The 72089-nt window shown below is 35.4% G+C and overlaps 2 protein-coding genes and 2 long non-coding RNA genes across 9 annotated transcripts; 1 reads left to right on the plus strand and 3 right to left on the minus strand.

Annotated features, from left to right (window-relative positions):
• Positions 1-17304: 17304 nt before the first annotated feature.
• Positions 17305-20731, minus strand: LOC145124039 (uncharacterized). Of its 3 annotated transcripts, none has more exons than XR_013715482.1 (5): positions 19988-20731; positions 19464-19866; positions 18890-19002; positions 17978-18086; positions 17305-17645 (listed from the first exon to the last, which is right to left on the minus strand). It is a non-coding gene; the product is annotated as an uncharacterized LOC145124039 (long non-coding RNA). The 3 variants fall into 3 exon arrangements; XR_013715481.1 differs by having other exon boundaries at positions 17978-18126; XR_013715480.1 differs by lacking the exon at positions 17978-18086.
• Positions 20732-20784: 53 nt separating this feature from the next.
• Positions 20785-23872, plus strand: LOC145124040 (uncharacterized). Of its 3 annotated transcripts, XR_013715484.1 has the most exons (5): positions 20814-21201; positions 21393-21837; positions 22244-22285; positions 22788-22888; positions 23590-23872. It is a non-coding gene; the product is annotated as an uncharacterized LOC145124040 (long non-coding RNA). The 3 variants fall into 3 exon arrangements; XR_013715485.1 differs by having other exon boundaries at positions 20785-21837; positions 21971-22285; XR_013715483.1 differs by having other exon boundaries at positions 20816-21837.
• Positions 23873-27450: 3578 nt separating this feature from the next.
• ABCD2 (ABC transporter family protein) lies at positions 27451-30737 on the minus strand. Its single transcript, XM_079060283.1, has 9 exons — positions 30300-30737; positions 30001-30196; positions 29826-29893; positions 29284-29610; positions 29031-29195; positions 28716-28944; positions 28124-28642; positions 27815-28056; positions 27451-27694 (listed from the first exon to the last, which is right to left on the minus strand). The coding sequence occupies exons 1-9, from the start codon at positions 30591-30593 to the stop codon at positions 27542-27544; spliced, it is 2193 nt and encodes a 730-aa protein (XP_078916409.1). The 5' UTR covers positions 30594-30737; the 3' UTR covers positions 27451-27541.
• Positions 30738-36088: 5351 nt separating this feature from the next.
• Positions 36089-50738, minus strand: HUA1 (floral homeotic protein (HUA1)). Of its 2 annotated transcripts, XM_079059754.1 has the most exons (13): positions 50584-50737; positions 50306-50499; positions 48412-48647; positions 47557-47610; positions 38371-38448; positions 38229-38291; positions 37927-38139; positions 37793-37830; positions 37675-37721; positions 37472-37587; positions 36917-36970; positions 36705-36845; positions 36089-36425 (listed from the first exon to the last, which is right to left on the minus strand). In XM_079059754.1, exons 1-13 carry the CDS (start codon positions 50673-50675, stop codon positions 36285-36287), a joined length of 1467 nt encoding a protein of 488 aa, XP_078915880.1. In that variant the 5' UTR covers positions 50676-50737; the 3' UTR covers positions 36089-36284. The 2 variants fall into 2 exon arrangements, with proteins under 2 accessions (XP_078915880.1, XP_078915879.1); XM_079059753.1 differs by having other exon boundaries at positions 50306-50738.
• Between the last annotated feature and the right edge of the window lie 21351 nt (positions 50739-72089).

Genomic DNA, 72089 nt, shown 5'->3' on the forward strand with positions numbered 1-72089 from the left:
ATTAGTGAGTCGGTTGGCGACTCAGTGAGTTGGACAGTATGGGACTCGGAGATCGTTGGACTCGACGAGTCTTGGGGTGACTCGGTGAGTTGAGTCGTGTTATGGGAGTTTCTGAGTATAGGAACTCGACGAGTCAACGGGTTGACTCGGCGAGTAGAGTCAACCAGGAAGGTTGACTTTGACTGAGGACTTTGACTTTGACCAAGAGTTGACCAGTTTGATTTCCAAGGGTACTTTGGTAATACTGATATTTATGGAATCGGTTCTTTGGTAGTGTTCTGTGGTGAAGATCGTTTCGGTGGTCGGAGCAGCTTGGTCTTATCTTTTCAGTCGGCAATTGCAGGTGAGTTATCCTCACTATATCGACAGAGTCTACGGCACCAAGGCCGGCCCTTTATCGGATGGAAATCCGGGTATTGTTTGTTATGTTATTGCTTTGCTAGATCTGCATCCTGGTATTTAGGATGGTATTATGTTAGTGACCTGGTTAAGGTCGGTACCCGGTATATAGGGTAATGATATGCTAGTGACCGGTTAGGTCAGAATCCTGGTTAGGATGTTGATATGCTATGTGATCTGTTAGACTGTTTGTCTGGTTAAGGATTGTAATGTGATTAGTTGTTTTATGTGCACATGGTTGTTTGACGGGGGTTGGGTTGAGGCGGGTCCTGCTTTGTGCTGTAGGCCAACATACCCAGGGCGGACCGGATATTCCGAAGGGCGGACCGGGTTGAGGCGGGTCCTGCCTTGTTCACAGTCTCAATTTTTTAGACCTTTGCCATTTCTCACAAGTCTATGTTAGTGTGCCGGTTAACCACACACGCTCCACTAACGACTTTGAGAATGCAAATATCACAATTGCTATCTACTTAAAATCTACTCAGTGAAAGCGTTTCCTCACCATCATTTTCATGAATCGTACAGAAACCTTATGACACTTAGATTTTATGGTGTATGAGTTCCTATCCATATGAATTTGTCAAAACCATAATCATAAGACAAGGTTAATGACAAATCCAAACTCATATGGACTGAACTTGTGCAATCTTAAATTCTTGCCACCTGGCAGCACAAGGGCCTGCCATTGCTTCCAAGTTGTTATGCAACCAATTGAGAACTCTCATAACTCATATGCAAAGCCAACTTTAACTAGAATGGGCACAAAAATAGGAATATGTCAACACGATAGGTTATAGACCTCAAGTCGTGTGCTAGTGATAAACTACAGGTTTTATTCTTGATTAGACTCTTTCAAGATCTTTTAGACTCCCACTGTCCTCTTGACATATAAGACTCTCTTGCCAAGACCCATTCCTTGACAAATAAATATTCAAGAGATAGTGCGGATTCTTATCAAGACAAACACTTCACACAATTGGCCTAAGTTGGTCTCTGTTTTATCCAAAACATCACAACTTACCAATTTCAAATGTACAAGAGTAGGACACATTTTACTCTTACATTTGATAAGTGTTAATAAACCTTGTTGAAGATGTGTCACTCAAATTACAATCTTGGAGTATTACTCTAAGACTCAATTTTGGAACGAAGTATGATTCATCTTTTGATTTAACCAATTCAACAATTCACGATTCCTCTTCTTAGCCATAAGAATGCACTAAGATATCCCTAGAGGATGAATTGTGATATGGTCTCGCAATCATTAAGATGATCATAAAACATGATACTAAAGTACTCTCCCATCTTTTCAGATTTGAGAAACTTTTATCTTTCTGCCAAATTTGATTCTTCTCATTCGTTCTTCCATACATCGAAACTTTTCCAATGCTTCAGAATTATACTTAAACTTGTAAGTATAACCATATTTACTAAACTTTAGTAAATTATGACGAATAATCTTATCGATCTTTTGTGGTGGACTTGACCAGTGCACAAGAATGTGTACTCGATCCCTTAGTCCTTCACTTGACTCACATATACATGTGAACAAGGAACTAGTCTTAATTTTCCAAAGATGAAAATTCTCATTCACCATACAATACAACTTGCATGATTCCAAGTTTCTATCCAACTAAAACTTGGTTGATGAGAATCTTTCCTTATTTGGTAAATTATGAAACTACCACAAACGAAAGAATCAAATTCACATTTCCATTATTGCTAGAAACATACAAACATCAAGTTTTCATAAATGTCATTGCAAGGAGATATAAAATAAAGCAAAACAAAATTTTATTTATTTATAAAATGCGGAAAAACTTTTCCTTACAATGCAACTTTTAAATGAAAACTATGTTATTACATATTTCCTAGCAATCTATCATAACTCTTAAGTAGTAGCTCAAGAATCCGATCTTCGAACCATGCGATTGAAATCCATCTTCACGATCAGATTCAACATACTCTTCTTTTAGGCTTCCTTCCCTTTGCTTGATCCTGTCACATCATGTACCAAGAATCGACAATTAGGAACTTAACAGAGTTAGACAGTGGATTTTACCTGAAGTAGAGTCAAACGTTTTGACTTTACCATCCTTATGATCTTTCAGGTAAATTTGGCAGCTTCGCAACCAATGCTCCTTCCTTTGGCAATAGAAACATATGGACCCTTTGGGAATGGTACACGGGATAATCTCAGACTTAGCCTTTCTCTTTACCATTTGGTCAACCGAGTTGACTATGGCCAATCCCTTTCCATTGGGAAGAGAAAGCTTTTCTAGACTTCCAATGTTACCATTGTCAATGTCCATGGAAGTTTGGGAAGTCGATCTTCCAACCAAATTTTCTTTACCAGTACTCCAAATCATTGCTGATTTAGCAGCATCAAGCAAATAGGTAAGATCATTAAGGGTCATGTCATGGTCTGTCATGTAGTAGTCCTAAAGGAACTCACTATGTGACTTAGAAAGTGATTGAAGAACCAACTTCCTCAAGACCTTGACACCCAACTCTCCTGGCTTGTCAATATGTGACTTTATCTCCAAGATGTGAGCACACATCGACTTTTCTTGCCAATAGGGCTTAAGTGACTTTAAACTTTCAATAACTTGTGGGTTAGGGAGAATAATTGGAGTAAAGAAGTATGATTTCCATGAACCAACCATGAGACATCATCTTCATTAGGAAAGCTTGTTCCTAGGGATTTGGAAGATCATAGTTGTCTGAACCAGACATCTTCAATGGGAGATATTCAAGTTAGTTGATTTAAGTCCTTAATATAACACCCAATATGAAATATTAAGGCTAGGACCCAACACAATATTTTATAACTTGGAAGAGGGATGTCGTAATCCAAGCTGTAAACTATTTGAAGGTAGGCGAATGACGATTCACCAATTTCCACCATGAAAAACGAAATAATTTATTAGGTTTTAATTGGATTTGAAACTCCTAGATCTTTTGAGATTCATTGAACTTTTCAATGGCATGTTTCAATCTCGATTGTGCCCTCTCAAGTTTTGTGACTGGGATGCCGAGGATCACAAAACAAGGTGTGAATAACCATGCAAATATACTTGGTACCCTTAATATTTATCACTTAATCGATGTGCCGATTAACCTCACGCGCTCCACCGATCCTATGATAAACATTAAGTTACCCTTTGCCTACCTTGTTAAATCCAGGTTAGTGTGCCGGTTAACCACACACGCTCCACTAACGACTTAAGCAAAGTGCAAAGTGTAATTTCATGGGTTAGCACCAAATTCACATTTTCCTAAAGTAACTAAGATTGGGAATTTATAAAAGGTTTAGTTACTTTATATTTATCATTATACTTATAATGAAGGGAGAATTATAGTCCTTGTCCTACCCGTTCGGCTAACGACCCTCCACCAGTCAAGGAAGCGGTGGGTGAGAGTGGACACCCATTAAGTTGCCATTTTATAGGCAACAACCTTATACCCCCCTTATAGACCGGCTTCATGAATGAGGCCTACTAACGGTAAGACTGGCTTTATTCTTATACATATATATATATTATTAACTTATAATACTATAAAGTATAAGGGTTGAATTTTAACTTTTAAAATTCTAAGGGTTTTACTTGGAATTAAAGTATTCATGAGGAGAAACTTTACAAATTCCAAAACTTGAGGGCAAGTTTTGAACTATTCAAAAACTTTTGGATTTTCATAACTTATGAGTTTAATTAAGGTTTTAAAAACTTTAATGAAGAGACTCTTGAACATCCATAACTTGAGGATAAGTTATGGAGTTCATAAAACAAAAAGACTCTTCAATTTTGTAACCTATGCATTTTAATGAATCTTTAAAAGAAATGACTTTTCGTAATTCATAACTTGAGGACAAATTATGGATTACATTAAAATGCATTTAGATCAAGAATTAACTAACAAACAATTTTGCAAATAATTCCTATGATCTACCAAAATTCATAAGTGTATGAACAATCATATCAACAATTTCAAGAATTACATAAAAACACATAAAACTTGAAATTTTGATAACAACCTTGAAATTGGTTTAACATAATCATTACCACATCAAAAACAGGTTTTATAAGTCCAAAATAGTTTAAGGTAATGATTCTAGACCAATTCCAGCCTTAAAACTCGAAAATATGCTGTCAGGGGCTCCTACTCGTCGAGTGTATGAACCTACTCGACGACTAGGATGATTTTCTTCATGGACTCGGTGAGTCCATCAGTGGAATCGACGAGTACAGTACCCATAAAGCCAGAATTTTCGTTTTTTAAGCTGTTGCATCAAGTATAAATGAAAACAAACCTGTCTCTGATACCACTGATGGGTTTTGAGCATTCTAGCACTCCTATGGTGTACATGCAACCCTATAAACCTTGGATCTATGTTTTCTCTATTATACATGAAAATATTCAATATTCCAAGGTTTCATCCTAACTAGCATAATATGAAGCAACTATACTACAAAAGCCTAGTTAGATAACATACCTTTTGATGGAGCTTGAAGTCTTGATCTTTAAGAGCTTAGCCCCAATAGTGTGGAAGCCTAAAGTGGAATCACAAATCACCAAAATCACCTTGGAAAACTTGAGAGAATAGAATGCACACTAGAAATCGGCCCACTCTTGTATCCTCACACACTAGTCCCATTTTATGTGCCAAAGACCTCTTTATATAGTATGGAGGATTAGGGTTACATTCATGTAAACCCTAATACCCATGACCTTTCATTTTCATAGGATCCATGGGTTAAACACTCCATGGATTATCCATGAAAGCTTAGCACAACCTAAATGAACTTGGCCCATTCCATATATATATATATATATATATATATATATATATATATATATATATATATATATATATATATATAAGAGTCCATATATAATTAGTTCCTTTTTTATCACTAAATTAATTCTTGATCAATACTAATCAAATAATATGATTCCATATTAATATATTACAACTTATAATATATTAATATAAATCATAAACATACTATTCTCAAAAGACTATCCATATAAATTGTTCCGGTGAAGTGCAACCCAAATGGACCATGCCAAATCGGGTCAAGTACATACCAATCATAGTTATGGACTTAGACACTAATCCAACAATACTGACTAGAAGAAATGACAACCAGAGACAGGTCTTGAACATTCTCCCCCTTTTGGCATCATCAGTGTGAGGATGAGTGTCAAATGGTAGGGAGGGGTACGAGGAGGAGGGTTTTGAGTAGGAAGAGGTTGGAATGGAGGTGGTGGAGGAGGATTATTACCAGTCGGAGGTGGTGGAGGTGGAGGAGGTTGAGCATCGTGTGGTGAGTCAGGGGATGAAACTTCATCCATTTCATCATCTTCTATCAGGGCAACAATGTGCTTAATGTGAGTCACATCACTTTCAAATTTGGTTAATCTTTCTCTAAGAGATTGTGTCAGTTAAACCAATAGAGATATTTGAGAGAGAATTGTTGTTTGGAAGTCAGAACTGGACTCCCCCCTGAAGGTAGCAACATCTTGAAGGGGAGTTGGCAGCGGAAGGGTAGTTCCAGCTTGTGGATGAGTAGATGCTGGATTGGAAACATCAGCAGCATGAATCGGCGAATCTTTGGTTTCAATTTGAAGTGGAGAAATTGATCCACGATGTGTGATAGGTTCGACAAAAGGAGTTGATGATGATGGAGAGGTCGAAGCAAAGCGAATGTGCTTGTTTAATCTTGGAGGTGAATTGCTAATCAGTCTTTGAGTTGAAATTTCAACCATATCAGTGTCAGTTTTGCTATCATAGGATTCAACATTAGATTCTTCTTCATCTTCATCCCCGTTGTCATTTTTAGGGTCTACCATGTGAGCAACTTGTGAGTCTTCAATTTCATATGGATTCTGAATCCAATTCTCCATACGCTGAGTCAAATGAGGATCTCCTTCAACAACGCTATCATTGTTGGTTTTTGATGAGAGAACTGGGAGTGGTAAAGATTCTCCATGATTGATATTGTAACCCATACCAGTGCGAGCCAAAAGTAATGCGAGCCAACGAGGAGATGAGACATATGTTGGCCTTTTATTTCCATTTATGAACTCAACCATTTGATCAAAGAAGAGTTGAGAAAAATCCAAATTCTTGTTACGACCTATGGCATAAAGAATGCGTTGCTCAAACAAGTTCAACTGGTCCAAGCTACCAGTCTTGTGTCCAAGACACTTGCCAATGACTCCTATCAAATATTTCCAGCCAGCAGGAAAACATTGACGAAGGGTATATTTATTTGGGTTACGATTACACTGAAGGGAGAAGTCATAGCCCATGGGTGGATGAATAGATCTGTATTTTACTTTAGAAGGGGTTCAGAATAATGATCCAATTGAGGAAGAAGTAGAACTTGGTGAATAGAGGTTGCAAAGATAAAACCCTAGAATGACCATCTCCAACAGTTCAGAGATAGTTTGAGCATTAACGTCGACAATGCAAGAGTAATAAAACTCACATACTTGTTTTGGATAGAAGGGCTCTGGAACATCGTAGAAGGCGTAGCAAAGAGGTCAGCTTTTATGAATTGAACAAAATCCTCGATCCTTGAGTCTTGATGTTGAGTTGGGATGACGTCTGAGAAGGCGACGTTGGTTGCTTGAATGACAATGGGAGCCTCATGAGTGTTGGGATCTTTGATGACATTTGCAATCGGAACAAAAGCGTATAGAAATCGAACCATGTTGATATTAGAGGGAAGCTTGAACACGGTAGCAGAACTTTGAAACAATGGAGAAGATGATGAGAAGGATTTTTCTGAGGGAACTTGCTTCGAATGCTTGGGGAACTTGTAAAAGTGACCTAGGAGAGAGAAATCTCTTATTTATATTCTAAAAGCCTCCACCTTTTCACGTAATCATCATTTGAGAAATAGGTACCGTAAAAATCTTGTATTCCAAGATGACTTTACACGTTCTGATCGTTATCCAAAAACTACCATTATAATCAGTGAACCAAGAAGTCAGCGAGATACACTAGTAGCGAGAATGAACAGCGTGTTATAAGACGCAGCGGAATGATAGGTGAGATTGTGATGTTTCCTAATAGTGTGTGATTTTGCTATAAATCATTGACATAGTATTGCGAAGTCTCATCAGCGTATGGCTTGTTACACTGAATCATGAACTTCTTTTATTATAAGAATAAGGACAATAGGGGAATGTTGCGTGTAATACACTTTGTTGATTAAATGTATCCATCGGCATAGAGATTCGAAGTTTTATCAGTGTATGGTTATTACAGTGAATCATGAACTTCTTTGATAGAAAAATTTTAGGTCAAGAGAGGATAGGTGCGTGTAATACATCACAATACATGATATACCCATCGACATAGATTTGTCAAGTTCTCATCGGCGTCTGGTATCATACGTTGAATCATAAAACTTTAAGAAGAATTTAAGGGCAAGAGTGGGTTGGTGTGTGTGTGATAAACTATGGCACATAGCTTAACCATCAGCACAAAGTTTCAAACTTTTATCAGTGTGTGGAATTACACAGTGAATCATTTATCTCTGTAAAGAAGACTTGTGGGAAAGAAATAGGATGTCTCAATTACGCTGAGATGAAATCAGCGTGAATCATTGACAGTGAGTGACTCGTCAACAATAGATGGTTTAGTCCATTTATGAGAGTCAACAAGACTATACTCGAAGGTTCCATTCTTTGTGAATCATGATAGAATAGATGAGGACCATTGTCTTGACAATGTGTTATTTGGATCTCAGATAGGAAGAGGTGAGACATTGAGAGCGTCTATGGAAATTAGTCATTCCATGCTACCTAGGTTCACTTCATCCCATTGCAACAGAAATAGGCTGCAGGAAGAGGCAAGAAGAATGTCCAGAAAAACAAGTTTAGACACAGTTCTTCCTTATCTTGAGTCGACCATAATATGCTCTATGTCGCACAACCTAACCAACAGCTTTAAGAAGAAGGATGTCGGTGCTGAAGAAAAGATGCAAAACCAACTTCAATAAGAAGATCCTGCACAAACGGGAAGGGGAGGTTAGACGAGATGATCTTTTCTCCGAAGGATGAGTAAAAATGATTAGCGTCAAAGAAAAGATAGATGATACAGTGACTAAGAGGTCAAGAGAGAAGAAAACACATAGTAAACATTAGACAAACATACAATGTATTCTCCTTTGGAAGACAAGTTAGAAATCTTATTTTTTTTAAACCAAAAAGCAATTTTTTTTTGTTTTTTTTATTTAAATCAGAAAAAAAAAATCATAAAAATGATGTTCAGAAGTTCTAGAAAGAGAAGAAGCAAAGTCAAGAAAGCATGTAAATGTCATTTTTCCTGAAAGCAGTGAGCACGATTGAGTTCTTTGAGTCAATGACTTTTTCTTTATCACAGCCGAGATGGACTTTGTAACCAGCGTCACACAGTTGACTGATTGAAATGATATTGTTCTGAAGACCTTTGACGTAAGACACATCCTTAAGCTCAATCGTTTTTCACTTTATTGTTCCAAGGCCTTTGACAGTTCCTTCGCTGTTATCTCCAAATGTAACCTTAGGACCATCTTTCTTCACATAGTTATTCAAGAGAGACTTGAGACATGTCATATGCCTAGAGCAACCATTGTCTAAGTATCAGATGTGCTCTTGACCCTGAAACATGGAGGAGGGGTTCCAATTTTTTATCTTTGATTCCCTTGCAGCTTGAAAAGGATCAACGTGAAACGTGCTGAAGCTACTATTGTATTCCTCAGAGAGGACTTCATCGATATTAGGCATAAAACCTTTGACTTTTGGTTTCTGTTTCTTTGGACTGATGGCCACATCCTCGACCATAGGTTGATATATGGGAACGTGTGGACCATTTTCAACGAAATGAGGGATCTTGTTTACTGTAGAGGATTTTGAATTATATGGAGAAGTCAGAAGACATGATAACTTGAATGTATCAAAAAACCTGCTCTGATACCACTTGAAGGTTCGTAGATCGGATACAAACAAATTATAATGAAGAACAAAGGATTATCACAAAGATTGTTGTTCACTAAGAAAAATTCTCACAAAGAGAACGGTCGCACAAAGCGGTGCACAAAACATCATTAGGGTTTAACCCTAATACAAGATTATATACGCTTACAATAATGGAAATCCCTTTATTTAAGGGATGTAATCTAATCTATGTATAGTATGATCCTAATCACTAAGATTACAGATCAGATATCTATTCTATAACTACAATAGTTAACCGACTAATATACAAAGGTGGACACGTTGTCACTGGTGCTATGATGGAGCTGGCTTTGGCGCTAACGCTGGTGGACAACGTGTAAAACTAGTTTGACTTATCAGATCATAATGTGTGACCTTACACTTCACCTCTCTCCTTAAGTCTTCTAATTACTAGGGTTTTGGGTACAAGCCATTAGAGGCACTAAGCTTTTGGTGCTTGCTTTCCAATGAACTTCAAAAGGATATTTGTGTGATTATTTGCTACAATAATCAAAAGGTATGTAACCCTAATCTAATATGAATTTTGATTTTCATAGCCTTCCTTTAGGGTTTCTTGATGTTCATAAATAATTGTTATCAATAGAGAAAACATAGATCCAATCTAGGTTGCATGTGAACTTAAGGGTTAAGTGTTTTTCCGCTCATATGTAATTTTTATAACCTAGAAATCTCATCAGTTTTTGGGCTAGCGTTTTTTTAGTCCAGTTTAGTTTTATGTTTGGGCCTCGTAACCTGGTCATTGAATTTTGGCAGCTTACCTGGTCAGTCTTGGTTTTTCGTTTAAGTCCGTTCTTAGCTCCTGTTTTCTATTTCTTCTTTTGTTACCGTTTAATGTAATGGATATAAATTAGCAGCTCGTTATTGAATAAGAGATGAATTTCAGTGCTATTTGTGTTCAATATCATATCACCTTGAGACTCTTCAAGTAAGGACATGATATAGACGTATGTTTGACTTCTTCATGTATTTAAATGATTTTTTTCTTATAAAAGGACGAATGAAGTATAATTTCATCTGGTTAGACTGTGAAGAGTGCAATGGCTGTTTGATATTTGTTGATCGATTCAATGTCCGACAGATTAAGGCACATCCCTAAATTTAACCGTAAGAGGCGTACCAGAGGAGTCAAAACTGAAATGAGTCAAAGGTTTCTATAATGATATCAAACAGGATGAATCTGACCGAGTTAGACCCAATCCCTTATTAGATTCAGTAAGAGAGGCATATCAAACAATTTCTAAATCTTCATGTTCTTTCATTAGTTCACACTTGTGAATTATTCCGTAAATTACTAAATTACTAGAATAGTTAAATCAATAATGAATCATAAGTAGCTTTGCAGCATGGTTTGTTCATTTTTCAGTGTAGGTTTTTTATTTTTCTTTGGGTCACAGATATATGGTACAGTTTTGTGACTTTGGTAGATTTATGATATATCATGACATGTGATTACAATAATAGAAAAAATATGGATATAATTAACATTTTTAGTAAAAGAAAAATAAAGAGAAATTTGTTTGATATAGGTTGTATAATATCAATATTTATGTATAGTTTGGACGCAAAGATTGGCTAGTTGTAATTATATTTCAAGTGTCCTGTTAAATTAGTGTCTACTCAAATCCCTATATATACATGTTATTTCAAGTCACTAGTAGAACATTAAGAATTGTCTATACTCTATACTCTATATGATGGCTCCTAAGCTGCTTTTTGTTGTTGTATTTTTTGGTTTTTTAATTTGCACGATTGATATTGTTGATGGTAGAAAGGTTGATGGAGATGAGAAGACTTCTCTTGGACGGAGAACTACTACTGCCGTAATTATTAACAATGTTATCAACAACAGCAATGGCGAAAATGGAACCGACGGAGGCGGCGGCGGTGGTGGCGGAAACGGAGGCGGCGGCGGTGGTGGAAACGGAGGCGGTGGCGGTGGTGGCGGAAATGGAGGAGGCGGCGGCGGCGGTAACGGCGGCGGCGGTGGAGGCAATGGCGGTGGTGGAGGAGGCGGCAACAGCGGTGGTGGTGGAGGAGGCGGCAACGGCGGCGGCGGCGGTGGCGGTGGTAGCAACATCGGTGATGACAAATGATCTTATAATGTAAATGCAACTTTATAGAATAAGTGGGGGAGCAAACAGCTTGCTAAGTCCCGATCTACTCTTAAGTAAAAATGCATGGTTTGACTTTGTATCAACTATGCATGTTTATATCTTCTTATTTAGTATATATATATATATATATATATATATATATATATATATATATATATATATATATATATATATATATATATATATATATATATATACCATGAAATCAATAAAGGCATTTGTAATATCTCCATCCATGGTAACATCTATATTTATTTACTCTTTATCAACTCAAACTATAAGCTTGCCACCATTGTTAACAAGTCATAAATATTTTAGATCTCCAACAGCATCGGTACAAACAGATATGAATTATCCATACAAAACTAATAATGAGTTATGGTTCAATGTAAACTAAGGAACATAAAATAGCAAAAGGAAGCAAGACTTATAAACTAACACAAATCTTACATAATATATGAATAAAGACAATGAAGAAAAACAAGAACAAGATTCATGAATAAAAATGTGGTAACGGTTTTGATTTTGAAAACGTAATGGTTTAGTTTTAGGAAAATCATGGGTTTAATTTTGTCTTGTGTGATTGCTTAATAAAATAACAACAATCGGAAATCCTATTGGAATGGGGTATGGTGAGGTAGGAATGCATCACATTAATGACCTCCAAAAAGGGTGAAATGTATTTGCTACTGCTGATTGCTTAATGATCTTTTTTATTAAGGATGCTATGTAAAAGAACAAGTCAATTGACTACCACCGAGGATAGGCAGGATAGGCAGAGTCGCATGTAGAGCCCTATAAACTTTCGGGTCCGATTCACCTTTTCCCGTTTTAAATGATTATTTTGTTTTGGCTAAACCTGAAAAACAAAACAAAATACTCACTGGGCCAGATTTGTAATTTACTCATAAATTTATAATGGAATATATTAATTTAATCATACATACTTTATTTAGTAAATAGAAGATAAAACAATGATTTTTGTTGAACATTTAACCAACATGTTAGTACTTTGAAAAGTATTTACGAGTTATGATAGATGACATATCAATGAAATTCATATTGTGACGTTTGATAAGCGACAATACAATTATATTTGTTTTTGCGACGTTTATTTCACTATAATATATAAATGTATAATACACAAACTTAGTTAATAGTTAGAATAAAAGCGTGTATGAAATGAATTGCTATAATCTTTCATATTCGAGTTATAATTTGCTAACAAATAATTGTAGAAAAACTACAAATTTGAGCTTTTCATGATTGGTTGATTGACAAAAATATTGTTTTCTTTTCTTAAAAATATAATAGTTTAGGATCTTTTGGTTGTGGAAAACTATTTTTATTTTCTTAAAAAACATTTTCAAAAAATGGAAAGTTGTCATTTTCAGTGTTTAAAGAAAATTTTAGAAATCTTGTTTGGTTGAAACTAACGGAGTTTTCAATTTCCATTTTAGGATATTAGAAAACGTTTTTGGTTGTACATTTTCTATCATTTTTTGTTTTTCCAAATATTACAATATTAAACATATTTTAGCAAAAATAAAACAAAGTTTTAATATAAGATTATGAACATAATCTTTAATGTATAATTAAAAATAAACATAAAAAGAAAGCATTTTCAAATTAGACAATTTTTATTACTATTATGATATTAAGATTGCAAATATCTTTCATGATTTTGTGGGGTGGGTCATGGGTGTGTATGAGGATATAAGGTGGATGGATACGATGTTGTGGGGGGTGGGGGTGAGGAAGATGTGGGGATTGAGGTAGGGGATGTGGGTGTGGCATAGTTTGCAATAAAATACATTAATTTCTCTTTTCTTTGGAAAATTAGAAAATTTTTCACGACCAAATGTATCCGTAATAATTTGCAATAAAATGCACTAATTATGTGTATACTTCAATTAAAAAAAACTAGGTTTATGATTTTTCAAAAGGTCACAAAAATATGGCGTAGTTTTTGATGATTTTGGTAGATTTCGATATATCATGGCACTACAATATTAAAAAAAACTAAAAGGATGGGTATAAGCGTACAATTAACAATTTTTATCAAAGAAAAATAAAGAGAAATTCTTGGATGTTTTGTTAAATCGTATTGGTTACATAGAATAGGCATAATTAATATTTATGTATAATTTTGGACGCAAAGATTGTTTAATGTAATTACATCTCAATTGTCATGTTAAATTACTGTCTACATGAGTCCCTATATATACAACACATGATTTGGTTATCTCTTATATCAAGTCACTAGTAGAACATCAAGAAAAGGCTACATGTATTGATGGTTACTAAGCTTTTTGTTTTTATATTTTTTGGTTTTTTGACCAACACAATTGATTTTGTTGGTGGTAGAAAGCTTGTTGAAAAGGAGAAGATTTGCCTTGAACCACGCATGTGTTTTCCACTTCCACCGGAAACTGATCTTCCCCCACTGTGTCTTCCACTCTTTCCACCAGCACTAATTCCACTAGTTATAATTGTGATAGACATGTATATTCTATGTAAGATATATTGTATTTATCATGGAAATCCTTTCCCTAATTTACATAGGTTACTTACCAAATTATGAGTGTTGAATTTGTTATATATTGAGAGGTGGTCGATGGAATGAAATATTCAAAGATTTGGGAGCAAACAACTTGCTTACTTTATTTGCTTTTAAGTAAAAATGCATGGTTTTTATTAATTTTTTATATACAAGTTGGGGCTAGCCACTTGACTAATAATGAGGTTTCTAATCTAACAACTAACTAGGAGGTCCTGGGTTCAATCCCAGACATATAAATTAGTCGTATCTTGAATTTTAAGAGGTATAGGTTACAAAGTTTTTTGTACAATTAAATCAATTATACATAAATAATTCATTAATACTTGCCAAAAGTTTCAAAACTTGAATTAAGGAAAGTAATTAAGAAATTCAATTTTGAGCAAAATGAAAATTTTAAAATATTAAATTCATTTATATAAATGAACTTATATTTATTAAAACTAGATATCAATATTAATTAATTTACATCAATAATATAAACAGACAATATAAATATAAGGTATAAATGTAAATATTTTATTTAAAATTGGTAATTTTTTATTACATAATAACTAATAATAAATTTAATAATTATTTTACCGTAAGAAATTATTTGCCAAAAAAACTATTTATCGTCGCCGCTTTGCGCGGTCACACATGTCGTGTGTGTGTGTGTGTGTGTATATATATATATATATATATATATATATATATATATATATATATATATTATATATACTAGATTATGACCCGCGTAAAACGCCGGGGAACATATAAAAATATAAAAAATAAAAAAGCTTGCACAATAATAATAATAATAATAATAATAATAAGATAAAGTAACAGAAAACATACTTGACGTTATTGGTAATATTGAAATGTGTGAATATCTATAATTGTTGAAGGATCTCTTTGTAGACAACATGTTTCTTACCGGTGACGCGAGAAACGACATATAACTGATCATGAGTGGAGACGAGTCTACGCAAGTATTGCAAGGTTATTTGTATAATATGATTTGTCTATACTCTATACAATTGATTAAACATTACATGGTCTCAAATAAGCAATAGTTACTTGAAATATGGATGTAGAAACAATAGACCGATTTTACTTTCTTTTGTAGCATCACACATTCACTTATTTTTATTTTAGCGTTGTATTACGAAAAATCTATCATATTATAGTTATATAATTCAAACAAATTTGTTTAATTTTATTTTTATATATTTATAGACAATGCATTAGGAGCAATATACATTTGGTGATATGTTTATTATAACAATCCTACTTTCAAGTACATTACTATGTTTTATAGAGTTTTAAACTTAATTACAGTACTTAAAAATTATTATGACATAATTGTAGTTTAAAAAAATTATGAAATGATTGTAGTTTTTAACTTATTGAATATTTTTTATTTTTTCATTTGGAAAGGCAAATCAACTTTACTCCTAAACTACTCCAAAATCCACATATGTCCCTGACGGGACTTGAATTTGTCAACCTTAATAGTAAAAATGACCCTATAAGCACATAAACTTTTGATAAATACCAACACCCTAAGAAAACATAAGAAATGTATTATTATGCATACTAACAAAGGCCCGTACACAAAGACACATACACAATGAGATAGTTTTTAGAGCAATTTATGGCAACTTTTGGCATCACGTCAAAATTGTGCAAAAAGAGCATTTCCAGAGCAATTTATAGCAACGTATTTCCATTAAATGGACATTTGTATATCAAGTAAAATGGACTAAAGCGAACACATTTTGGTCAAAATGAGATAGTTTTTGAAAAGGTAAAATTGACAAAAATGTGGCCATTTTGGCATCAGGTCAAAATTGTGCTATAAAAATAACACAGACCCTAAAAAAATTGTAATCATTAATCATAAACTGCAAACAATTATTCTATTAAAACATTAGACGTTTTTTCCGCAAGTCTATCATCGTTAGCTATAATCCATTTTACTTGATACTAAAATGCCCGTTTTAATGACAAATTGCTTTGAAAATGCTATTATTGCATCATTTTGACCTAATGACAAAACAATCTCATTTTGACCAATTTGAGTAAAATGTCCCTTCATGACTTAGGCTCTAATTTTTTTTTTATGCAAGCTTCATTCCATCACTTTAGCTACATACAAATTTATAATATTAAAACATCTTAAAAACCAAATATAAGATGCTATAAAAATCAATAAAAAATGTTGATTTTTTTTCGCTTAAAATATAGGATGCTATTTTTGGTGTCAAAAGTAGCATGTTATTTTTACCCTAAAAACTAAAGTAGAGCGTTATTTTTGTCTAGAAAATGAAAGTAGCAAGCTATTTTTTCGGCTTAAAATGAAATTCATGTTATTTTTGTCTAACAATGGAAAATATAATGCTATTTTTTTATAAAATGAATTTAGTGTGCTATTTTTTCATTGAATTTTGAAATAGCATGCTACTTTTACGTTAAAATTAAAGTAGCATGCTGTTTTTTTCCTTCAAATTGAAAGTAGCATCTTGTTTTTGTCTTAAAATTAGAAGTGACATGATATTTTTTTCTTGATAATGAAAGTATTTGATATAAAAATACATACTTTTGACATCTCCTGCCTTCTTTTATGCTTACTTGTAATTATAAATTCTAATGCTTTTATCAAGTATCAATGCTCAAGATCCATCGTAATGCAAAAAACTAATAATTGAAAATTAGGTACTATATGGATTATATGAAAACCATTAGTCTATAAGTAGTTATGATGTTTGTAGTTTCCAATCTTAATGTCATTAATGAGTAGTAACTGACATGATAAAAACATACATTAACAATGTCCATGTTAAGTGTAAGATATTTGGCACTATGTATCTTAAGTACAACAATGGAATAAGAAAAAATAAAATTGGATGTTGTACATGTAATACACAAATAAATAACACCTAAGTATGTTTGGAGCTAAGATTTGTGGTTGTGTTTTATAATACCATCTTCAATCCATTACACCACTTCTTGGACCAAAATTATATACTATTTACTATAAAAACCATTTTTTATTTTATCAAATGAACAAAAATACATTAAGTAAATATTACACATGTTTTATATAAAATATGTTAATTGTGTGTTTTTATTTACGTTAATTTTGTGTTTTTATCCAATACTATAGTGCTTTAAATTATTAAAAAGCATTAAATTATTGAATAAGTAAGAAAAATAAAATTTTAGCTTAATATATACCATAAATTAATATCCATTTAATTTATAATATAACATATTACATATAGAATATCATTACATAAATAATAACTTAAAATGTACAAAATTAAAGTTGAATAACAAAATCATACACCAAATTTGTAAATGGATAGTATAGTTCCATAAAGAAACAATTTTACCCTTTTCTTTCAAAAGTCATTCTTCCTTGCCAACACGTCTTCTCAGTGCATTCATTAATGACCCAAAATATAACGCAAAAACAATGCATGTAATTGTGATTACATTGTAAGGTATGCTAAAATCAAGGGTAGTCAAAGGAACAAAAAGCACTTCTTTGTTGCTATTTCTTGCATTTCGTCCTGCAATATTTTCCAAGTACAAAGTCTCAAATACGTGCAAATAGACACAATAGTGAAATGGAACAAAATATAGAGGATACAAAATCTTTGACAAATAATATTCAGTTAAATGCAAGAAATAGCAACATACTTTCATTTTTCCTATTAAACATTATACTTTGAAAAATCTACCAAATTATAATAATACAGTTCAAATACAAAGCAATTTGAATGGTATAATTGGTTAGATTTTGCAAAGGATACTGTTCTAATAAGGAATCATTTGAAAGTACAATGTTGCAATAGAAAGAAATAAAAGTAGGATGTTATAATATACAAGTAAACGAAAGTACATTGTTATTTCTTGCATTTAAATACATGCATCTTAGACACCATAGGTGACTTGATCGAAGAATTGTCCTGTTTATATTGCATGCGTGTGTACTGTAGAAGTCGGGGTGGCTGATTATGGCAGATGGGATGTCAAATCCCTAGTTAGCATCTGGTGGATACTCATTTATAAGCAAGAAAACATGTGGTACAAGTAACAAAACAGTAAGTACAAGTAAATTGAGCACACTTTTAAATAATAAAATTTAGATGAAACCTGTACTTTTTCAAATTCTAAAGTTAATGAAGCTGATTTCATGTCACAAGGTAATTTCAAGCTCATTTCCATTAGTGCGGGGACAACTTATCTCTAGAATGCATTGTTTTGTTTTGTTCCTATAATGTAATGTTTAAAATGACCAAATACTAATTTTAATATGTTTTGACTAATTAAAATGACCAAAATGACAAAAATAGTATTATATGGTCAAGTTGACAAAGTACCAACTGTGTTCTTTTGTACCTTATATGTCGAATTTAAAATTACCAAAATACTAATTTTTACTATATGTTTTACCTGATTCAAATGAGAAAAATGACCAAGATGACAAAATATACTTAAATGGTCAAAATGATCAAAACGGTCAGACTGTGATCTTTTGTTACCATAATGTCATGTTTAAAATGTTGCGACTTTGTAGTTCTATTTTGAAGAAAATATGTGACTTTTTTTGCTATACACAGTTTTTTTTGCTATAAAGTTTAACATAACGGTTTTTTCCTTAATATCAAGTAATGAAGACTAATAACATGACACTATTCAAAAGCATAAAAAACATATAATCAATACAAAAATATGTAATCACAAGCATGGAAATGTTGATTAAAAGAAAAAATACAAAATTTCAATGCCAAAGAAGTAGAAATACTTTTACCTCAACAATTTTACAATTTGCAGTGTCCTTTACCCCATCCTAAATTTTTAGGAACTTATAAAATAAATTGAGTGATTATTTAGTTGTAGGTCCTGAGGTCTTCATCCAAGTCACTGAAACCACCCAAAAAAATCCATTAAACACAATACAAATTTCAGTTAAATACATGTGTAAATACATGGAATTTGGTCAATCTTTCCCATATAATGTTCAGAAGTCATGGATAAATACATGTATAAATACATGGAATTTGGTCAATCATTCCAATATAATGTTGAGAAGTCATGGATGGAAGGTGGAGATACCAATCCTTCCATTATACGAAATAGAAAAAACTACAATCAGGCCTGGAAACAATGAATCCACACAAATTAGTATTATACAAACTTAAAAAGGGAAAGAAGTTACTGCAATGTATCCTATCTACATTTCTTTTAACAATGGCTGGAAATAAAAATGAAACTGTAGACCATATATGAAGCTTAAGAGATGAAAATGAAAATCATACATGCATCAAAACATCACCCATAAAGGAAACAAATTGTATTAATTTTCATAATAAAATGGTGTTAACCTTGACTGAATTAACAATTATGAGATGAAAACTGAACAAAGTGTGGGAACCCTCGTCAGATAGCTTCATTTTGTAGAACACATCCCGCGGAATAAAGGTCAGGCGATTCTGAAATCAAAAACCCCAAGAAACTAAAAGAATCGGGTTTAGGTTTAGAATAAGATAAACGTAAAATTGATTTTGCATCAGTATGTGTGAACGATGGTGTTTGAGAAACTTACTGAGTAGGTTTAATTGTTCAGGTGTCTAACTCCTTTTTCTATTGCAAGTATCTTAGAAAATAGATTGGTAATATATATAACATATGTACATGTAATTGAATATAAACTTAGGAGTCCTATGAAAAACTCGCATAAAAGGAACTTACATGACTGATAGAAGTTTGTTTTGTTATTACTCCCACCTGTTGAAAAAATAATAATAATCCGCAAGAAAGAGGATTAGGGTTTTAGTGTGAGGGTAAGTAACATAGATGGGATGGGTGAATTTTGAGAGACGGGGAATGAGTATTCTGATATACAGACCTCTGAAATCGAATGAAGTCGTAGTCGAATTCCAATTTGAAGTTAAACTTGCTTCTCAATTCTGCAATTTATTTGTAGTTTGTTCTACCCTTTTTCCTTTTTTCCTTTTCAGTATCGATGGTAGTGGTAGTGGTGGTGCAGTGGCGGCTAGGTTTAGAGAGAAGACGATATGTATTGGTTTATGGGATCAAATCAAGAAGAGCAAAATTGAAATTGAAATACGTTTTTGGTGAAGGGCATATCGCCAATTCTTTGGTCAAGATCTTCTCTGATTGAAAATCATAATATTTGTGAAGTGTCTGTGTTTGTGATTTTCAAATCAGAACAAAAGAAAGTGTAAATCTTCTTCTTCACTTTCGATCCATGGGGGTGATGTTTAAGGGTTTGGAGATTTGCGAGGAAAAGGGAATAATTTATGGAAAATTCGAGAAATCAGCCTGCGGGATAGGGAGATTTGCCGTTTTAAAATTTTAAATTGCTGAAAAATTAGGAAGAAATAATAAATATGTTGGATTTAGGTTTCTATGTGCTTTGGTAACCATAATGTCAGCAAAATGATCAAAGGTGGAAAATTAAGGATTGAAGTGTTTTGTTTCAATTTAGAATTAAAGGTTCTCTATAAACAAGGACTATGCCTTAAGAATGGAGCAAAATGGGGTGAGGTGGATGAGTGTGGAATACGACGGGAAAATGGGGCGAGGTGGATGAATGTGGAATATGACGGGATTTTTGATGGATTTCTATGGAATTTTATGGGTATTTTTTATGATTTTAAGCAGGCTGGTTAAAAGCTGCTTTCTTCCGGGTCGGGTCTTGATGGATGGGTTGCCGCTCTATTTTTCTCTCTTGGATAGTCCATAGATGGATTAGTACTATTCCACTGAATGGGAGTATGTGCCACGCTATTATACATCGGCTACCGCTTATCGTTCCCATTTCCCAACATCCGTCTTATTCTTTCCTTCTCCCTCTCGGCCTCTCCGTCTCTTTTTCCTTCTCCACGAGTGCACCATCACCTCCCATCGACATTTTCTCTCTGTTTTCTCGACCTAGGGTTCCATCATTCACCACAATCTGAGCCCTAAATTTCTATCCTCTCTCATCTTCGGACAAAGTAGAGTTCTATGGATTCATTACAATCTACCATAACCAAAACAACTCTGTTTGCTCCAATAAGTACATTCAAGTTTCTTCTATCTCTACTTCACACTCAGGTTAAACTATTTGTTTGGTAATTTGTAGATTTTTATTACCATTTTTTGCATAAGATTGGTTCTGATAAGGATAAATCATCTTGTATTGGGTTCTCTCTTCCGATTAACACTGGTTCTACATCTATCATTTTGTAATCTTTTAAACTGCATATTGGAATTTTAGAGGGTATTTTGGTTTAACATACCTTCAGGTTAGAAGACACTGGTTGAGCTTAGTAATCGTCTCCTTTCGGTTTGAAGACCGCCCTGTTTCATAGAGAGGACAATTGGTCGTAATTCTCTATGCCCACCGCTTTGTCTCAAAGAAGACGCCTGATGCATGCAAATCTTGAACACTCTGTTATCTTCATCTTCTTTTTCTCTCCAGTGAACTTGAACTCTTTCTCTATCTCTCTCTGGCCTGCTTCCATTAACACTCAACTCTTCTTATTTGGCAATTTTCAGGAAGGTTCCCTTTTTCTCCAAATGTTCGTTGTCCTGTTGATTTTTAACTGTAGTTAAACAATGGGGGATTTCTTACACCATCAGAGAACACAAACCCAAGCTTAGAAAATGAAACCCAACAAACTTGAAATTGAAGATGGAAGTTCAAAATTGAAGCTATTCAATAAAACCATCGAGGTTGAAGATTAGTAGGTAAGCCATTTTACCTTATTTCTTTCTTTTTCTTCTATGATTTAAGACTATAGAGCATCTTCATAACTGTTATCTTCTAATTCTATGGTTTAACACTACGAAGCATCTTCAATTTTTTTATGTTTACTTTTAGTTATTCGAAATGGTTCTTTTTTGTGAACGGAATCCACCATATGAACAAGGGATGAAGATGCACTCAGATTCGTTTGTTTTTTTTATTAGTTTTTTATTGGTAACCTTAGGCAATTTTGCTCTTTCTTGTTGTTGGGGGCTAACATTGACAATCTGGTAATCATCTAAAGCTCATACTGAAATTAAATGAAAAGTCAAAAGGTTAATATGTAACTATGTTTTATGCTTAATTACAGGAACTCACTGGCTCCTTCATTTTTAATGCTTTTTGCAGGCCTGGATCATCAAGTAGTTTTCTAGGCCTAAGATAAAGAAGGTATTGATTTCATTTTATAGTATGTAGTTTTTATTTACCATTATAATTATCTTATTCTAAGGTGGTGATTCTTTTATTCCTTTATGTTGTGTGGATAAAAATTCGAATGGATGAACAGTGTTTAAAAAACATAACAGAAAATATGTGAAAATAGTAAATGACAACAAATTTGTGAAAATAGTTAAAACTTAATGAGGAAAGCCTCTTCCCCGACTTTCTGTATTAAGTAGTTCCATCTTCATTAACTTAAAAAGAAGCATTCATGTATAGCTTTATGCATCAAGTCTATTAAGAAAGAAAAGAAAGATTATATTACTTCCTTTAGTTAAAAAGGATTTTCTAATAGAAATAATACACCTTTCGGACTTTGGTAGCGTCTGAGTTAGTCAAAATACATACTAACAATTCATAAATTAATCTTTAATTTTTCCAACATCATATTATTTCATTTTTTATAATTTTTATACTTATTAAGTTCTAATCAATAAGAATGCACATTCAGGTCATCGGTGTTGCAGTCTTGGTATAACCATCTTTTGTAGGTCTATCCTTCTATGGTGACACCAAGTCTCATACTCATTAACAATATTTGTCTATATTAAGGTAATTTTCTATTTCTCCTTATTACTTGAATAAATCAACAATCTATTTTTCTGAATATGCAATAAATAGTGATGTACTTTCATTTCTATATGTTTGTTATAGCATCATACTTTTATTTGTAGATGAGCTTTTGGACATTGTTTTCGTGCATAATGGGAATATGGATGGCTTTGGAAAATATACTTTTATAACTATATAAGTCCATAATGTACGATTCAAATATAAATGAACTTGTACATCATGGGTATTATGATTGAAGTAAATGTAGTGGATCCGATTAAACGGAAATTATATTTTGTTAATTACAACTCTCTACAAGAAAGATTATGAATAATTTAAAGTTTGGTTTATCAAATAAAAGTCATCTACTTGTTTGTCCAACTCGATGAGTTTTACTTTTGCAATGATGCATTTTTCGTTAATTTCACATCCATGAAGAACCCGTCACTTAAATCTTTAATGTTAACCGGGTAACATGGGTTGGCTTTAACACACAATTCAAATTAGATAACCTATAATTACTGTTAATAGTTGTCGAATTTTTCTATGCTTTTATCCTAAAAAATGAGCCGTGCAATTGTGCTTTAGACCACTGAAACTTTGGTTTGTATAGAAAAGAAGCTTCAAAATAATTGTACTCTTGTATGTATTAATTAGCATATGTTAGTATGTGTTTATAACTTCCCATATTTCATGATCAGGTCCAAACTGAAGGATCACATGCAGTATTGTGTAGATCATCCTCAAGAAACCAACAAGGTTTCAAAGGTCAAAGCCCACCGTAGTCAAAGGTGTGATTTGGAGAACACTGAAAAGGTAAAATCATTTTGGGTGTTTATATTAAATAGTCAAACAAATACTTCTACAAGTATCTTATACGAGGTTGTTATGATATTGTAATTGACGGTCATTTGGAAAGTTGACAAGTTGGTGTTTGTTTTCATTTATACCGCAATAATCCTATTATACTTTTATTTCATTCCATTATAACATTATACTTATAATTTTTTTTATAAGAATTGTGCTTTGGAACACATACACAACTATAAGATTGTACTTTTTTATTAAGAATATTGTTTGAATTTATTTGTAACCCTTACATTTGGACCGGTCTTGGGTTGTTCTTAGCACGAACCTTTCACTTCCCTAGTATATATATATATATATATATATATATATATATATATATATATATATATATATATATATATAGGGGATAGGGAATATACATTACAGCCCGTACTAAACTTCTAAAATATGTCGTTTTAACATGCTAAATATACCCGGTTTGGTCATCCTCCACAACATTTCTTTTTTTCATTATCGTTTTACCATCTCTGTTTTCTTTCCACAATTATCGTTTATTAATTCATCCAAGTAAACATTACTAAACCCTAAACTTAAACCATAAACCCTAAATCTAAACCCTAAACCCTAAATCTAAACCCTAAACCTAAACACTAAACCCTAAATCTAAACCTTAAACCCTAAACCCTAAATCTAAACCCTAAACCCTATTGTGTCGATCTTGAATTTACATCTTGAAGTATTAATCGTGAATCCATTAACCGTAATCTTTATATAGTAAAACAATGTATTTTCAAGATGTTTAGTACCTAAACTTAGGTGTGGCTGTAATGTATATTCCTTTTTCCCATATATATATATATATATATATATATATATATATATATATATATATATATATATATATATATATATATATATATATATATATATATATATACACACACACTTTGTCTATTAAACTCAAATTTGAATCATGCATACAAACCTAATAAGGAGTTGTAAACTATTTATCATTGAAGTGTTTTATCAAATAAGGATTTTGTGTGAACCGAAGAACGTAGAATAGAAAACGGGAGGACGACTATTAAACCAACAATAAATTTGAATAATGGGGGAATGAAAACATAGAAGAAGAACAAGAAATGATTCACGAATTGGTAATCTTGGTAATGGTTTTGGTTTTGAAAACAGCAGTGTTTAATTTTTTTTTGACACAAAACGCTTTCCTTTGGTTTATCCTTTTAGCGATTAGTCGATTACCCGATCCCATAATTCTTGATTGCTCTCAGATTAGACTCGGTGTCTAGAAACTAAGTGGTCCATTTACGATTATTCCAATCTCTTGGAAAAGAGTTTATCAAGAAACAATCTATCGTCTCTCGTCATGTAATGGCTGATATTGTTGTTGAGATAGTCCGGGTCACTCACTTACTTCGTGAACTTCAATGTGTAACCCAGGGTCGACCAACCATACTATGCGACAACTGGATTGCTCTATTTCTCTGTCAAACTCCTATCTCATAAACGAGTCAAACACATTGACATTGATTATCACTTGCTCGTGAGCTTGTATCATTGGGAAAGTTATACACTCGATTTATTCCAACAAAGCTTCAATTGGCGGACATCTTCACTAAAAGTCATCTTCGAGCAATTTTGTTCTAAATTACAAGCTAGACCTCTGCATATTCTGATGCAGGTGGTACAAGTGTTGATGCATGATGCAGGTGGTACAAGTGTTGATGCATGGATTGATTGATGATGTCAAAACCAGTAGGAATAAAAATATGATAACATTAACAACACATATGCCGAAGTGGTCTAACAGTACAGAATTAGACGAAATTTACACACGACGAGTAAAATAGGCCGATTAAGAAAACTTATCTCTTTGCTATGACATATCATGTTTTACGGCCATTCGGGATCGTTTAGGGCCTCAAAAACATGTTTTCTAATTTTTTATTATGACGACTTTATTTTTTTGGATTTTATTGAGATAATTGATTAAGAATTTTATCCTAATGAATTCTTATCTTCAAGGGTTAATGTATGAAGTTTATCTTCTCCTTATAAGTATTTCGTTTTCCTTGTTTGTTAGGGAGTTTTTTCGATTATCGATAAGAATCTGTTTCGGAGTTATTTTTTTGTTCTTTGTGTTGTTGGTTGTACTTTGTCATTCAACCTGATCGCCCTGACATCATATCCGTTTGAGGGAGTTGTTAGGGGTGAGCATGTGTCAATTTTAACCCCAAACATAATAGTATTGGTTTTCAAAATCTAAAACCAAACCCAAATCGATCGATTCGGGTCAGTGGCTTTAAAATTTTATTTGGTTCTAGGGTTTAACAAATTTAGACCACAAACCTTTAAACTAACTTCATTAACTTTGATAAATCTATATATAGAGGAGAAGGAAGACGAATATTGTAATATCCGATGTGGGACTCCTCATAGTTGAAAGGTAATAAGCTACCATGTAATGGATGAGATTGGGAGTGGATTCCATCTTATGATCGATGTGGGACTGCTTGAATGTGGCCGGAAAAAAATAGGATCGAACTTCAGAGCTCAAGTTTGAAGGTCGAAAGCGCTAACCACCTGACAACTTTATCTCTTATTTATATTATGCAGAGTTCATTTATAAATCATGCATGCATACAAAATATATTTTCTTAAAGACTTCATACAAATTGGTTTTGTTCGGTTTTCTCATACTAAAAACAGAATTCAAAATGAAATTTCCGGTTTTTAAAAATAGAAAGAAAAAAAAAAACTTTGGTTTTATGTTTGATTTTTCGATTTGCCGTTTTTTGTTCGACCTAGAAGAAATTAAGGATATGTCTCAAACCAAATTATGAACTGAAGATATTATTTGATTCATTGTTATGTACAATCATTGCATTATAAAAATACCTAATGAGATATCCTCCACAGTTGGTGATTATATAGCCTTCGACTGATGTTTTTAATTTTCTAAATAGTTGGCAAAAACAAGGTATAGTTTTTAGAAATATTGGTAAGTTTATGATATATGATGTCATCACAATATTGAAAGAAGATGGATATAAATAAACAATTTTAGTAAAAGAAAAACAACGTAGATGGTTTTGTCAATTTTGAATTATAAATATATAGGTATAATTTAGGACGCAAAGATTGGTTGATGAGGTTACATTTCAACTGTCGTATTAAATTGGTGTCTACATAAATCCCTATATATACATGCAATTTTTGCAATTGATTTCATTAATAAAAGGGTAAAAGGCTAGATTACATGATGGTTCCTAAGGCTTTTATTGTTATGTTTTTTGGGTTTTTGATTTGCAGAAATAACATTGTTGGTGGCAGAAAGCTTCTTGGAGAGGAGAAGCCCTCCCTTGGAGGAGGCATGTGTTTTCAATTTCCAATGATTCAACAAGTTTGTATTACACCAACACAAACTACACCGGTTGTAGTTACAACTATCGCAGCACCACCAGATACAAGTACCTATGCACCAACGCCAGCTACAACCGGTCCACAACAAGTTGGGGGTGTAAATGGTGGAGCTCTTGATACAGGAAATAGTATCTGGTGGTGGAGGTTGTGAGAAATGATGATCATGAATGAAATTACACAAATAATGCAAGTTTTAGAATAACTTGGGAAATCCTATTTAAATACTGTCTTCTAAATAAATATAAATATAAATAAATGCATGTATTATATTATAAAAATAAAAATAAAAATAAAAATATAGAGACATGAAATCAATAAAAGGCATGAATGTTATGTTGAAATATCTTTCTTCATCCATTGTAATATATATGTTATTAGCTTTATCAAACATAAAACAACTTGTTACAAGGATTCTACACACCAATTTGGGTGGTTAGAGTGGAGAGGCATGGGGGAGATACGTAACGCCTTCTTATGGAATTTGGTAAGGCTACTCCGGTGGCCAATACTTATATATGTCACACCCGCTTCATTTATTTTTTCATACAAATGAGCCTGCACGTAAATATATATATATATATATATATATATATATATATATATATATATATATATATATATACAAGTAAGTTGCTACAAATATAATAAAAAAAATAAAAGTAGGATGCTAAGTACCTCGTTGGGTTCATCAAGGGCACTGGTGGATTCATCCAAGAGAACAAGATCTGGTTTTGAAAGCAACAAACGCACAAATGCAAGACGTTGTTGCTCACCGAGTGAAAGAACACTCGACCATTCATTGGTTGTATCGAGACCGCTAAAACGTGACAACAAGTACCCAAGATGTACATCTTCTAAAGCTTGAATTAATTCGTCTGTAGTAGGCTGTGGGGCCCGTTCGCTAACACGCTCCGAATCTGTATAATATATTTTTTTTATTGGTGTTGGTTTGTGATCACAAGTTTGGATTTCAAGACTGCATACCTTTTGATTGAGAGTCGTGTGGCGTGGAATCTGAAACATCGGGCCATGTTGGATAAAGCAACTGTTGTCGGAGGGTTCCTAAAACCATGTACGGCCTTTGGGGAAGGAAAAATACGCCTTTAAAATCCCGGTATTTTGATTTTTTATTTTCTTTATTTTCATCTGTTATTATGGTCTGATTAAGATTCGTGTTGTATTTAGCATAAAATGTGATCTTTCCACTTCCAGTTCGCCAAAGACCAGCAATAGCTCTTAACAAAGAGGTTTTGCCACTCCCACTTGGTCCAGTTATCAGCAAATGTTCATTCTCGTGGACTTCAAGTGATAAATCTCTGATAAGAAGGGCTTTATTTGTGGGAGTTTGTACAATTAAATTCTCCAGTTCCAACAAGTTTTGGGTGTCTGAAGCTTTCATGGACTCGGATAAATCCTTCACGTTGCAATATGTGAGTTGAATCTCATCCATGGCTTCCGGAGTACCATTAGAACTTGTTGAGTCCAAAACATCATCGAATTCCCCTGCAAATGATTGATTATGTAAAGTTTAGGGCTTGGATCTTGAAGTTGGAGGATTTAAATGATATAGATGTACCTAATCGATCAATGACAGCTGAAAAGGCACTGATGGACTGAAATTGAAACACGATGAGGGAAAAATCTCCAAGAATATGATTGAAGGCGGAAACAGACTGATTTATGACACCAAATTCAATCTTTCCAGAGAAATACATTGGTGCAACAACAGCAGCAGGAAGAATCTGAATCAGGTAGCGATACCCACTGGTGAAAAACTCAAGATTTCTTGAAGATATCAACAGTTGCTGCACATTGACATAAATGAAACATTTTAAAAAAACAGATAAGTCGATGTAAGCACAAAAGTATATTAGGGATTTCGTTTTCATACAGTTAGATTCTCAAAAGCACTTCGGAACCTCTGCAAAAGGAGTTTGATTTCATTTTCCTCACCACCATAAAATGCAATTGATTCGGCATTTTCTCGAACACGTACAAGACCATAACGGAAATCTGCTTCCATTTTCTCTTGCATGAAATTTAAGTTGACAAGACCCTAATACACCATTTGATGAATATCATAAGTTAGAACAGAAAAAATGGGAGATGTTTTTTAAAGGTTTTATGAGGATGGAAATCTTTACCTTCCCAAGGAAAATGCTGATGGCTGTTCCACCAAGTGAATATACTATTAGAACAACAAAAAGAGGTGGATATATGCCAAACAGTATGTTGCTGAAAGATATCAGGTCTATTATGGCATTGAAGAGTGTTAAAGAGAATGAAAGTGATGTTCCTGTGAATGAACTTAGATCATCAACAATTCGTTGATCTGGATTATCAATGATTGATTGGGACTGTATTTGGTAAAAAGTCTGGTTCTTGAGATACCGCTCCATGTAATAGTTTGTCATCCAGGATCTCCACCTCAAAGCTAGAGTTTCTCTTGCATAATCTCTTAACACAAAAATCTGCAAAAACCACAAGATGTGTATGAGTAAGACTAAAACCTAAACAAAATCATATCAACAGTAATCATATCAAATACAATTCCACCAACATTTGCACTTAGTTACATCACATACAAAGAGCCAAAAGAAGCATAACACCCTATGGTAGCAACAGTGGTAATAAAATTCAAGATGACAGATGAGCAATACCTAAAAGAATGCAGCAATGTGCTCACCGGAATTCCACCAGCAAAAGCAGCAAGGTAGTATGTAAGTTGCGTGGTGAACTGTGCTTGATCTTTGTCTAACACAATTTACGGATATTATGGATTAGCATACTCAAATATATACTGTGTCATCATTCATCAATAAGAAATTAAGAATAATGAAAATGAAGTGCTTAATCCTTACTAGAAAGGGCATTATAGAAGTCGCGACCGAGGAAATTGAAACCAACACTGATGCCGGTGGTTCCTAAAGTCAGGGCAAACACCGACGCCAGTTGTATTCTGGCTTGAACTTTATCATCGGAATACCAATAAGGAGCAGCAACTTTGTAGAATCTCCTGAAAAGCGTAGGCAGATCAGGACCCTTTCTTGGCACATTCTGATAAAACGAGAGCAACTCTAAGTGTCAGATCCAAGCTACTGAACAAACTGTAAACAGCATCCACACATTAACAGCGCAGAAAATCATAATAAAGCGTTACCTCCTCTGTTTTGGTCGATTGTTGTGGAGGAGGTGGAGGAGTAACCGGTGGATCTGCCGGAGACGTTGTTGAGGACGACGAACAAGGTATAGATGTCTTCCTCCGTTTCATCTCGAGAAACTTGGGCGTCCAAACAGATAACGGAACAAAATTGGTAGATTTACGCGATTCGAACGGGATACAACTACGAATTGCGACATTACTGAAGGAAATACGATTATGGTTGAAGCCGATAGGGTTAAATGCGACTGCCGTTACGTTGTAGCCATGGGAGAGAGCATTCAAGTCTCCCATTTCTGCTGAAGATTTGCGGTTGTTGAGAGTTTGGTTTCTTGAGTTTTGAAATCAAATTATCCACAAACTCAACGAAACATACGGTTTGCTTCAACGCCACATCATCTTAAACGTGTAATGAATTTGCAATAGTAAGATATTCTTTGATACTGTTATTGAAGTTGGGAATGAAACCAATTGTTGTCATCAAATAAAAAAGATGGTTATTTAAAACCTTTTTTTTTTCTAAGATAGATGTAAGCAAAAAAAATTGACAAACATTTTTTTTTTTTTTGAAATACGTAGAGACGACTCAACCTTATCTTTTTCTAAGTTAGGGTTTAGGGCCTACAATTCTAAAGGGTCTATATTCTCCAAAAATAAACCAATATTAATATATCTCAAATCTTAATTAGTCAATTACTAACTATCTGATAGGCCACACCACAGTAAGCAATCTTGATTGTTGAAGATGAAAATTAACTCCGTCGTTTATAAACTTTTTAGTTTATTATTTCTAGGTTCCAAATCTGGAAAAAAAATGAGGTTTATAACGATAAGTATAGTGAAGCCCAAAAGGCTTCATATTTTTGGTTCGCTTAGAGCCCCCAAATTGGTTGAGTCACCCTCAGAAATGTGCATATATATATATATATATATATATATATATATATATATATATATATATATATATATATATATATATATATATATATATGCACATTTATTTTTTGTGTGTTTTTTACACTTTATAGGTGCAATTCTTTTAAACATTGACATCAGAGTCTCATTGTTGTATTTGTTTTGAAAAATTATAAAGAAATACAAAATGTGCATACATGCACTAATATGCATATTTCAAAAAAAAAATCATCAATTTTTTTTAGCCTATGTATGGCTTAGAAACAACATTTGAAGACTAATGGTGGTCTCGGTCATCCGAGTTTCAATTATGTTTTTTTACTCTTTAGTTGAGAGTTTTATATTCCATAAATAAGTACAATGATGGGGCGAAACAGGAAACCATTTATCGCATTTGCTGAAAAATCTGGAATTAATCATAAGAAGCGTGAAGCGCCTCTTAAGAAGCGCAACGCGCTTCTAACCCAGTGAGCTGACTGTTTTATTAGGGTTTTTGGAGTATTTAAAGGTCATTAAACCAATAGGGTTCGCCCAATCTCAGCATCTATGACCCTTTGGGTGATTTTCCAAAAACCCTAAGGGTGTGTTTGGTTCCAGAAAATTGTTTTCATTTTTCAAGAAAATATTTTCGAAAAATAAAGTTGAGTTTTCCTTTGTAGTTTTTAATGAAATTTTTAGAAAACGGGTTCGGTTGGAAACGATGAAGTTTTCATTTTCCATCTTAGAAATTTTAAAAACTTTGGGAAACTGTAAAAATCACTTTTCAAATTTGCATACAATTTGGAAAAATAAAAATTTTCATTTTCTTAGAAAACTTTGGAAAACTGAACGAACCAAACGTGTTTTCAAAATTTCCGTTTTCTTGAAAATTTTTCCTGAAAAACTGGGAAAATTTTCACAACCAAACGCACATTAACTATCTTTATCTTTCTCCCTCTCATTTTTTTAGCTTATGGTTAAATTGTGAGCTTGTTCCACCATTTTTTAGTAAAGAATGAAGATCTTGAAGTTCTCATGATGTCATTGAAGGAAGAAGAAAGTATAGATCCATCAAAGTTGCTTTATTTCTGGAACATTGTGAGTATAAAGTTCCTAACTTGCTCTTTGGATTGCTAGATCTTGTTATTTGTTGTTTTTGGCACATTTTAGTCAATTTTGTTGGTGATCTTGAAGATGAAGAAACTCTAGCACCATTTAAGCTCTTGGAAATGTCCCTTGGACGTTTTGGACTAAGAAAGTTGGGATCTTTTTCCTTCCCATTAAGTCGTGCAAGCTATGTGGGTTAACTAGGTCATTTTGAACAAAAAAGTTTAGATTTTGCTTCATTGGAGTGTCTTAATGAATCAAGTTGGAAACTTTATTCATTAAGACATTGATAAGGTGTTTCACCTTGTGAATAAGCCCTGGACGCGGCACACTTTTCCTTGGCGCGACGCGCTTTTAGGGATTTCTTATATATATATATATATATATATATATATATATATATATATATATATATATATATATATATATATATATATATATATATATATATATATATATATATATATATATATCGAGCTTTCTTTGTGTCTAGTTGTCCTCTCACAACTCTGTATTCAGATTATGAACCATTTATTTGGTATATTGTTTTTTTGTAGAGAATGTAGAATAAATGTGTAAAGGTCTTCTTTTCTTATGCGACCACCAAATCTATGATGTGAGGAGAGAATGTCAGCAGAACGACAACGAGAGAGGGGTATGGTTGAGATAGTAGGCTCATATAGTTTAATAATGGCATAATTATATAAATAAATGATAAGAAAACATGTAAAAATAACCTAAAGGAAAAGTAGTCATTTTAAATGAGCAGAGGACATAAAACGTTATTAAAACTTTCAATAAGGACCATAACTACAAAGATATTCTTGACTGGACCAATCCAAAAAAACTATTTAAATTCAAGAACAAAAAATGTTATTTAGTCTTAATCTAATTTCATTTTAATGTATACACAACAAACAACATATTTACTTAACTTGATTTATGGACCTAACATAATAAGGGCTAAATGGTGATTTCTCTATGCCTCTCCTATGTATATAACAAACCAGTTAAGGGATTTCAATCAGATTTTACTCTCCTCATCTCACTTTCTATCTTTCTTCCCTATCCCTAATACAATTGAAGATTATAAGAACATTGATTTTGTTATCTAAATCCATCTATCGGGTGTGGTGGTTTAAGGAACTACATTCAATCGAGAATAATCAACGAGGAAATTTATGGCGTTATCTTCATCGACGGACCCTCCTACTCCTATCAAACTTGGATTTCAAGTAAGTGTTTGTTTGATTTAATTTGTTATGTGATGTTTGCGATCATCATTTTGCATTTGATGTCTACTCATCATTCTTCGTATTAGCCACCTTAGCTCAAAAAATCTTTAAATAAAAAAAAAAAAAATTTAGACTCAGCTTAAAAACATATAAAATATATGATTAACTTGATATTAGTCTCCGTTAGTGGGTAGTTTCAACATTTATTATTTGAACGTGTTGCTTTGTCGGGATTTTATGGAACTAACATTCACAAGGTCGATGTTTTTTTGCCAACATTTATAAAAACAATGATAATAATAACAGGCGTTAATGTTGTGATTTTATTCTCATCAATTGTTATATTTTATACGAATTAAGATTATGTCGTCGCCCTTCAAAAACAAAAATTAAATGTTAAAATTATTATTTTCCAAAAAAAGAATGAAGAAAAAAAAACATATTTTATTAAGCAAAACAAGTACCCATTTATCCACGCAAAAGCAATGTGGGATGGGAGAAAATGTTTATCATCTTCTCCACCTCATTTGATCGGCATTTATATACTAATCTTTTGGTTTGGTTTAAAAAAATATGAGATCTAATTTATGTCAATAATGTCATTTTGTATGTGTTTGTGTGAGTATTTTGGGTTCATATGAAAAACCCTTTGTTATAGTAATAAGCGTGAGAAAATTTAGATTTGGAATTATTAGAGAAAATCGAATGATAAGAAAGTGAAATGTACCGAGAGTAACGGAATGCAACTGTTATCATTTCACGGTCATATTTGATTACTTTGTTGGAATAAAACGATTCATTAGTTCATATTAGATGATAGGTAAGAAATGACAAATGAATGGAATTGAATTAGTTAACAATAATGTATAGCTTGCAATTTTAATTACATTGTTAATATGAGTTGTTTTCTGTCACCAAAATGCATGTTCAATAAATATATATATATATATATATATATATATATATATATATATATATATATATATATATATATATATATATATATATATATATATATATATATATATATATATATATATATATATATATCACATTGCATGAATAATTTATATAAAATTTAATGTTGTGAAAATAAAGACACTTTAAAAAATATGTTTCCCAACCACCATCAAGGATGTTTAATGTTGATCATTTAAGAATTAAACTTCTAAAAAAGAGTTTTCCCGGGTATGAATCCAAAACGCAACATTTTAATAACAGTTCAGATCGTTCGTTTGGATTAGGAACCGAGAAAGTGAACGGTTCAACTAACACTGGTTTTATGACTATTTCTTGACCAGACAAACCAGCCGATTTTAAAAAAAAAACGGTTGAACCGATTAAATTAAATGAAAACACATGGAAATGAAACATTTTGCATAACATTCTCTTAAATTGAATTAAAAACGCATGGTAAATGTTATGAAGCTTTTTGAAGTGTATGTATTCATCTAAAAATATATTTTTTTCGGTATTATACATTTTTCTTTTTGATGTATGTGATGTAAAGCTTTTGGTTGTGTTTGTTTAACTATTTGGAGTGAACTGCAACATGTTTTTAAGTGTATTTTTAATATTTAAACTTGTGTATTCAGGAAAAAAAAAACATGAAAATTCTAGAAACCGAAGATCAAACCGAAAACCAGTCAACAAACCACACTGATTCAACTAAAAAACTGGTTTTTAAAACATTACTAAAACATTCAGCTTTGTAATAGCATGTCATTCTAAAAGGAAAAAAATCCCAATTAATTATATGAATCATAATTCTTAGCTTTAGTTGTTAAGTGTGTTGACTAATTCTCTCATCCCGTTTGAAGAACATTATACATGCATGCTTTCAACATTTTACATGATCATGCGATCTATATCAATTCTTATCTAGTTATTGACATAATCTGATCATGCATTGATTCTAAGACCAACTCCAATGGACCGGCAAAATGGTGATTTGCCGGCCAAAAGAGCTCCAACCGACCACCATCTTCAACAGCAAAATAGTGATAATGAACAGTAACACACAAAAATGCTGAGACACTATTCATGAACGCCAAATACATTAACTAATATAATAATGATTTTATACACATATAATTCATTTTAAAGTAAGTAAAACTAGATTTCATCTTCATTGTTCCTTCCTTATCGCTGCCATCTTGTATTTCATTTATTTATTTTTCATAATAAAATTTGAAAGAACCTATCTCTTTCTTGATTTTGAAGAATAGAAACTATAATTGAAATGCAGACTCATTTTTACCGGTTCTTCAACTTGATTTGGAAATTGTCAACAAAGATTTTTGAGTTTAGTAGGAAAATTGGAGGATGAAAATGGTTGTTTTGAGAGGAATCGTTTCAATAAAGATGATAATATTAATTGTGAACTCACAAATAAAAAATACAAAAAAAATATTTTGTAATTAATAAATTAAAAATATGTTTTTAGCGAGATGTTTTTAGTGTATGGTTGGAATGAAAAAAAAAATATATAGTGTGAAAATTACACCATTTTAGTGTTTTTTATTGTGTGAAGGTTGGAGTTGCTCTAAGCAATTTAACATCAAAATAACATCAAGCATCGATCAACAAAAGTTTTAGCAGATAGTAACATTTTTCTTGATCAGATAAATTAAAATTCAAACCTAAAAGCTTCTCAAAATAAGAAGAAAGAAAAAGGTGATTATCAAATCAAACCACAAACATTTTAAAACATCCAAGATGAAAAGTCAAAAGGGGCAGAGTAGGAATTTCATTCTTCTTTGACATCATCGGATGGTCCTTGCGATGTTGCAGCCGCCATAACCTCGCCAGGTGGCGGGTGATCAAACCTGCATGTCACCCCATATTTGCAAGCCCCTGTCTTCATGTAGTATGGGCAGTGTATTGCACCCTGTTCAATGATGAAGGCGACAAGGACACTTATGTCTTTTTCACACGCAAGAAATCCAATGCATAACAAGTTCTTTTCCAAAAATACCCTTTGTCATAATCGAATGAAGTAGGTAGTAATCTATTAACTTTTCCACCAATTTCTTTTTTATATATGCGTTATCAGGTATGTCAAGGGTAAATATGGAATCTTAGGATGATGTTTCATGGTGTGACTATTTTTTTTGTCATGGTGCGACTATTTTTTTTGTAAAAATTTGAATAATAAAACAAGGTATACCTCTCTCCTTGGAAGACCAGCAAGAGTAAGTTTGACAGTGAGTTGGGATTCATTTGCTGACTGTGCATGTGCTGACCTGTCAATAGGATGATGATACTTGCATCTCTCTCCAAACATGCATATCCCAGTTTTCATATAATACTACAAGAGCAAATTTAGAAAACAAATAAGGGAAAAATAAAACAAAAAATTGAATTTATATAAATACTCACATCGCATTCCATCTGACCAGGCCTCTGAGGGTAGACTGTTGGACCCAAACCAAGCTGCAACAAAAGTTAAATAAAGAATGAAAATTAAATTTTTTATTTTTATTTTCATTCAATAACTTGGTTTTATCTTCTTTTTTTTTAAATAGTAAGGTCCATGTGCTTCTGTTCTTCATTGCTTTGATTTTGATATGACTATTTGATTTGGTTTAGAATTTTGGTGTTAGATCTTTAACTTTGAATTTGGGTTGGTTTGACTTTGATTTATAAGATTTGGTTGAATTCGGTTATTAGGGTTTCTCAAGGAAAGAGATGGATTGTGTTGGGGTTTAATTATACTCCTTGACCATGAAAAACAGATGCGATAAAGTATACAAGGGCAAAACGGTCATTTTCATAAATTTAACAGTTGGGCTGTTATAGTTGATGGTTCAGGGACCAAAAGTGTTGGGAAACCACTAACATAAGGACCAAAATTGTAAAAAGATTTATTTTTGGACGTAAACCAGAAAGAAAAAAAAACAGCTAAGCACAGGAATCAAATAATCTCTACTTTACCGTTGGTTGAGCAATTCGTGGGTCCACAGTTTGCATGACAGCGGAAATTGGGTTGACCATACCAAAAGTCAAATGAGCAGCAGGAGTTGACACAATGGCGCCAGCTGGATTGATTGCTGCATGAAATATTACAAAACCAATTATCAAGCAAAGATATATTCAATTTCCTCAAGAAACCATATTGATAATTGATGTAGACTTGCCATATCTCTCTGGATGATTATAGCGACAGGTGGCACCATATTTGCAACTATATCAAAAATAAATAAAATTAGGACACATTATTCAGTAACTTAAAATTAAGAAATCAAATTTCCTAACCTGCCAGTTTTCAGGTAGAAAGGACAATCCACTTCTCCCTATTTGAGCGATCAAGAAACAAGGGGTAAAGACGTCATTTTCATATTTGTAAGAAATTTTTTGAATCATGATTGAAATGTATGCAAACGTATTACCGGTCTAATGGGGAGGCCTTTTGAGTTATGCAACATGGCAGGGGTAAAAGGGGCAATTGAAAGTTCCAAATTCCCATTGCCATTTGTCCCACCACCAACTGTAAAAGCTTCACCATTACCATCTTCTACCTCGGTTGCTGTAATTGTGATGTCCTTTGGGTGATGAAATTTGCAGGTTGAACCAAATTTACATTTTCCAGTCTTCATATAGAACTGCTTACAAATAAACATGTTAAATAAAGAAATAGATGAGTAAAATGGGAAAAGTCAAAGAGTCTTTAGAAGTGAAGAAATTATTATACCACACATGGGGGCTCAAATGGTCTCTCTGGTAATTCAGAAGTATCAGTGTTTTCTAAAGCAGCCTGCAAAATTGCATCAATATAAATTAATATGGACATGAATGCAAATCAAAATGACACGTCATAGTGTAATGAAACTTACCAAAGGAGCAGCTTTATCTTTTGGATGATTGAATTTGCACCTGGGGCCAAACTTGCATTTTTGAGTCTTGAGGAAATACTGTATTGCATTAAATACCAAATGGATTGCACTAAGATGCTTGTTCATATTTAAAGTAACTTAAGGTCTCATGGCGTCAAAATATATTGCATAACATTGTACATCTTATGGTAACAATAACATATATGAGCTTCATCAATAATTAAAGTTGTTTAGATTGCCCAACCATCGAGCACAAAATGCATTCATTTAAGGCTGTGATTTGGATTCAGTGTTCTTGATTTTTACTCATTTCAATTTATTAGGTAAATCTTGCGATTTCATTGAAACCTTTCAATCACGTGTGATCATTCGATGATTATCAGTTTATCACAAATTAGGAATTTCTGGCCCCTGTAAAAGATAGAAGCATCCTTTTATAAGGATATTTCCTTGCAACTTTGAAATCATTGAATAATATTACCAGTTTCCGCTCACATGTTTAAACACTATATATTCTTGCTTTCATTATGCATCAATACGGATTGCCAGTGCAACACTTATTTATTCATGTATCATATATTCTTTTTAAAAATTTGCAACTAATAATATCGATTATTTGCAAGATTTGGAGTTATACTGTTTTTCCAGCAATTGCCTCAACTTTTTTTTTTTTCAATAGCTTATGTTTGTTTCTTTCTCCAATTAAAAATTCCATACATGCTAGCAAATCGTTGTAGGTTTATCCATCTCTAGATTCAATTAATTAGCTTGAACAATATGATTTAAATTCCTACTTAACATACTATTATCTTCTATTTAGAAATTATTAATTATTTCATTTCTTTATAGGTTCACCCATTTGATTTATACATGTATTAGAATAGTTTTCTACGAGTAGAGCGAGTGGCAATGTGGAGGATATTAGGTTAAGAATATATACCATGAATGTACGTTGGATCTATCAAAGGTTTTAAAGACAAGAGATAATAGACATCGCTTGTATTAGGAGACTAAGTTGTAGAAGGCAAAAGCTAGAGAGAGTAACGTCTACAAGTTGTAGTATTGTGGTCTAGGGTAGGCGATAAATGGAGAGGGTGTTACGTTGTCTCCTAAGCTCAAAGACAACATTGTAAAAGTTAGAAGATACAGTGACCAAGCCAAGGTAGTGATGGGAAGAGAGGTGAAGGGTTGTGTGTGCTTATGTCCCCCATAGTGGGACCGTCGTTTAGTCTTAGAGAGACTTCAATGGACATATAAGAAGAGAAAGAGATAGATGGGTACCCACAAGAGAGATAGGGGGGATCATTTTGGTACGCTCCGGGACGATGTACCAAATATTGCGCTACCATGTACCAAAATTCAAAACATATTAGACAGATTTAAAACTTGCAATCAAACAAACATCAAAAATTCAAAACAGATTACATCAAATCCAACAAACATCAAAAGTCAAAACAGATTACATAAATCTAAAACTTAAAACTCAAACATGTAACTTAGTCTGCTACTCCACCCTTTGTTTTTTTCCTTGGCCATTAACTTCGCCCTTCTCGAGATGTTCCATTCCATATCTACTAACTAGCCTTGAGCTTGATCCTTCCAAAGTTGTAGATGAACAAAAACAAGTTTGTCATTTACATATCAGTCGATTTCTCTTCACGTTATGAAAATAAGGATAAGTGCTCCAAATTCTTTCGGTTGAAGAGTTGCTTATAGGTTGTGACAATACTTTTTTTGCCACTTCGACTAACTCCGATGTTTCCACGCCATAAAGTAGACCACCAATCAATTGCTTCCATTGTAACCGCATCCATCTGAGTTGTTGGTCACGAATAAAGACCATTCTTCAAGTGAAACTTAGCAAATTGTTCTCACAACAGCCGTTCTTCGTCTCTATTTTCAGAAATGCGATTAAATGCTTCCATGATACAAATACAACTTCTTTATCAAGGTTTAATGATTTTCTACATGTTCCACCAGGTGCTAACGTTTCAAGATAACGTATATCGTAAAATCGTGGAGTTAAAGCAAATCTTAAACAATGTAATGGTATGCTCATTTTCTCCCACCTTTTCAATACAATTTATTGTACTTGAGGGAAATACGATGAATATATACTTTCCTTCATCACATCTTGGATTTCCCCCAACATACTATCCATTTTCTCGTATATTTCTCCCATTTTTGGGCCTTCACCATCACAAAATTTGATCAACACATAAATTGGCTTCGTGATGCGTAGAATATTTTCAACTTCAACCTAAAAGTCATCATCTCTGATATGATCAACAACAATCTGTCCAATTGTTCTAGTGTGTTCGTCGTCGTGTTTCACCCACTCTCTCCACGAATTATGAGCAAATGTTGTAGATAGGGCCTCTCTATAAGTGATTAACCGCTTCAACAAAATGCAGTGAGAAGTAAATCGGGTTTTTGCAACCTTCAAAAGCTCCAACTTCGAATTCTCCCTAAAAATGGACAAAGCTAGTCCATGATTCAAAAAATATTTGACAATCATTTCCCCCTTTTTATATGTCCTGTAACCAAATAAACTCGTTTGCAAAATCTTTAAAAATCAAGTTTAAGGTAGGAACACAGCATGATGGCCAGAAAATATGTTTGCATACCTTTTCGATTTCCTTTTCCGCAGCTTTACAACTGGCGGCATTGTCCCTCACAACATTGAGAACATTACTTGGGCCGACAGAATCAATCGCTAGGCCTAGAAATTCAGCACTCGGTTTACCTGTTTTCTCCACTCCAGAAAAGTCAGTTGCATACATGATTACATGAACGTAAAACCTCGACTGTTTACAGCAAGAACATTAAGCAATGGTTTATGTTTTATGTTTGACCACCCATCAAGATACGATAGATCATAGAAATATCGTGTGAATACCATGTATCTTTAAACGGTGTCAAGTCCTCAACATCTCTCACACATTCATCTAGTAGAACAGTTCTTGCTTTCTCACTTAATGGTGCTTTATTACCTTCGGGTGCCTTTCTTAATGCATTTACCATTTCACAAAATTGAGGATTCCGCAAAACATTAAATGGAATCCCATTTGCACATAAAGCCCTTACAACTTTCAAATCAACCGCACTTCTCTCCATTATTGCAAAAGATTGCTCTATCAGTTTTTTAGAGATCAAATTTGGTTTTTTTGGTAAAAAAAACTTCTTAGGGATTTAGAGACTCCAAATTTTTCAGCCTCCTTCACCTTCTTTTGCAACCTTTCATAAGTGTCTCGGTCTCTCATTACAATAGGGCCTCTTAATTTCAGCTTTTTTCCGAGTTGAGCACCAAAAAAATGAGTATAATTCGAGTGTACGAGCTAGTGAATGTTCCATGACAATGTTTACAACCCACTTTTTAGAACCCGCTGGATTTTTACTACTACCAGCACTAATGAAAGTAACTCCATCATATAAAGGCTTAGCATCTACAGTTTGTGTTTTTCGCTGTGTACCTTGACTCCCACTTGACTGACTTGTCTGATGTTCTGATCAGCCAGGGTTATTAATAGCGATCGCTACCCTCGCTATAGCGAATAGCGTAGCGTAGCTTTGCTGGGTCGCTACATGCCTGTAGCGATGAAATAGCGTGTGTAGCGATCAGGACAAAATTGATTTTTTTTTGTTTAAATCGTTAAGATACATAGCAATTAGGGTCGGAATTGGTTTAGGCGGGGAATAGTAGAGTCAATTTCGTGTCTTTCCGTCTAATCGACCTAAGATTGTACGATGGTGCGAAAATCACCAATATCGATTTTGGCGGGTTATTTCCCACTTCAGCGACAGTAGCGACAACAACTCATCTCCCCTTCTCCCCAGACGACTCCAACTACTCCAGAATCCATCTCGATTGTTCAACTTTAAAAAGGTAAGACTTTTGAATTCCTCTGTTTTTTTCTAACTTCTCGGTTTCAGACTTTAACTGATTTCTTCCAATTTCAGCTTTTAACTTCTATCTTCTGATCAATTTTGCAAGACTTCAACTTCAAAAAGGTAAGACTTCAACTTCTATCTTCTGATCAATTTAAGCTTTTAACTTCTATCTTCTAAATTATGAGATTTTTTGAATTCTATTGTATGATCTTTGATTATGTGATTCTTATGATATTGGCTTCTTTCTATCTTCTGATCAATTCAGGCATGCCTCCTGGTGTAAAAGAGGATGATATTGGCCGGAAACATGGCAAAAGAGTTGAAGGAACTATAAATTAGGTGTTGTGTAATTACTGTCCAAATGTTGCTAAAGGTGGGATTACAAGACATAAACATCACCTTGCAGGTGATTCCACTTCAGTTTGCAAATGTCTTAGAGCTCCACCAGATGTTAGGAAACTTTTTAAAGACATTTTTGAGAAACAGAAACAAGATAAAGTTGAAAGGAATCGCATTCCTCACTTTAATGATGATGTGGTGGATATAAATGATGAAGATGAAGAAGAAGCTGGTGAGGTTCCTTTCTCATTAGGCAAGAGGGTTATTTCGTCCTCCAAGTCAACCCTACACAACAAGAAAGTAAAAGGCGCTTTGGATACTCATTTAAGGCCATCCTAAGGCCATCCACTGAAACAGGGAAGAAGAAGGGGTACTTGGTGGGAACCCCCGAACATAACCAGCTTCACAAAAAACTAAGAGGTGACGCGGTTCAGAAGTTTGCCCGTTGGATGTATGATGCAGGTCTTGCATTCAACGCGGTGAAGTATGATAGTTTAGGGTCTGCACTTGAAGCCATTGCTATACATGGTCCCGGTATGAAACCCCCTAGCTACCATGAGGTACGTGTTCCTCTGTTAAAGCTAGAGAAAGAGCACACAAAGAAACTTTTGATACTTAATGAGACCGAGAAGAAGGCAATCGGGTGCTCTTTGATGGCTGATGGTTGGAGGGACCGAAAAGGAAGAGCACTTATCAACTTCTTAGTGAATACTCCACGAGGAAGCATGTTTCTAGAATCTGTAGATGCATCTTCTTATTCTCATACAGGTATTCATTGTTTTTGTTTTTTACTTATGTTTATGTTCTATGTTGTTTATGTTATGTACTTTACTTATGTTTATATTCATTGTTCTATTTTGTTTATGTTATGTACCATGAAAGATTAATCTGTTTATGTTTTTGACTGTTATTCACTCTTGTTTAGACTGTTATTGACTATTTTTGTTGCTGTTTGAACAGATAGTGTTGCCAACAATGTTAGTGCTGCCAACAATGTTTTGGCGGGGAAAATGGTGGAAGCAAAATATCCACACATCTATTGGACTCCGTGTGTTGCGCATTGCATTGATCTCATGCTTGAAGACATCTTCAAAGTGACTCATCTTAAGAAGACACTAGACAAAGCAATTACGGTTAACACTTACATTTACAACCGTGCATTGCTCTTGAATATGTTGAGAGACTTTACGGGTCAAAGAGATATGATTAGGCCCGCAAAGACCCGGTTTGCAACCGCCCTCTTAACTCTAAATTGCTTTAGGAGTCATAAGACAAGTTTGAAGAAGTTGTTCACGTCTAAAGCTTGGAACAAAAGCAGGTTCAAAGGGGAGGAGGGAGGAACTCAATGTGTCGCAACAATTTTTTCACCTAGTTTTTGGATTAACATTGATATTGCTGTCAAAGTTGGTGAACCATTACTAACATGCTTCGACTGGTAGATAGTGAAAGAAAGCCGGCTATGGGGTACATTTATGAAGCCATGGATAGTGCAAAGGAGCAGATTGCATACTCATTCAACAACAAAATTAACAAATACAAAGCTTTCTTTAAAATCATTGATGACAGGTGGAATTGTCAACTTCACCAAGATTCGCATGCGGCTGGTCACTATCTGAATCCAAGTATTTTTTACAACAACCCAGGAGTGAAAGAAGATAGTGAGGTGATTAAGGGCTTGATGGCATGCATACATAAGATGTCATCAGAAGAAGATGAGACCAAGATTCACCAAGAGCTCTCTATATATACCGGTGCAGAAGAGTTATTTGCGCAACATATGGCTGTTAAATTAAGAACAACACTTGCACCAACGAAATGGTGGATGCAATATGGATCATCAGCACCGACACTTAAGAAGTTTGCTGTGAAGGTGTTGAGTCTTACTTGTAGTTCATCAGGGTGTGAGCGTAACTGGAGTGTTTTTGAACATGTAAGTTGTTCATTTTTTTAAGATTAATATCCTTTGCACTATTTACTAATGGTTTAATTTTATTTTTGTAGATCCATTCGAAAAAAAGAAACCGTCTTGAACGACAAAACCTAAATGATTTAGTTTACATCAAATATAATCGAGCATTAAGGAGGAGGTATGATATGCGGGATATGATCGACCCGATCATCTTGGAAGACTCACACATACATGACCCGTTTGAGTGGTTGGCGAGTGATGATGATGGTCTCGTGTTTGAGGGTGATGACTTGAGATGGGATGTTGTGGCAGAGGCTATGGGGGTGGATGAGCCGGTTCATCTAACTAGAAGAACAACAACACCAGGTGGGAGGCAAGGTGGTAGGCAAGGGGGGATGCAAGGGGTTGTTGGGGTTGCTGAGTCAAGCTCACAAGGTAGAGCTAGAGCTAGACAGCCCCATTTGGTAGATGAACCTGAAGAGGAAAATGATGTTGGGGTTTATAAGGAGTTTGTTGAAATAGAGGGGGAAGATGAACTCGTATTTGAGGAGGATGAGGATAACGATTAGTCGATTAGTGGTATTTTAGAGTTTAGACGTTTAGAGTCATAACACTCTCTTTTGTGGTATTAGAACTTAATTTTAGACTTTAGAGTCTAAAACTAACCAATCTTTTATGGTAAAAATCTTTTGGAACTTAATGTTAGCTTAATAGAACTGGTACTTTTAGTTCTATGTGTTATTTTTAATTGCTGAATAGGTGCAGGTAAATAGTGTTTAATTTTATATAAAATCACAAAACATGAAATAGTTGTCGCTATTTCATCGCCATCGCTACGTAGCATATAGGTGGGTTGTCGCTATTTCCTCGCTATCGCTATCGATAACCTTGTGATCAGCATTCTCGTTCTTTGTCTTTTTCATCGCCAAGATCAACATAATCATCTTCTTCCTCTTGGTATTGTTGTGATTGTTGTCCTCCATTATCTTCCTCACAGGTAATAGTACCTCTTTTCTTTCCAAAAACGATGATTTTGTAATCAGAATTCAAGAATCAATATAAAGCATGAATTTTGTTTTCGATGCTCTGGAAATACAATTGAATGAAAATTGTGATGGAATGGAAGCCTAAAATAGGCCTAAATACAGAACATGAAATCAATTTTTGGAGGGTCGCTCGTAATTTGATCGTTGCAGAGAAACGCAATACGTAACAGAGACGCTTGACTCTTCAAATTCCCACTCATGTACCCAATCGATTACAAATGCGTTTTGGAATTAGGCAAGTTGCGATCGGAATAGCATCGGGTACGTTGGAGTTGAAATTTTGGAACGCCAATTTCAACTTTAAAAACGTGAACCCGAGCATCTACAAAACACGTCCGTACCACGTTTTGGTACGAGCAAATTGGTACGTAGATCGCGCCTAACCCAACGATTTATGTGACTATGGGTAAATAAAATCGCTTGAAGGAGTTTTAAAAGTGTAGTGAAGACGATGAAAGAGATAGGCAAAAGAAAGATGCATGAAGGGTCGAGGCCATACATAAGGGAAAAGAAAGTGATGGTTATAGTTATGGCATGACATACATGGAGATGTATAAGAGATTAGACAAAAAAGAGATTGGTATCTTTGAAGCTAGCAAAATTCAGAGAAACATGACAAATAGACAGACAAATCATTAGGTATTTTAAGGACAACATTTGTGTCTAGGAGAACGATGAGGCTATTTGATAGAAAACAAGTCATATATTAACATAGGGCAAACATGGAGGGACCCGATTGTAATATTTATATTTTCATTTTTGCCCCTGTCTAGTAGTATCCTTAGGCTAGTATAAATAAATGTAGTCTTAGGAGTTTGGATCAAACGGTCTTTTGTATTTAGAGTCATCAGCTAAAGCTTGGGCAAGAGGTCATCTCTTTTGAGACCCTCTCTGAATTCTCTCTCTGAATTAGGGTAGGAAGGATAATCATTTGATTAACTTCACCGATTTGTTATTTTGTTATTTCCATTTCAAGTTCATAGTAATCAAGCATTCAATTCCCTGTTCTTCATCATAGTTATAAGATTCCTATCAATTGGCTCCATTGCCCTTCAAACCTCTTCTTCATGCGTGAATCATGGTGCAACCAACTGAATCTGAAATGGAAACCTATCTCCAAACCAGAATGGATATTCACGATTAGAAAATTGAAGTTCTAACTAAATAGATGCAAAATCTCACTCGATCTATTCACGCCATTAAGGATCTCATGAACGATCTCCCAAAATCCTAGAGAAGATGCTGACGAGATCACTACACAAGGATCACAAATTATAATCGGGAACTCTTCGACGATGCATCCACAGGGCACCAAAATTACGGGATCACTACACAACGATTTCCCAAAACGAAGGGAAACAACACATACCTGATTCGACGATGCATCCACAGGGCACCAAAATTACGGGAGTTTCTTTTGACGGAGAAATTAGAGAGGGTGTTAAAAGACCATTTCTTGATGGTAGTGAAATAGATTTAGTGTTGGATATATATCTTATGGCTTCAAGTTTAACACAAACAAATGGTATTTTGGGGAGAGGGAAGTGCTCCCAGGGTTCACCAAGTGTGTCTGTTGGCAAAGAGATGCTTAATTTTGGTCTTAAATCGAAGAAAATATCAAAAAAGAATCAATCATCACACGCCACATCTCTCACTTAAGTCTTTTTTCAAACTACTTTAAAAAGTGATTGAGTCATAGGCATTAGCTAGTATTATCCCTAAGCTAGTATAAATAAGTGTAGTCTAGAAGTTTGGATCATTCAGTCTTTTGCATTTGGAGTCATCGGTATTAGCTTGGCAGGAGGTCATCTCTTTTGAGACCCTCTCTGAATTAGGGCAAAAAGGATAATCATTTGATTAACTTCTCTGATTTGTTATTTTGTTATTTCCATTTCTAGTTCATAGTAATCAAGCATTCAATTCCTTGTTCTTCATCATAGTTTTAAGATTCCTATCACAATTAAAAGGAAATGGGGTTAACTTTCTAGAAGTTCAACATACCGGACAATCTGGCGCTTCAGGTCTCTCCGGAAGGGCTTCACTTGTAGTCGGGACCTGCCATTTAGAGCTAAAAATCATGCCAATGTGCAAATAAGAAAAAAAAAACATGATCATATACCACACAAATACTACTGTGAACAAAAGAAAAACATATGATCAACAAAATAGTGTCAAGTACAAGTAAAAAGGTAGAGTTTCAACCAACAATGATAAGCAATTAAGAAATAACAATGCAATCAAATTTAACCAAAAAGAACACAGTGAAAATAAAACTGACACGTAAACAACTAAAGGGTTATGACAAAAGTTCATGTAAAAGTTGTACAAGTTAAAGTCAAAAGTATGTGGTTATTTAGGTAGCTAACCATATTAGAAAGAACACCTAAAAGTCCACATATACAAGTCTTATAAAAAGCTTGACAGCATGAGAATGCATAAATACTAAACAGATACCTATATAAAATATTAGACAATAATAATAATGACATAGCCAGTTAGTTTAGTTTCTGTATTGACGCTAAAGGACATTAGAACCTGACCCAGATAAACCACACTACAAAATAACCCATTGTTTTATAAATAAAACCCAGTATCACTCATTATAAAAATAACCCATTACTTTATATGTATAAATTTATATGTCAGCTCTACAAAGTAGTACATTATAAAACTATCAGCAGATAAATATAAGATAGTAGAGTGTAAACATATGTAAGTATAAGAGCAGCATACAGCATTGAACAAAAAATATAAATACGTTGTAAACGCAAAATATAGTTTGTTTATAATAATGTATAATTAGATAGATAGATAGATAGATAGATAGATATAGTGAAAATAACGATAAAAGGTCACCTCTTTCCAATCAGGGATTCCACCCTCAGGGACCCACATAGGATGGTCAAACTTGCAGCTATCTCCAAACTTACAAGTTCTTGTAAGCATATAATGGGCACAGTCCTTTTCTCCAGGCCTCTGTGGATACACAGGCAGCAAACTGGCTGTAGCCTCGAATCTAGGCCGCTTCATTAAAGGGTTGCTAGAAAACCCAAGCGTATTATGGGCACCAACAAGCGACTGATGATATAATGCTAGATAGATAGTAGACATATATAAAAAAAAAGTTATTAAGTAAACATATGTCATATAACTTATTATATATCATTAGAAACTAGCATATACTTATATTATCAAAGAACCAAAATGCCAAGTTAATGAAGTAATTTGTACTCTATGTATCTTGGTAGTGTATAATAACACAGTCAAGGTTTTGGTTTTATAAAATAGAATAAAGTATCTATAGATTTTCTCAAAATTTGTCATGACTCATATATAAAAACAAATATAAACACATATGTGTATGTGTGCATAAGGATACATGCATACTTTTATATATACATATATGGGTGTGTGTTCGTTATGTTCTGAAGTTACTGTTTAATATGACAAAGAAAAATAAAAATAATTAACATTTAGTTATAAAAAGATTCCAAATTTATTTCAAAGGTTACAATAACAAGTGTGTGCGAGTATAAAGACACTGTTTGAAATTAATTTTATATGCATAGAAACACATAAATTATATCATAAAGTTGATTTTCACCCAATAGGTGGAGAACGCTAAAAAGGAAATAACATAAGTAGGGTTATTACATAACACATACATTATATATGTAAGATGGATAACATTAAAACCTGATTGCTATCATGGTTTTATACGAGTCCAAACTACTGAAAAAGAATAATTCATTTTGTCCTCTAGTTTTTTCCCTTTCGCAGTCAAAAACTTAAGTTTGTTTTTCTTTTAGCTTTTGTTTCTAATTTTGCAAATTATGATATCTTATCCTCTTTCGGTAAAATAAATACCAAAACTGTCACATGTGTATCCCAATTCTCGTATCATACCATCAATTTGTGGTCTAGTTATAGATTAATATGATTAGATCTATTACTTTATAACTGCAAAAGTATTTAAGAATCATATTCGGTGAATATAGTACCCACAGTTACGCATCCATCCATTAAAACCGACACCAACTTTAAATACTACTTTAGACCAAAAAACTGGCACATACTACTTTAGTCCAAAATTAAAATACATTATATTCTTACGTAGCTCCTTTGTTTTTTTCTAAATAATACTTCTAAACGTTACACTTCAAGATCATAAAATGTATGACATTAAGCTAAAAATGTGTCAAGGTTGGGAGAGGGTATGACTTATGAGATTAGGCAGTAGGGACAAAAAAGAAATGATCATATGCTTCAAGTTGTACATACTACATAGGTATGTGGACATGTTCAGATAATCTCATCACCCTTTGGGTTCTATTATAGTACTTGACATATCACGTATGGTGTTTATCCTTGTTAAACTTTCAAACAGTATCTGCAAGAATAGATCTCATTCATCCTACCATGAAAGGGTGATTAACAATAAGTCAGCTTCTAACAAAAGTTGCAGCGATAACAACTATTAACAAGAAGCTCTTCATCCCATTTAAATGCACAATAATAACAAACCCCCAAAATTCAAGTTAAGGTGGTCAAAGTTACAAAATTTCAGGACACGATTGCAATAGAATCTTGGAAAATTTTAATTTAAAACAACAGGTTGGCATCTGTTTATGAAACTGGGGAACAGGACTAATGTTTGGGTCGTATGAACTTAAACAGACGGATTTTTTCTTGTGAGCGTGTAAGAATAGTTATCGGAAGCGATGTATATAAATAATTAAAAGATCCATACCTTCAGTAGATGAACGCTTATAGCCTGCTAATATAGATTCAATCGAGGTTGAAGAAACCCCTGCATCAACTCCAGGCGGTCCCGGCCTCAATGCTTCTCTCGCGGTCATTCTATCGGCCGCCGAGTAACCACTGCCGTTGGTGTCCTTGTGGTTGTAGAGCATGGAAGGACCTCTGTCGCTGATAGATGAATAGCTGAACAGATTGGAAGACGATGACAAGGGATCTGAACCAAAAAACCTAGACGAACTAAGGTAGGAGGGGTCCGAAGGCACGTACTGCTCGGCGATGGATTTGGACGTGTAGATGCTGGACGAATTGGATCCTCCCCCGTACCCGTAGGAGCTGGAACCGTACAGCTGATTCGCCATTCTAGAGGATTGAATGAACAAACCCTAGAATGCACGCACAATAATCTTGTCCCTAGGTGCCAACCAAATTAGACTTTGTCTCAAAAAACTTTTTTCATTTTGCAATATTTGAAAAAAAAAACATATATCATTAACTAACTACATAAATAGTCTCTTGGTAAAGTTGAATGTTTGGTCATCGACTTTTTTTAGATTTCAGAGCATTCTCTTCGTTTGTTTTTATGGTGTGTCGGGTCCCTACATTAATTAGTTGTTGACCTCGTCCGTTAAGCGCCCTATGTACCTTGTACACGAGGGGTATTTTCGTCATTTAACTCAAAAACCTTATACGAATGTCAAGACCCCTACATATCATTCCCTCTCTTCTAATCAAATCACATTCATCTCTCACATACCTTTATTTCTTCTTCTCTGCAACTATCGATCAAGATGACCAAGCTCTGGTCTTTCATACACATATCAGGGTCAAACCCTTGTCTTCCATGCAAGAGTCACAAAGACAATTAGCATCCTACATAGTATAGTAAGAAGACTCACCTCAGGAATGTAGTCAACGGCTAACAAGTTCACACGGTCGAAATGTGGATACTACACACCTCCTAATGAATCATACAAGGTAAAACTACCCAATTGACTAAAAGTCAACTCATGTCAAAAAGTCAACGGTCAAAGTCAACTTCAACTACCGTCCACGTCATGGCCAACCAATGGCTACGTCGTGGTCATTTAATTTCATCCCGATCAAAAATTGCTTACCACGCCGCAGCAGATATGCTACCACGTCATGGCAGAAACGATAACATATAGTCGCTACCGAACCGGTCTCCATGTTGTGGAAACCGTATAGGGACAGCTTAATGGATTAAGCTCTTAACTTCTAATCTCAAGGGCTTCCAAAGCTCATATCTGAATCTCCACAAGGTCTCGATGGTAAAGTTTAGAACTTTATCTATTATGACACCCCATTAAGGCAATATCTCTACTCCAAAGTTCTTAATGATTGCACCAAAGTCATAAACACCAAAATGATTCATGTAATACCACTTTCCAATCAACACCATGGTCTAAGAGCTAAAATATGCACGCAAAGGCTCTGGAGTACACTTAAACTCCAAGGACAAGAAGATTGGCACTAAAAAGCTCATAAAGGACTTAGAACAATATTCAGAGAAACAGGGAGCAAGGTTGAGACTTTTATACCTCCACAAGGTCTGAAATGTGATGAGGATGTTAGATCTAAGCTGAAACCAAACTAACAAACCACAAGATGAGCTTATTCTTCCTTCAGGCTTCACACACTCAAAATACACACAAATAGGCTAGGGTTTGGGTGGGGATCGATTTCAGATGATTGAGGTTGCTAAATTAGGGAGCCCTAGGAGTTAGTCAGTGCCCTTAAATAAGGTACAAACCTAGAGATCTAGGGTTTACACTAAAATGGCCGCCACACTCTGGCAAATAGGTTGTCATGTCGTGGCACTGCACAACTTCATGTTCTTAATTGGACAATTGCCACGCCGTGGGGCCTGATCTACCACGTCGTGGCCCACCAAAACATTCACAATTTATAATCAAAATAATTACTTGGGAAAAGCATTACCTGGAAATGGATGCTACAAATATCTACAACCCTAAGTCCATTAAGTCTTTAATGAGACCAAAACATGTGCATGGACACAAGGTAGCTCCAAACATGACTCCTTTCTCATTTCTTAGAAACATAATGACCATTAGAGAGCCATCAACAAGCTCTAGAGTTCTTCAAACTCCCAAAGCATCCAAGAAAGGGACCAAAATCCTCTAAAATGAACTCAAACTTGAAACAAGAAGAATAAGGGTCAATGTATGAACTCTGTACCTCAAATAACTCAAAAATCAAAAGAATATGATAGATCCAAACCAGCCCTTGCTTCCTTGCACCAATATAAACTTCCTTCTTCCTCAAGCTTCACCAAAATCCAAAGAATAAGCTCTAAATCAAGAAAACAAGCTCTCAAACATGCATGGAGGGCTAGGATTTTGTGTTGGAGGGTTGGAGTGCTAGGAGGATGCCCTAATCCACGAGTTAAAACCTTTAAATATGGATAAAATCTTAAACATCATTGGTTTGGGCTGTAGCAGCTTTACGTCGTAGCCTCCCTCTTGCCACGTTGTGGCGGCCATCAGATTCGCGTTCCTTATAATCGGCATGTCACGTCGTGGTTCTCCATACAATACGTCGTGGCACAAGGTTTTTCCTAAAAAAACCTTATATTTGATCCCTTTAAGTCATCAACTGATTTATTCAGGAAATCGGGTGTTACATACACCATCGTAAACTACCCCTTCGAACATCTTCAATCACCAGAAACATCACCATCTTCGAACACCAAACACACCACCAAAACCACCTCATATTATCCTTATCTACTCCCTACGCCACCAAATGTCTCATCGCATCACCTACAACAAACCTTATACCGTCATCACCACCACCTACTACAACCACCATAGAAGCTACCTATGTTTTTCCTTCCACCTGTGAGAACCTCACCAAACACCACCACCCTCTCTGTAACGACCCAAAAATCAAGGGTAAAAATTTTTATTTTTATTATAGTTAAAACACAAATACCGTTTAAATCTAACCATTCAAAACATTGTTTAATAAAAACATTTATCAGAGTTTCATCACAAAATCACGTAATGTGGAAAACACGGGTGTGTGCGCTACGATCAAGCCGTCATCCTTTCCAAACTGATGATACCTGAAACCATAAACAAAACTGTAAGCACGAAGCTTAGTGAGTTCCCCCAGAGCATACCCCACACAATCCACGTAATCACATAAACCATACTATCTATATCAGCTACATAAATCCACATAAGCCATATCAATCACATAAGCCATGCATATAATCATATAGGGAAGCCATGGAAACCTTCCAAGGTCTTACTACGGGTGCCATAGGAACCCCCTCATGGTCTTAGCCCACTGCCATGGGAACCCCCCATATGGTATCAACTACCTTCCATATAAACCATACATACAAACATATAAGGATGCCCTGGAAACCCTCCAATGTCTTACACCGGGTGCCATAGGAACCCCCTCATGGTCTTAGCCCATTGACATGGGAACCCTAAATGGTCTTAGCCTGGAATGTCATAGGAACCCCCACATGGTCTTATATCTAACTGCCTCGGGAACCCCCCGGGGCCTTCCATGAAAGTATCACAAAGACAACTAGCATACCAAATACCACACAATCAACTAGCATATCACATATAACTAATTGCCATGGGAACCCCCACATGGTCTTACCTAACCAAAGAAACATCATACACGCTAAACATACAAACATACTATGATGCCATGGAAACCCTCCAAAATCTTACACCAAATGCCATGGGAACCCCCACATGGTCTCAATCTACTGCCACGGGAACCCCCAGGGGTCTTCCATGCAAATTTCATTGGTGCCTTGGTGCCTTAGACCCATTGGTATGGTGAGAAAACTCACCTCGAGTTGTAACATCCTGAGATTTGCAAGTATTTTTGAATCCTCTCTTTTATTATTATTTGTCATTTGTAGTCCCTGGGAATGGAAGAGTGAAGCCATGAGAAGCCTAAGGGCTAAAGTTGCAACTTTATGATCAAGAAGAGTATGCTAAGCGTACATAAGGTACGCTGAGCGTACTAGGCTCGCCCTAGTATGTTGGGCGTACACTTGTGTACGCTGGGCGTACTCACGTCAGATGGAAACCCTAATATTTAGGGTTTGGGTGCTATATAAACGTCCTTATGAGCTCAAAACCCTCCATCATCTCAGCCTCCATAGCTTTGAGCCGTTTCCCCCAAACCCTAACCCCTCTCTTGAGTGTGTGAGCTAAAAGTGTGTGATTTGAGTAGTTGGAGAAGAAGGTATTGCATCAAGAAGTCGGAGAAGGAAGACGAGCTTGTAGATCTGAGGTTACTTTGTGATCTAGAAGCTCCAGGACGTAAAAAGCTCCAACCTTTATGCTTGTATGATATAGATCTTTCCATATTAGCTTTATGACACCTTCATTGTCCCAAAAAGTCCCAAGTTGGTGAATGTTATGTTTTGAATGTAATAAGCTGTCCTTTCAGACCCTATAAAGGGTCCTAAGTGATAAAAATGATGTCCCAAAGGCTAAAAGTGTCCCATGCATGAAGTAGAAAGGTCGTAATGGGTTAAGACCATGTATTAAGAACTTTCTAGACGTCCAAAGTCTTAAAGTTTGAGACTTTATGGTTCTAAGACACATTTGGTCGATGGATCTGGAATTTGGGCTTAAGTGCTTAAGCCATTAAGCATTTACTAGAGTTTTGGTGAAACTTGCCTACGTCTCTCGTAATTTCTGTACGCCCAGCGTACTAGGTCAACCACCCCGATGGTGGTCAATGCAAGGTGGAGTACGCCCCGCGTATGCCCTCTGTTGGGCTTTTTGCGATTCGGGCTTTTGGGGTTGGGCCACTTTTGGGCCAGTTTGACATGGGCCTTGCTGGACTTTCTGAATAGATGTGTTTTGGGCCAGTTTTGGTAATGGATATTAAAATGAGGCCCAATTAGGGAGTTGGACCCAATTGGAAAAATTGGTCCAATGATGGGCCTTGTATATGTGGACTTTTGGATCATGGATTTGGCATTGGGCCTTGGCCCAAATTTGAGATATGTCCAACATGTGCTTGGGAGTGATGGTGGTGTTGCAACAAGCCTAAAACTTACCAACTATACATGTAAGAGAACAACATAATCGAACATCAAATAAAATACTATATGAGTATTTTGGGATACTATATAACTTTCGCACGTACACTTTCTACCCGCTTCTCACACCTCCATTCTCTCACAGACACCATGGCTGAGTTCCAGCACAAAGACATCTACTACAATGCCCTAGTGGCCAACGGATGGGTCGAAGAGGAGCCGAGAGAGGTTCAAGAGGAAAACCCATAAGCAGGTCCCGAAGAACACCAGGTAACGGACTACGAGGGGGAGAATTCCGATGAAGAGTCAGATAAGGATGAAGACACCAGAGGGATCCTTAGCGACCCTCACTCTTCGGGAGCAACACCGAACCAACACACAGCACAAGAAGACCCTACCGACCGCCTACGCTCTTTAGAGGAGGAAGTGGCCACCCTAAAGCAGCAGCTCTTTGCAGCCGAAGCTAGGGCAGTTCAAGCAGAGCAGAGGGTAGATGAGACCACTCGTGAAATGAGTGAAATGACCGAGCTCCTTGTGCGTTATTTCGACATATGAGCGTCATTACACTACTCGCACTATGTCTTAGGCTTATTATGTACTTCGTTATAACTAGTAGTATTGAATCAAGAGAGGTACGCCCTCCAAGAGCCCGTGTAATCTAAATCAACTAATTGAACTAATATCTATATCCTCTTTGTTAAACTTAACGATCGTCCACTATCTACTACTACATACTACCATTAATACATCATAGGGATGTAGGTCGAAACAATGAGAATCGTACAACCAAAACATGTGACTTATATGCGTGCATGTATAAGTGCATATCTATAATCATAAACGAGATACAACTAGAAATGACCCCAGTTACTCACGAACCTGTTTCTCATCATGCAACAGAATCATGTCTTCCCACGGAAATAACCAGAGCACCGGAAAAACACTAATTCTACAGATCGACACCACAACCTTCCAAGCCGTTGTAACAGCTGTTGTGGCAGCTGTCATAGCGCAACTCAATGCCAATAACACAAACAGAAATGGAGACAGTGTCAACAATTCTAACCGTAGTATCAGCCAAGGAGGCCAACGAGTGACAACTTGCCAAGACACCCCGAACCCCAAACCTAAGAGCAGGAAGCGAAAGTCAGGGAGTAAGAAAAAGGGACAGCCAACTCAAGGGCCCTCGAAGAAACGACATACTGTTGGTGTCCATGCTGCCATGACACCTACCACACCAACACGAGTGAGACCATATACCGGAAACCTCCCAAAATGCAACAAGTGCAGCTTCCATTCTAATGGTGCCTGCCGGAAGTTGCATTGCAATAGGTGCAACAAGAAGGGGCATACCACCCGCCATTGTAGGGCCCCATCCCCATGCGTCATTCCAACCCCCAACCCAGAAGTAAGCCCAGTATGCCATGCATGCGGTAAAACGGGACATTTCAAGAGGAATTGTCCAACAAAGAAGAATGACGAAGGAGCAGGAGGAGTTTAACAACTAGACATGAAGAAGCAACGAGGAACCCTGCCGAGATTTTTGGTACGTTTCCAAACAACGAAAAATTAAGCATCAAATCTTAACAAAATTGTGCCAATTTAATAACATGGCCGTAAAATATTCCCTCGTCCGAACGAAAACCACATCATCCGTAGAAAAACTACTGATCCTCACAAAGAGATATGATGGCTTAGTTGAAACGCAGGTTCATATATAACTAGGACTCTATAGAGTCAGAATGCGGAATTCCACCTTAATTCATGTTCCTTGTCTGGTTGTGGACTTGGGCAGGGCCACTCAGTCGACTGCCTTTTCGAACTTAAGTATATACGACTAGAATACACCAAAATAGCATGAAGAGACCTAGTAGAAATCAGACCACGAAAGTTCATCATTCTTTATCGAAGTAATCATATTACTAGAACACCCAATAAGCCAAGTAGAAAGTAATTATAGTAGTAATAACAAGGGTAAGATGTATACATAAAACACATTGTCAGTCTAAATGAACACCCCTTCCAAGTCGACTTAACATTTGTTACAGTAAGAGGTTCCAATGTCGACATCCGACATGATTTGTCTTAATCCTTACCACACCGATTTCATGGGCTACGAGCAGACCCTAAGCCTCAACCAACCGACTATCAAAACTCTTTCAACCTATTACGACAAATCCTCGAACCATCTCTAGCATCTAGACACACGAGTACTTATGTAAGAGATACCACGCTCCTTCCTAGCCCCACGATAAAGATGAGAATCAAGAAACAAAAGACATCAAGGGAATCCCAGAGGTTTACAACCTCCCCCATATATTCCCGAAGTTCTTTCAGAAACATCACCCATGTACTAAGTTGAGTTTGGAATCGACTCGACCCTTTGAACCATTCCAGTAACCAAACCTTCAATACCACTTAGTACCAACACAAGAGCAGATATTATCCGATCAATAGAACGACCTAATGAGTAAGGAAAGTATCAGACCAAGCCTCTAACCTCAGAGAACACTCGTCTAACCTATAAATAAGAAAAGTGAATTGCACATAGGACCACTGATTACTAGGAATCAAGCAAACCCATCATCAAAGATCAATATTCCTTATTCTGAATCGACAACCCACTCACCCAACTCTAGGAATCAAGCAATGGACGACACACCACTAGTTCAGGATTCCGTAGGAAGAGAACTCCCGAGGCAGCCTAGGATTCATAAGGCCAGCTGCACCACACGCAACCTCAACCTTGGTAACCATAGTGTCAACCCTTAAGGCATGGGGACACTACTTCTAGAACACCAGGAACACCATCGTTAGAAAACCATTCGAGATCCTCGCATGGGTAGTCCCAGTAACCTGTAGCCTTCGGTTACCACAAGAACATAGCTTCGTACATCTCACATTCCACGTATTCAACCCTAATAAGTGTCTGACCGCCGAAGCTCTCATAGTCCCACTCGACGAGATCAAGGTAAACAAAAACCCACACCCCGAAGGGGAGCATGTGGGGGAATCATAGGTAGGAAAAATCAAAAAAGAAAAGTCAAACATGAATAGCGAAAATCCACTAAAATGCCAAGCGAGGAATTAAGTTCACTTAAGAATGAGAATATCAAAATAAACAGGACTACACACACCTTTCCTCGACCCTTGATATTCCACTGAGAAATTGAATTTCGGGACGAAATTCCCTCTAACAGGGGGATGATGTGACAACCCAAAATAATTGGATCAAGCAAGGTCTAAATTGTAACCCTATTACAATGAAAACCTTGAAGACTGAAAGGACATAGGTGCTTGTACATGGAAGTATACACTTAGGAAAGCACATACAAGGTAACCTCTCAAAGGTAAACAAAATTTATCAAGGCAAAACTAGACAAAGGGATTTGACTAAGGATCACATGGTATAGACACAAGAACTTGTATTTGTGTAACAATCTTGAACACTTGAACTATAAGGCCAACATATTTGAGTTTGCTATTAACTAAGACCATAAACACCTTCCTAGGACCCATCCAAGATTGTGAACACCTTTAAATAAGTACCCTCGGCTGTAAACACCTCTAATGGGCCATGCTTTGGTCATGAACACCACAAGGGACCCATACTTGAGCGTAAACTCCATGGTGGGACACACCTTGGGCGAAAACCCCACCCTAAGAAGCACTAAGGCCGTAAACTCAAAATGGAAGACATAATTGGGGCGTAAACACCTTTAAGGATGTGATGTTTGGGCGTAAACACCCCTTAGTGGACCCTCTTGGGCGTAAGCACCTTTCTAGGAAGGAATCTTAGGCGTAAACACCATCTTAGGAAGCATGTGGGGCATAAACACATGTGTTCACACATGTTTACGGATTTGAAATGAGGAAAAGACAAAATCAATTGACTTTAAGATGAGACACTTCACCCCTTTCCAAAGCAATTTCAGTTAAACACGTATTATCCAACGGTTCTCTAAGCAGGCATCAAATCATCCTCTTTTCCTATATAATGAACGTAAACCCTACCTTATCACCTCCATCCTCCCTTTATGAATGAAAACTACTTCTCATTTATCATACTCACCTTCTATGAACTCCTAAATCACTCTCAAACGTATTCCAGCTTCAAGTCTTAATTCTTCAAGGCATTCCCTAGATCCTAGTAAGTATTTCAAGTTTTGGTTAGTAATTCTACATATTATTTTGTTTATTTCATCATATTTACACATAAAATTATGTGTTAATATTCCTAGGATATTCTAAGGTTCAAAGAGTTTATCAAACTCTTCAAGTGATAGAACTTGGAAACTTCTCAACATCTTTTCAAATCATCCACCAACCTTAACCAAGGTGAGCTTCATACCCCCATATTTTCAAGTTTTTCTATGTTTTAGGGGGAATACAAGTCAAACTTTGTTTATTCCACAATTAACTATAAGTTTTCACCCTTATGTTAAGGATAAACTATTATTTGTACAAGTTATGGTATTTTCTAGTTTTGATATAAATATGGTGATATGCATATGTTTATCAGCAAAACTAACATGATCAATGTTATAAAATCATAAGATAAGCTAAGATCTGTAAACTACATGGCTTTTGGTAAACTTTATTGAAAGATAATTTTACTAGTAAGCTTTGACACATTATAGTCATTTACAAAACTAGTGGGTTTAATACCCAAGTAATATGTTTTGATTTCATATTTTTCATGCTGGAACACACCTGTACATTTATATAAAAGGGTATATAAATCATTTCAAATCAACAAGTTAAACTATAATCGGTATAGTTTGGAAACAACGAACTACGTTTTTAAAGACACGTTTAACCATTTAAAGGTATAACTATCCTGTTTTTACAAGAAAAGGAGTCATAGTTCACGTAAATCTGATGAGGCTCTTGTGAGACGCTTTTAGTTCGTACCTACCTAGCATACGTGGTAAGTCCTGTTAATTATAATCGGAGTCTCCTGGAGGGAGAGCGAGAATTTGTGTATAGATCTATACGGGGCTGACACCCCACATCTGAGCTGTTCGCTACAGTTAGACTATCCAGTCTAGGATGACAAATATCTGGAACGAAACTGACGCCTGAAAGATGGCAAGCCAGGCATATCAGTCATATTAGTATGGTTATAACGACTCACATAGAGATAAACAAAACAATTTTTGGTTATACTTCATTAGTTTTATTTAAATAAATGAAACTATAAACTATTTTCGGTACGATATACACTTCCATCTTGGTCTTGGGGTTTTAAGACCTGGTTTACGTAGAGTTTTTACTTCATTAGCTTTAATAAAAGAAATGAGGCCATAAACTATTTTCCGTATCATACTTTCTTCCATCTCGGTCTTGGGGTATTAGACCACAGTTCACCTTTAAGAAAATACGAGATTTTTCTGGAACTATACATTTGTACTTTACAAGTAAGGGATATACACCCCATTAATTCTATAAAATACAAAATTATGTTTTGTATATTATATAAACTAACTTCACAACTCCAATCTTAAGGTTTTAAGACTACAACCATCTTTTTATACAGAAAATATAGGATTTTCTGGGAACACCTTCTTTCTGATACAAATAAAGGAAAACAAATAACATACACGCAACTATACACAGATTATTACAACGAGACTCACAAACTACTTGTTATAGAAAATATCGGATTTTATGGAGTTTTACAACGTATTATGAACAAAGGTTTTACAACATATTATGAGTAAAGATTTCACAACATACTATGAACAAAGATTTTACAACGTTTTACCTACAATTATGCTTATGAACTCACCAACTTTTTAGTTGACGATTTTCAAAACGACTTGTATTCTCAGGGATCTAGTAGACATGTATTCACCAGGATCGAGGCTTGACGTCGCTGCATTATGTTATTTCTACTTTTGTTATTCGTGTTTAACTTTTGAACAGAACAAGTGTTGTAAGCAATGTAATACTCTAAATCTAAATGTATGAATGTTTGTGTTGCTATGTTTCATTACTATTCAATTATTATGATATTGTAGATGACGTCCTTCGCCCCAGACGTTTCCGCCGTTCTGGTTTGGGGGTGTGACACTCGATCGCTCGGTCATTGTGTTTATAGATGACATATTGGTGTATTCCAAGACCAGAGAGCAGCACGATGAGCATCTTCGGGAGCTAGTGAGAGTCTTGATGAAAGAACCCCTTTCTAAACTTTCGTATTTCTGAAAGACCCAAACTTTCATACTTGACAATTGTTACTCGAAAACATGCTACATGCATATTTATAAAATAATATCTTACATTAATAAAGTGATTACAAAAGATTGGATACAAACCAACTATGTTTAATATTTTACATAACTACCCAGGATATTGTAATTTTATACAAACATAAACCGAAATATAAAAGTAATAGTAAAAACTATTCTACATCTTCCGACAGTATATAACCATACATGTTACTTATCTCCTGCAATTGTTAAACACTGAGAGGAGTAAGCGGTGACGCTTAGTGAGTTCAATAATAGATACAATATAACGTTATGCCACATATATACTTCAATATGGCAGAAGCAAAGGGGAACAAGGAACAACAAAGGCATATGTGAATCATATGACAAACTTTCCACATCAATCAATGATTTGATACAAAGATATACGATCAATAAATCTTCGGCCCAAATGGCAAAGAAGACATACACTTTCTGATTTAAACATTTCGGTAGATTTCAGGCTTATAGCCCTGTCTAACCATCTGTCAATGCCATAGAATAGAAGTCATTCTCTTACGGAGACATGCTCTACATGGCCAGAGGCTACGTACCAGTACCACCGTGAATCTAAGTCCTTTCACTGATCACATGGTCAAAGGTATAGCTTTGCTATCATAAATAGCAGAAATAAAAATAACACGGGAAAATAACCCGGAATAATAACACTGAAAAGCACATAGCACATATAACACATAACATACAATTGTTCCTATGTATTGAACTCACCGTGAAATAATTGGGGGTTAAAATAGTAATTTGGGCAGCACTTCGGCTCTAAATATAACTTCCTTCGTTGAAAACCGGGAGATTTGTTGAAAATCGGGCTCTGCGAAGGTAGAGCTTCAAACCGAAAAGATAAATTTCTTGGGCTTCTCGGGCACTTCGGGGTGTGTTTCGGGTGTTGGAAATGATTCCGGGGCTTCGGGGGAAGTCAAAATAGCTAAAATATTGATTTAGGGGTCAAAATTGGAGGGGACATGCGAGGTTCGGCCGAAGGAAGGGAGAGTCACCGGACACGCGGCAGCGAGGGAGCGAGCCACGAAGCGACGTCGGATGCGAGACACGGAAGCGAGCTCGGACGCGAGGCATCTGGTGCGAGGCGCGTCGGACGCGCATTGGACCGCTGTTCGGACGAATCGGAAGGCGACGCGTCATCGGCTGGGTCTTCGGCTCGGACACGTGGCGCGCATGACTCACCGAAATCGGCCTTATCCTTGCGAGATTCCTCGGATATTGAGCCCAAATCTTCTAAAATCCATAACTTTCGCATACGGGCTCCGTTTTTGACGTTCTTTATATGCACGGGTAGGCGAGAATATATTCTACAACTTTTGTTTAGACTTCGTCGGCTAATTTTGACTTTATTTTTAATATTATTATTTTTAACAGACCGGGACAGGAAAATCCGTTAAAAATTCATAACTTATTCATCTGACGTCCGTTTTCGTCAGTCTTTTTACCGTTGTACTACTATCGACGAGACATTCGATTCTCGTTTAGGTTGTGTCGGCTAAAAATCACTCGATCTAAAATTCGAGTTTTTAGTTGTCTACTGTTATCCCGAAACTTAGAAAAATCATAACTTCCTCATACGAAGTCAGATTTGGACGTTCTTTTTATGAAAATTCTCGGTTTAACAAATACTACGACTTTTATTTAGATCACCACGGCTAAAAAGTAGTTTATTAAAAACTCATTTTTTACGTCATTCGGCGCCGTGCCGGTTTTGTCGCGGATCTTCAATTGGTCATAACTTATTTGTTATAACTCAGATTTCGATGAGGTTTTCGCCTAAATGTTTATAATGAAATTATTTACCACTTTCAATAATAAAATTTTAATTATTTCAAATTTTATATTTTCGTTAAATTTCGATATTTATCTTTTGATTGGAATCTCATAAGACTTCCAATATATATATTTTTTCGATTGATTCTAAACATAGTTTTACTTCATTTCTAGTACAAACCATCTGTTAGAACTCAATACTCCAATTTCATATAATATTTCATAATATTATTTACTTTTAAAATTACATAACACGATAACTGAACGTGTATGTTACAAATACCTCCTCCTTTTGAGGATTTCGTCCCCAAAATCACAACGATTTAGACATATGAGGATATTTTGATCTTATATCATTCTTATTTTATTATCCAGTTTTACTTCGGATTGTTCTCTCCGTCTGACCATCTGTTTGGGGATGATAAGCTGTGCTGAGGGCAACTCGAGATCCTAATTCACGTTGGATACTCGCCCAAAAGAGAGAAGTGAAACGAATATCACGATCAAAAATAATCTTTAGTGGCACACCATGTCTCGCCACAACTTCGTCTAAGTAAACTTGTGCGTATTTCTCCATTGGATCTATTCGGGATAGTCTAGGCAAATCATCGAGATAAGCATCAGGAGATTCGGGAATATTATTTACAGTTTTCTTCTCCTATTTTGAGGTATCAACTGTATAGGCTAGATACGCAGAATCCCCTTTCCATATAAGTTTACGGGTTTCTAGGAAAGAGATTATTTTTAAGATTTTTTTTAAGTCTTTGTTTACCGAATATATAAATAGGAACCTTCCCTTTGACAGGGATGCGTACCATCTTTTCGTAACACATGAGTTCTGTGTGGTTCTTTAACAACCAATCCATACCGAGAATAATATCAAAGTTCGACAAGAAGATAAGAATCAGGTTAGCAAGAAAACTATAACCTTCAGTTTTTATGACAAAATCTCTACGGACTTTACCAGCAAGTAATGATACACTTCCTATGGTACCTACGTGAAATGGTTGCGCAATTGCATATCAAGCAATTTGAAAAGGATGCGCAATTTCATGAGACCCAAAAGAATCTAAGGCATTGGAATTAAATAAGATGTGAGCAGGTCTAGATTTGACGAGAAATGTACCAGTCACAATATTCAGGTTCTCGCGTGCCTCTTCTACGGTAATCTGGAATACACAGCTTTTATCTTTTGGCACCTCCTCCTTTTTAGTTGGAGTACTCTTTGATTGTTGAACGGAAACTTGACTCCCCGCCATTTGACTAGTAAGAGTAGGTCAGAAACGTTTTTTGTGGCCAGTAACACCACATGCATAGCAAGTAACATTTCTAGCTAATGATTGCTCAATCCTTTAATGAATATCGTTATATTTCTATCGACTACCTCGACCATCTACTTCTTCAATACTCCTACTGAAGTTTCGTCACTATACAAGACATGGTTCTCTGAACCAATCAACTCCTTTCGCGGATTTATACTAATCGGACTCGATTCTTTATGACCACTAAGGTTCGAATGGAAATCGTCTCCTTAGTCATCACCGAAACAAAGGTAATGGCATACTTGAACAAGAACGGGATCAATTATTAGCTTCTGGGTAACCTTGTGACTTTCCCTGATCCAAGTGTGAGTCCTGTGCTTCAAGTAGTATATGTCTCTACTACTATTCACACCTACTCATACTCGTCCCAAGTATTGCCTCGTAGTTTCCAAGTCACCATTCAAAATCACAAAGCAACTTATCACACATGAATGTGTTCAAACAAGTACTTATGACAATTTCTCCTAGACTCAATTAGGGATTTCACATTTCTATCAAACATATCTTAGATTTCCTATACTCGCCTTCTAAGATTCTTCTCATGCATATGCTCGATTTAGTATATCCTAATACTTTTTCATAGGTCGATAGAAATTTTACTTCCAATTCTTCATATAAATTCTTTCTCGGGTAGTGTCTACTTTGCAAGACACACTATGCCAGAATTTACTCTAGTATCATGGAGACAAACGGTTTTTAACTATCTGCATCATCTTCTAATTCATGCAAGTCACCATGCACATTTGTTCATTTATGTATATGAGTAAGTCTTCTTCTCATGAGTGTATCTTTTAAGTCTACTTCATAGGAATCTATCCTAGGAAATCCGCATTATAGCTGCATCTCAACATGTTCTACTAGCTTCAAATTGATTCTCTGTCATTCCTAACTACAACATATCTTCTCATATAATAATATGAGTGTATATATTCTTCAACTAAGTACTCTACCTTACTCTAACAAGTAAGCCACTCAGCCTTTTCACAACCAAATAACCTATTTCACCATCCTAATCATGTATGTTAAAGTCAGCTTAACACACAATGGAATTTCCATAAGGATGTGATAGAAGTCGCTCAGTATTATTAAATACTAAGTCTGAACATCCTGTATAGGATTACTACTTGAACTACACACTATATCAAAATGTTTAGGCAAAGCCTTGGCCTATTGAGTCTGAAAACTTCATTATCCTTTCCTTTGATCTTTAAATCTTCTAAATCTTGTACAACATCAATTGCGATACTGCCGAAGTATTGATCACCATCTTCGGTTCTTCTTACTCTATAAGCAATCATTGCTTCATTCTGGACAGCGGTGGAACAACTTCATCGGTTATGCCAAAACATTTATCTCGTCCGAATGTGTTTCAAACGCACATCTTTCTTCCAAAGATGTTATTATATTATCAAACGTACTTTAAATGTATAATACCACTTTATAGGTATTAATACACTATTTACGATAACACTTCATAAATATTATTTTACGATATCCCTCGATCGTTTATCTATAATGTAACATACACGTTTTGAAATCGTGTTTTAAGTAAATAATACTATGAAATATTATGTGATATTGAGTATTGAGTTCTAACAGATAGTTTTTACTAGAAATAAGGTAAAACTATGTTTAGAATCACTCATAAACTATTGGAAGTCTTATAAGATTCCAATTAAAAGCTAAATAGTGAAATTTAGCGAAAATATAAAATTTGAAATAAGTAAAATTTTATTATTGAAAGTTGTAGATAATATCGTTAGAAACACGTAGGCGAAAACCTCGTCGAAATCCGAGTTATAACGAAGAAGTTATGACCAATCGAAGATCCGCGATAAAACCGGCACGGTGCCGAATGACGTAAAAAGTGAGATTTTGATAAACTACTTTTTAGCCTTAGTGATCTAAATGAAAGTCGTAGTATTCGTTAAACCGAGAATTTTGATAAAAAGAACGCCAAAATCTGACTTCGTATGAGGAAGTTATGATTTTTACAAGTTTCAGCTTAGCAGTAGACAGCTAAAAACTCGAATTTTAGATCGAGTGATTTTTAGCCGACACAACCTAAACGAGAATCGAAGGTCTCGTCATTAGTAGTACAACGGTAAAAAGTCTGACGAAAACGGACGTCGGATGAAGAAGTTATGAATTTTTAACGGATTTACCAGTCCCGGTCTGTTAAAAATAATAATATAAAAATAAAGTCAAAATTTTCCGACGAAGTCTAAACGAAAGTTGTATAGTATAATTTTATCTACGCGTGCATATAAAGAACGTCAAAAACGGTGTCCGTATGAGAAAGTTATGGATTTTACAAGATTGGGCACATTTTTCGAGAAATTTCTCATGAATAGTGATTGCCACGTCACCCTCGCTCGGAGTTGGCCACGTGTCCGAAGCTGCTGTGTGGCACGTCCGAGAAGCGACGCGTGTCGCACAGGTGTCCGAAATCGTCACGTGATCCTCGCATGCACCCACGTGATCCGACCCACATGTAACCTCCTGATTCGACCGAGGAGGAGGCCCAATCCGAAGCGCACGTCTGTCCGAACCGAGCCTCGCCCTGCTGCCACCTGGTCCGAACCTCGCATACGCGTGTCCTCACCCCCTCGCTTCGGATCCGAGGCTCGCACCTATATAAGGGGTGCGAGACCTCCCGGTTAGATGTTTGAAAATTTGCCCTTTTTCATCCTTTTTCAACATTTTCTTACATTCCGACTTCCCCCGAAGCCCCGGTACTTATTCCAAAGCCCGAAACACGCCCCGAGATTCCCGAGAAGCCTGAAAAATTTATCTTTTCGGTTTCGAAGCTCTACCTTCGCAGAGCCCGGTTTTCAAGAAAACTTCCGGTTTTCAACGAAGAAAGTCGTATTTAGAGCCGAAGTGCTGCCCGAATTACTATTTTGACCCCCAGTTATTTCACGGTGAGTTTAATATATAGGAACAATTGTATGTTATGTGTTATATGTGCTATCTGTTTTTCCCATGTTATCATCTCGAGTTGTTGTTTCTGCTATGTGTTACATGCTTTGCATGTGGTGTTACTGGCCACATAAAGCGTTTTTGCCCCACTCTTACTAGTCAGATGACGGGAAGTCAAGCTTCCGTTCAACAACCGGCGAAAAGTCAAGCTCCTGTTCAACAATCAAGGGGTACTCCAACTAAAAAGGAGGAGGTTCCAAAAGCTAAGGTTCGTGCATTCTAGATCACCACAGAAGAGGCACGCGAGGACCCGAATGTTGTGACGGGTACATTTCTTGTTAACTCTAGACCTGCTCACATTTTATTTGATTCTGGTGCCTCAGATTCTTTTGTGTCTTATGAATTTACGCATTCTTTTCAAATTGCTTGCTATGCACTCGCGCAACCCTTTCACGTAGAGACCGCTGGAAGTATATCATTACTTGCCGATAAAGTTTATAGGAATTGTGTTATAGAAATTGAAGGCTACAATTTTCTTGCTAATCTAATTTCTATCTCCTTGCCCAACTTTGACATTATTCTCGGCATGGATTGGTTGTCAAAGAACCACGCAGACCTCTTGTGTTATGAAAAGATAGTACATATTCCCATTGAAGGGGAGAATACTATCTATGTCTATGGTGAACAAGGAACCTTAAAAATAATATCTTTCCTCAAAGCCCGTAAATTCATATCGAAAGGGTGTTCTATCTATCTGGCCTACACGGTCGATGTCTCAAAAGAAGATAAGAAAACGGTGAATGATGTTCCCATTTCTAAGGAATATCCAGATGTTTTTCCCGAAGAATTGCCTGGACTTCCTCCGGACAGGCAAGTAGAATTCCGAATTGACCTTATGCCTGGTGCTGCTCCGATTGCTAAGACTCCTTATCGTCTTGCGCCAGCAGAGATGAAAGAAATGATAATCCAACTGCAGGAATTACTTGACAAAGGCTTTATCCGACCAAGTACCTCTCCCTGGGGTGCTCCAGTATTGTTTGTCAAGAAAAAGGAAGGATCGATGCGGATGTGCATTCATGGATATGATGAATCGGGTATGCCGCCCAATGCTCGATAAATCTGTCATCGTATTCATTGACGATATTCTAATCTATTCCAAGTCTAAAGTTGATCATGTTATTCATATTCGTGCGGTATTAGAACTTCTTCGAAAGGAGAAACTATATGCTAAATTCTCGAAATGTGAATTCTGGCTTCGCCAAGTTCAATTTCTCGGCCATGTTATTTCTGGTGACGGTGTATCCGTAGATCCTACTAAAATTGAAGCTATTCAAAATTAGGAAGTGCCCCGTAATGCTTCCGAAATTCGTAGTTTCTTGGCTCTCGCGGGATATTACCGGAGATTTATTAAAGACTTTTCTCGTATAGCCGTACCTCTCACGAGTCTTACATGAAAGGAAGTGAAGTTCGAATGGGGTGAAGCCCAAGAAAAAGCTTTCTCGGCTTTAAAAGATCTTTTGACTCATGCTCCAATCTTATCACTTCTAGAAGGTGATGATGATTTCTCTGTATATAGCGATGCTTCAAGATTAGGACTCGGTTGTGTGTTGATGCAACGTGGTAAGGTGATAGCCTATGCCTCAAGACAACTGAAAGATTATGAAAAGAATTATCCCACTCATGATCTCGAACTCGCTGCAGTGGTATTTGCCCTAAAACTTTGGAGACATTACCTTTTTGGTACAAAATGTCAACTGTATACCGACCACAAGAGTCTCAAGTATAGATTCAGTCAGCAAACTCTGAATATGAGACAACAACGAGCCATGGAGCTGATCAAAGACTATGACTGTGAAATCCTATATCATCCTGGAAAGGCTAATGTAGTTGCCGATGCACTTAGCACAAAAGTTTATCGTAATACTTTTCTGTATCTATAAACACTTTACAGTGGAATTTTCGAAAAATGGTTTGTATTTTCATAATCTTTTCAATTTTATACTAGTTTGATATGTGTGTGCGGTTTTGTGCGGTAAATTGTCTTTAACAAGAAGAAGGGAATAGATGCAAAAATTGTAAAGAGAAAACTCATTTAATCAATAAGTGTTTTGGAGTAGGAGTATTACTTACATAGATAGAAACTATTCAAGCCAGCCTGTGTCATCCTTTGGTCTGTGTGGTTGCTTTCCCTGTTGGCCTCATGCCTGCGGTACTGTTGACCATCGTCGACCTGACACTCTGTCACTTACAGGTTTCATGACTCTATTTTGTATGAACACTCAAGTATAACAAAACATGGATTTATTGATAAAAGAGCTCCCAAGATGGGAGTACTCTTACAATATTTTACATCTTCTCCCCTCTAAGGGAGATTTTACTCACAAGACATTTAAAATTTTATAGGATAGAGAGTGTTTTTCTTACACTCGTTATTGCGATACCCTTAATGAAAACATAACTCTCAATTTATAGATACATTGAGAGGGTCTGATAATTGTTTGTTACGTCAGGCATGACGTTTCTCTCCACTAATGAATTACATTATTGTGGATAGCTGGAAGGCATCTCTAAAAGGTAAGACGCATTATTTTTCTGAGTGGATGGAAGTGTGCGGAGCATCTTTTATTAAGATGATGAGGATTTTTCATCTTCAGAGGAGGGCCCCTCCTTTGTCTCCGAATCTTTGCTTTCGCAAAAGTGACATAGATGTTCTTCGAAAAGTTGTTCTGCATGTCGGCAGAAGTGTTGGTGTGTAGCGTTGGAGACTTCCATGGTATTGTTCATGAATTTTTCGCCAAACATAGAGGCTTGACGAAGATCTTCTTGACTGGTGTTGTTGTAACTCCAGCTTGTAATTATACAATGTGAGTTGGTATAATTAATCTTGTTTTTTGAACCAGAGATAATCTCAATGATTTTTTCTGAGATTCTTCTTAACCCATTGATGCGATTGGGATGAAGAATTTCTGTGAATGGTAGATCTTTATCCTCCATTGGTCGAGATTGTTCAATTTCTCTATTGGTTTTAGAAAGACCAATTTCCAGAAAATGGTATGAAGAAAGAGTTGATTCTTGAATCCATTCTGGGAGTGAAGAGATGCATCATCGGGTTATCTTTTGCTTTAAGTACTTTCTTTCGAAAGTTCTTAATGGATTCTACCATGCTGCTTGGGAAGAATTTGAGTTCTTGAAGGTTGCAACTTGGGTAGATATTGTCGATTAGTCCAGCTTGAAAGGCTTGGTAGACTAAATTTGCATCTGCTCCTTCGAGGAAGTTGAACAGACTTTTTGTCTTCTTATCCGTAGTGAAAAACTTTTCATAAATAAGATCTTCTGGGCATGTAGCTCTTGCTTTCTTCCAGATTGTTCTGAAATCTTCAAAAGAGATTTCAGGATAGTTAACCGTTTGTTGATCGTCAATTGGAACGTCAAACCTTTGGTCTCTGTGAGCTTCTTTGACTTTTTGGATTTTTGGTCGAAGAAGTGGTTGGTTAGTTTTGCTTGTATCATCTTGATAGGTGGCAAGGCTTAATCTTGCAGATGCTTCATTTCTGAATTTTTTGCAAGTAACTTTATCAGCTTTACAGAAAGTTTCTGTAATTCCCCAGTCAGTATGAACACCGGCATGTGGTCCTTTGTAGATTACATAAAATCTTTCAGCTTCTTTGTTAAGAGCTTTTTTGTAATCTAGTGTAAACTCCTGCACAAATTTGTTGGTGGGTGACAAAGTTGTCATTTTACTGATTCCTTCAGTACAAGGATTGGGGTTAACCAATAAGCTAGTTTTTCCTTGAGGAAGAGGAGTAGCTGTCTCCTTTATTATGCTTTTTAGCAAAGCATCAGCTTTCAATGGATTTGTCGATTCTTTACCAGGTGCCGTTTGCACTGGAATAGCCTTTGTTTTTAAGCTTTCGCTTTCCGGTACATTGGTGACCGTTGTTACTTGTTCATACAAGTTGATTTTCTGCAAAATAATGTACTCTAAATTTCTTATATCCTTTAAAGTTAAGGAAGGCAGAAACATAAATAGAGTTTGGATTAGTGAGATTCATGATAAGGGAATCATTAATCTTCTGGAGGTTTGCGCAAAAATGGTTAAACTCCTCCTCCCTAAAAAGTGGAGCCTGTATGAGACTAGTCTGAGTCATCGGTGGTTGATTCGTTTTCATCAGAATTTGATGAAGAATCAGTTTCAACATGAAATGTAAAGACATGTTGTATACCTTTATACTCCTCTTCAAGAGCTTCATAACCTCCATTATTAGCGGTTTGTAAAACCTTGACTTTGTCAGGGTATTTTTTTCTATTTGGACATTCATTGGCATAGTGTCCTTCTTCATTGCAGATCCAACATCTACATTTTTTCTTTCCTTGTGGACAGGAAGTAGTCTTCTTAGGTGATTCTTTTGAAGG

Source organism: Lactuca virosa, chromosome 7 (assembly GCF_052849685.1).
Source record: "Lactuca virosa cultivar CGN04683 chromosome 7, Lactuca_virosa_CGN04683_v6, whole genome shotgun sequence".
In the NCBI taxonomy this organism is placed as follows: domain Eukaryota; kingdom Viridiplantae; phylum Streptophyta; class Magnoliopsida; order Asterales; family Asteraceae; genus Lactuca; species Lactuca virosa.

Coding starts and splice junctions, on each gene's coding strand:
- ABCD2 (XM_079060283.1), bottom strand. CDS start 30,593: ATGGGAGACTTGAATGCTCTCTCCCATGGCTACAACGTAACGGCAGTC. Junction 30,197..30,299: donor AATCGACCAAAACAGAGGAG/GTAACGCTTTAT, acceptor TCGTTTTATCAG/AATGTGCCAAGAAAGGGTCC. Junction 29,894..30,000: donor CTTCTATAATGCCCTTTCTA/GTAAGGATTAAG, acceptor AAATTGTGTTAG/ACAAAGATCAAGCACAGTTC.
- HUA1 (XM_079059753.1), bottom strand. CDS start 50,675: ATGGCGAATCAGCTGTACGGTTCCAGCTCCTACGGGTACGGGGGAGGA. Junction 48,648..50,305: donor TAAGCGTTCATCTACTGAAG/GTATGGATCTTT, acceptor CTATCTATCTAG/CATTATATCATCAGTCGCTT. Junction 37,831..37,926: donor AAGGCCTCCCCATTAGACCG/GTAATACGTTTG, acceptor TCGCTCAAATAG/GGAGAAGTGGATTGTCCTTT.